At 37.1% G+C, this 72,089-nt stretch overlaps 1 protein-coding gene and 1 pseudogene across 15 annotated transcripts; one reads left to right on the top strand and one right to left on the bottom strand.

Annotated features, from left to right (window-relative positions):
- Positions 1 to 13,086: 13,086 nt before the first annotated feature.
- LOC136228626 (origin of replication complex subunit 6-like) lies at positions 13,087 to 21,655 on the bottom strand. 15 transcript variants are annotated; one of them, XR_010688773.1, is made up of 10 exons: positions 21,528 to 21,655; positions 20,705 to 20,900; positions 20,274 to 20,564; positions 20,076 to 20,185; positions 19,891 to 19,996; positions 19,458 to 19,517; positions 19,279 to 19,359; positions 18,494 to 18,654; positions 17,232 to 17,392; positions 15,961 to 16,723 (listed from the first exon to the last, which is right to left on the bottom strand). XR_010688773.1 is itself a non-coding variant. In XM_066017064.1 (8 exons), exons 3-6 carry the CDS (start codon positions 20,389 to 20,391, stop codon positions 18,606 to 18,608), a joined length of 270 nt encoding a protein of 89 aa, XP_065873136.1. In that variant the 5' UTR covers positions 20,392 to 20,564; positions 20,705 to 20,900; positions 21,528 to 21,655; the 3' UTR covers positions 13,087 to 13,470; positions 17,232 to 17,392; positions 18,494 to 18,605. The 15 variants fall into 15 exon arrangements, 4 of the variants coding, with proteins under 4 accessions (XP_065873136.1, XP_065873134.1, XP_065873135.1 ...); XR_010688772.1 differs by having other exon boundaries at positions 19,820 to 19,996; XR_010688775.1 differs by lacking the exon at positions 19,891 to 19,996.
- A 41,466-nt stretch (positions 21,656 to 63,121) lies between these two features.
- On the top strand, positions 63,122 to 66,295 carry LOC136229921 (MDIS1-interacting receptor like kinase 2-like; annotated as a pseudogene).
- The last annotated feature ends 5,794 nt before the right edge of the window (positions 66,296 to 72,089 follow it).

A 72,089-nucleotide genomic window follows, 5' to 3' on the forward strand; every position in this document is an offset into this window, starting at 1 on the left:
GCCAAATTTCACCTCACCTACCCTCACTTACTATTACATTCAATTACACCTCAAAACAAACAAGATTAGCTACCCTCACTTACCCTCACTTACTTTAAAATACCTCCATCCAAACAAGTCCTAAGGTTTTTGGAGAAGTACCAATTTAGGCTCAACATTCAAAATAGCACCAATATAGGCTTAACGTTTACAACATAATATCAATTTAGGCTTAATGTTTACAATATAGCATCAATTTAGGCCTCACGTACAAAATAGCACCAATATAGGCTTAACGTTTACAAAATAATACGAATTTAAGCTTAACGTTTTACAAAATATATACAATTTAAGCTAAACGTCATAATTAAATTAATCATATTATATTCTTTCCCTATTAACTTTATATGTTCTTATTTATTATAATACAATTAATTAGTATTCTTGCCAATTAAAATCTTATATTTGTTTTTCATAAATGATTCCATGACTACTAAATTTCATTTCTCATGTAATATATGCAAACTAAAAGTAATTGAATATCCACAATATTTCGAACACTCACATGTATCAATATTATCTCAGTGTTCAAAATATTATAGATATTCAATTACTTTTAGTTTACATATATTACATGAGCCATGAAATTTAGGAGTCATGGAATGGTTGGTGAAAAACAAATATAAGGTTTTAATGGGCAAGAAAACTAATTAATTGTATTATAATAAATAAGAAAATAGAACTAAATAACAAATAACATATAAAGTTAATAGGAAAAGAATATAATATGGTTAATTTAATTGTGACGTTTAGCTTAAATTGGATATATTTTATAAACGTTAAGTTTAAATTCGTATTATTTTGTAAACGTTAAGCCTATATTTGTGTTATTTTGTACGTGGGGCCTAAATTGATGCTATATTGTAAACGTTAAGCCTAAATTGATATTATGTTGTAAACGTTAAGCATATATTGGTGCTATTTTTAACGTTGAACCTAAATTGGTACTTTTCCAAAAACCTTAGACCTATTTTGGTACCTTATCCCTATTTCTTATTTCTTTTTTTCTTTATTTTTCTGTTTTATTCATTTTTTAATTTCTTTTTTAAGGGTTAATGTGCAAAAATACCCCTAACATTTTGGGCCATGAGCAATTTTACCCCTAACGTCTAAAATGGTGCAATTTTACCCATAACGTTGGAAGCTGAGAGCAATTTTACCCCTAACGTTGATAAATCGGTTCAATTTGAGAAATAATTCATCAAACTGTCTTCTCGGTCATGAATTTTGTCATTTATAGTTCACATTTGCGTCATTTTATCAATAACAAATCACAAGCATATGCTGAGATGTAAAAAAAATAAAAAAATATACTATCTTTTTGTACGAATTAGACAAAAAAAAATCAAATAATTCACCGAATTTATAAATATTAATCTCCAATCCTATTATTAGATTATAAAAAATATGAAATCTTTTTTTTAAAACGAATTGTTATATAATTGGTGCAAAATAAAAAACAAAAATATGTGTTTTATAATAGTGTCTGAAATTTGCCTAACTTATCAACGTTAGAGGTAAAATTGTTCATGGCTTCCAACGTTATGGGTAAAATTGTACCATTTTAGACGTTAAGGGTAAAATTACTCCTGACCCAAAACGTTAGAGGTATTTTTGCACCTAAACCCTTTTTTTATTTTGCTAAAAATGGACACCAGTTTTACTTTTCATTTTACTTTTCACTTTCTCCGACTTGGAAAATTATTAGCGACCAAACTGGTCGCAATTTAGTGACCGATTTTGTTCTAGTCGGTGATATCAGTAGCTAACTAGCTATTTTCTTATAGTGTGAAAAGAAAACGGAGCTAACGCTTCAACTCCCAAGCACGAAGGACGACCCATCAAACAATTAATCCTCCTTTGCTTTTGCTATTGATGGCATGACATTCTATTAGAAATGGAATATTGAAGTCTTAGCTCAAAAGAAAGAAGCATAACAGGGGATTTCAAAATCTTAGCTTTTTCTTTTCTCTTTCTTTTTATCGAAGTGAATAGGCACACTTGCGATATTGATTCATCATTCTTCTATGGACTTATTCTTGGACCCAAAATTCCTTGTAAACTTCAATCTTTTGTTGGAGAAAGACGCTTCTTAGAAATCGGGTACCGGCCTCTCCCGCCCCTCCCTGAGAAGGACACATAACTCCCGTTTACCAAGCTAGTACACTTAGCCTATCCCACATCGAGCCAGAGTCCAAAAGTATGAAACAAACAATTACAATTACATTTTACAATTATATTTAGCCCTAATTCCTTTCCAGCCCCTTAAACTTGTAACTTTTTTTCATTTAGCCACTTTAACTTTAGGTCTTCCAATTTAGCCACTTAAACTCAAGACCTAACCCTTTTCCAGCCCCTTAAACTTATAACTTTTTTTCATTTAGCCACTTTAACTTTAGGTCTTCCCATTTAGCCACTTAAACTCAAATATTGTAACTCTTTTGGCCTCTTTTTCCAAATCAAAATTAAAAAAATTAGCAATTCGTCAAATGTAGTTGTTAATTCATCATAACCAATTAAGTTATTAAACAACTAACCCCATAATTTGGACATCCATAAAACAATCTTTCCGGATTTGAGGGTTTCCGTGATACTTTAAGTGGTGAAATTTTACCGTTATATAGCCTAGAGGAATAGAAATTTAATATCCTACGCGCCTCCTAATGTTTGGAAAGACAACAAGTGACACGTAAGTGCCATGTAGGCTTATAAGAGCTAAAGGTGTTTCATTTGTTGAGTTTAAGTGGCTAAATGGGAACACTCTAAGTTTAGGTGGCTAAATGAAAAAAAGTTACAAGTTTAAAGGACTGAGAAGGGGTTAGGCCTTATATTTAACAACATGTATAAAAGTCAGTTATCCCGGATATACATAATATCTAATTCATGTATTAATAAATAAACTGGTACTTATTTTTCTTTAGATTAATTTTGGGGCTCGCTTCAGTTCCTTACGTGAGAGCTTTTGAATCGGACCTTCGAAATCCACTCGAGTTGTTAAGCTGACCCCTTACAATAAAATTATAAATTCTTTAAGGAATTAATTCCATCTAACTGTTATTTCATTGTTTAAATAACTTTGTAATTAATTTCAAAGAAGCCTAAGCTTTAAAAATCATCTAGGATAGTTTATTTGTAATTAATAAGAAGTTACTGATTCTTCATCAAAAAAAAAAAAAAAAAAAAAAGAAGTTACTGATTCAAAAAAACAAATAAGAAGTTACTCAAACTTAAAACAATAAAAACACGATATACAAGAATAGAAATGGACATTATCCTGCAGTCTGTGTATCTCACAATACGAGCCTTTTGAATTAACTTAGAGTATCCTTTGAATCTTTGTGGTTATCTTGAGATAAAGTGAACTATTGAAGATACAAGCTTAAAGATAGGGTTTTTAGAGAAGAAGAAGAACAGTTCGAATAAACTAGAGAAGAAGAGTAGAGACTTTTGGTTTTCCTTTCTCGAAAGAATGATGGGGTGAGTAAATGTCCAAGTACAAATCACAAGACTTTAAGTCCTCCTCCTTTACACGCAAACAGACATCCAAAGGCAGTTTGGTCCTTTTGCTTCAGCTAGGGGTAATTTCGTCTTTTCCAACCCAATGGCACATTCTAAAAGAGGTCCATTACATTGTAGTGTCCCCTACCACATCCAATTGTATCCCAAAGGCATCTCCACCATCCATCACAATGATTGTGATCAAATGGTCATCATCATGACACTTGTCTTATTTTTTCTTGCTCACTAAGTTTACTTGATAAACAATCCTAGCATTTAGATATAAATGTAATAGTTAGAAGACATTTTAATTTTAATGAGAATTTTGAATATTCAAGGATATTTTTACCTCATTCAATTAATATGGTATCAGAGCAAATCTGAATCTTCTCATTTTGAGTAAGCACAAATGGCTGCCCCTATAATCAACTTCGACAGCCCCTACCACCTTCCACCGAATGAAACTCCGGCCTTATCCCTCGTCTCGCAAGAGCTTTCCGGATCCAACTATCATCAATGGTCTCGGGCCGTTAAAGTTGCCCTCATGTCCAAGAACAAATTTTCGTTTGCTGATGGAACCATCAAGGCGCCAGCTTTGGATGATCCAATGTACAACCAATGGGAGAGATGCAACAACATGGTCATCTCGTGTATAAACCATGCTATCTCCCCCTCCATTGCTCGAAGCATTATGTGGTTGGATAAGGCGGAGCAGATATGGGCTGATCTGAAGGAGCATTTTGCTCAGGTAGATTCGTTGAGGATTTTGGAGCTCCGACGAGAGATCCATAGCCTGATACAAGGTAACAGAAATGTTACTGAATATTTTACTAATCTAAAGATACTTTATGATGAACTATTGAACCTGCGACCCATGCCCAAATGTACGTGTCGGACGGCGTGCAGCTGCGGTGCCTTCAAGATCTTACGAGATCAACAAGACGCGGACCAAGTGATCACATTTTTACAAGGATTGAATGTATCCTACTCCACCGTATGCTCCTAGATACTCCTCATGGAGCTGTTGCCGTCGCTCAACAAGGTTTATGCCTTGTCTATTCAACATGAACGGAAGATTGGCCTAGTACCTGTCAAATAAATAGAGGGAAATGAAAGCAATTCGTTCGCAGGTTTCACTAACACACAGGGAAGGCAAAACAACAATCGAAACAATAACTCAAGATATGCGAATCGAAAAAACAACAACAGAAATACATCCTTGTGCACTTATTATGGAAATACAGGTCATACTGAAGACATATGCTTCAAGAAACATGGCTATCCGCCGAACTATGGGAATAGAAAAAAGGAGGGAATCCTTTCAGAACTAACCAACCCAAGGCCAACTCAGCAGTGAATCAGGGCAAAGACAATGGGGATTCTGGTGAGGAAGATAACAGGCAGGCAAACGCAGAACCGTTCACTCTAACCAAGGACCAGTATCAGACGCTAGTTGCCCTATTGCCACTGAGCCATTTAGGAAAGGCCCCAGCCTCAGGCAGCAGCGTCAACACCTTTGTTAAGGGAGACAGTTCTGGTAAAAGCCTAAACCTTAACTCTGTTTCATCATGCTGGATAATAGAAACAAGAGCCACGGACCACATCATTTGTGACACAAAACTATACACTTCATATACAAAAATTGACAAATGTTGGGTAAACCTGCCTAATGGAGAAAAGGTCAAGGCAGAATATGTTGGTACTGTAACCCTAAGTCCGCGACTCGTCTTGCATAATGTCCTGTGTATACCCGCATTTGATTACAACCTCATATCCACTAGTAAATTGCTAGACACCGGTGATTTATGTGTTGTGATAACTGGGTCCATGTGTGTGATACAACAAGTTGAAAGAAGATTGACTTGGCTAAGGAGCATGAAGGCCTTTACTATTTAGAGTACCAATTGCCTAGTAGTCATTTTTCTGTTTTTTCAATTAAAGAAAATGTATGGCATCAGCGTTTCGGCCACCCCTCTTACGAGAGAATGAAAGGCCTCGGTTTACTTTGTAATGACATTGATTCATCTAAAGAAATACCATATGACATTTGCCAAAAAGCCAAACAGAAAAATACATCATTCTCAAATAGTCATAGCATAGCGAAAGAATGTTTTGACTTAATACATGTGGACATATGGGGTCCTGCCATGGAATCATACTCTAGCAAGCGTTATTTCCTAACTATACTTGACGATCATAGCAGGTATACATGGGTAACATTAATGCAAACGAAAGGGGAAGCAAGCACAACACTACAACAATTCTGTGCATACGCCAAAAGATAGTTCAGCAAAGACATAAAGATGATTAGAACGAACAATGGCCCTGAGTTCATCATGAAGGATTTTTACGCTACAAACGGAATCATACATCAAACATCAAACATCATGTCCAGAGACACCACAACAAAACGGCAGCAAGCACAGCACTACAACAATTCTGTGCATACGCCAAAAGACAGTTCAACAAAGACATAAAGATGATTAGAACGAACAATGACCCTGAGTTCATCATGAAGGATTTTTACGCTACAAACAGAATCATACATCAAACATCATGTCCAGAGACACCACAACAAAACGGCAGTGTAGAAAGGAAACATTTAGACATCATGAATACCACAAGGGCACTCATGTTTCAAAGTTCTTTACCCAAAAGGTTTTGGCCCGAGGCGGTCAGTCATGCAGTCTATCTCATAAATAGGCTACATTCGACACCTATCCTAGGACAGACCCCTTATCAGAGGCTGTATGGAGAAAAAAGCAACTCAGAGGATCTCAAGGTTTTCGGGTGCTTAGCATATGCATCATCACTAGACAGACACAAGAGCAAATTCACGGAAAGAGCCATCAGATGTGCATTTATGGGATACAGGCATGGCACAAAGGGATACAAACTCCTCAATTTAAACACTAACATTCTTTTCTTTTCCAGGTATGTCAAATTTTTTGAGCAATACTTCCCATTTTCAGAAGCAAATCAAATTACAGAACAATTTTGCAGTGAGGAAGAATTAGACTCGTTGCACACCGTAACCATGTTTGATGATGAGGAAGAAATCCCAGACACAGACATCCAAGCAAGAATACCAGAAATAACACAACATGTGGATGCAGTACATACGGACAATCATGAACCCATAGAAGCACAGAATATAAACACCCAACCAGAAAATGAAAGACCACAAAGAACCAGAAGAGCGCCAACTTATCTCAGAGACTATCATTTGGCCCTAATACAAGGTTCGTCATTGCCTTGTCTTACAAATTCCCCACATGTTCTTTCCAAACACCTCTCATACGAGAAGCTTTCTCCGGCTAAGAAAGTTTTTTCCCTTAACCTCACTTGTCACAAAGAACCTGCAACATTCAGAGAAGCTCAGTCAGACCAGAATTGGGTGAAAGCTATGAAAACTGAGCTACTAGCCCTAGAGGCAAATCAAACATGGCATCTGGTCGATTTACCTGAAGGGAAAAGACCCATAGGATGCAGATGGGTCTACAAGATAAAGCATAAAGCGGATGGTAGCATCTCGAGGTACAAGGCCAGACTAGTGGCAAAAGGGTATACCCAGCAGGAGGGCGTTGACTTCACGGCAACATTTGCTCTTGTTGCAAAATTTACAACTATCAGAATACTCTTAACTCTAGCCATTAAAAGAAATTGGCGCATCCACCAACTAGACATAGACAATGCTTACCTGCATGGGGATCTGCATGAGGATGTCTACATGACTCTGCCTCCAGGGATTGAGCCGTTACATATCAAGCAAGTACGCAAGCTTAACAAAGCCCTGTACGGGCTTCGACAAGCTGGACGGCAATAGAATGCCAAGCTCACGGCAACTATCAAACAAATGGGTTTTTCTCAATCCACCACAGATCCTTCCTTATTTACCAAAACCGAGTCAGAACACATTACTACAATTTTAGTCTATGTAGACGATATTATACTGGCAGGAAGTGACATGCAGGCCATCACCATGGTAAAAAAAACCGTCTGAATGACATCTTCAGCATCAAGGATCTGGGGATCATACACTACTTCCTTGGTTTTGAGTTCTCACACACCAGTCACGGCCTCCACATGACACAAAGAAAATATATGTTAGAGTTTCTACAAGAAATGGGATTCATTGACTGTAAGCCAGCCTCATCCCTAGCACTACCAAACTATAAACCTAGCCAAAACGAAATACTACTACCAGATAACACACCATACAGACAACTCATTGGAATATTACTCTACCTTACACATACAAGACCAGATATTGCATTCATTGTAAATCAATTATATCAACGTCTTGTACAACCAACCATAGAAGATCAAAGTAGAGCTCAAAGGGTGTTACGTTACCTCAAAGGGACTGTTGGGCTAGGGTTGTTTTTCCCCGTCATCAACGACCTTCAGCTGCAGGCTTTTACGGATTCCGACTGGGCAAATTGCATGAAAACACGAAGATCGGTGACTGGGTACGTCGTTTTTCTCGGATCCGTCTTGATCTCATGGAGATCGAAGAAGCAAAACACGGTCTTCGTCGGAAGCAGAGTACCGCGCCATGGCTTCCACCTTCTGCGAGCTTCATTGGCTCACAAATCTCCTCCGAGATCTGCACTCACCGCCGACCACCGCTTCTCTCCTCTTCTGCGATAATATATCAGCCATGCATATCGCCCAGAACCCAGTTTTCCATGAAAGAACGAAGCATATAGACATCGATTGCCATGTCATCCGCGAGAGAGTCCAGGCCGGTCTCATCCGCCTCATGCCGATTCCGCCAGCCTTACAACTCGCCGATTTGTTCACCAAAGCACAACACTCGCCGCAGTTAAGGTTCCTCTTGAGCAAACTAGGCTTGAAGAACCAGTATCAAGTCTAGTTTGAGGGAGGATATTGAAGATACAAGCTTAAAGATAGGGTTTTTACAGAAGAAGAGGAAGAATAGTTCGAATAAACCAGAGAAGAAGAGGAGAGACTTTTGGTTTTCCTTTCTCGAAAGAATGATGGAGTGATTAAATGTCCAAGTACAAATCACAAGACTTAAAGTCCTCCTCCTTTACACGCAAACAGACATCCAAGGGCAGTTTGGTCCTTTTGCTTCAGCCAGGGGTAATTCCGTCTTTTCCAACCCAATGGCACATTCTAAAAGAGGTCCATTACATTGTAGTGTCCCCTACCACATCCAATTGCATCCCAAAGGCATCTCCACCATCCATCACAATGGTTGTGATCAAATGGTCATCATCATGACACTTGTCTTATTTTTTCTTGCTTACTAAGTTTACTTAATAAACAATCCTATCATTTAGATATAAATGTAATAGTTAGAAGACATTTTAATTTTAATGAGAATTTTGAATATTCAAGGATATTTTTACCTCATTCAATTAATATGAACATTTCGAGATAATCTTTAATGACCAACGGTGCATTTAACACTTTTAAGATAATTTCCAATGGCCAGCAGTGTATTTAACTCTTTCGTAAACAATTGAACATTGGTCATTTAACACTTTGGAGATAATCTCCAATGACCAAGCGTTCATTTAACTCTTTCGTAAACAATTAAATTTTTTTTAACTGTTTGAATTTAAAGAAATAATAATTGAGCTAAGCTATAAAAGTATTTTCACCTTTAAATTTCAAAATCATCAATTTATTCATAATACCAAGTTGGGCAAGGTCGGACCTCATCATAAAAAATACTAATATTATGTTCACGTATTCAGCACTAATATATATCAATTGATTTTAAAAAGAAAATTAAGTTTTTTTTTTTTGTAATTTCAAAACAGATTTAGAAAACTTTTGCTACTGATGACATGCATTCTTTTTGCGAAAGAGTCTTTAATGTTTCCTTGTTCTTATTCTTGGACCCATATTTCCTGCTGAACTTCAATCTTTTGTTCGGAGAAAGGAACTTCTTATAAATCGGTTACTAGCCTCTCCCGTCACTCCCCAAGGAGGACACAACTCTGATTTGTCAAGCCGATACACTTAGCCTATCACACATCGAGCGAGAGTCCAAAAGTATGTAATAATACAGTAAAACCTCGATAACTGCATATCCTTGGGACCGGAGAAAAATATTCATTAAGCGAGATTATTTATTTATCGATAAATGAATAAATTATTCGTTTGTCGATAAATCAATATTTATTATTTTATAGATAATTTTCCATACTTAACATGAAATTTGAACATATTGAATTGACAGTTATTCGACTTTATAACTATTTTAATAGCATAGTATATATTTGAGGCAGTTTTTTTATGATCAATCTGTATCTGGTAGATTTATATATTAACATTTTGGCGAGATATTTGAAACTGTGTTAACTGTAGAATAAATATTTTAAATATAATTGGCGTTTGAAAAATAAATAACGAGTAAAAACAATCAACTATATATGAATTTTTTCAGAAGAAATGACTTCTAGTCGATTGATTGAAAGGTTTTGGTGTGTATATATATATATATATATATATATATTTGGCCTAATGCTTCCACAACCCCCTCAACTCATCGAATGTCCTATTTACCCCCTTAACTCCATAAAAGTGGTATTTCTCACCCCCTCAACTTGCTCATTTATCCCCCCAACTCATAGAATGTCTATTTACCCCCTTAACTCCATAAAAGTGATATTTTTCACCCCCTTACAATCCGTTATCGAAGCCTAAATTGATAACTTTTTTTAAACGTTAAACCTATATTTATGCTATTTTGTAAGTGAAACCTAAATTGATACTTCCTCAAAAATCATAGGCCTATTTTGGTACATTATCCCTGCATATAATGTATTTAACTTGTTTATATTAATGTTCTTGTTATTTGTATTTTTTGTTCGTTCTTTCTCTTTTCAACTTTTTTTTACTACTATAAAGGGATAATAAATACCATTTTTATAGAGTTAAGAGGGTAAATATGATCATAAGTGGTGAGAAATACCACTTTTATGGAGTTAAGGGGGTAAATAGGATATTCGATGAGTTGAGAATGGGTAAAATGATAAATTTGGACAAGTTAAGGAGGTGAGAAATACCATTTTTATGGAGTTAATGGGGTTAAAAGGACATTCGATGAGTTAAGGAGGCTGGAGAAGCATTAAGCCATATATATTTATTGTATGTAATTCGATAATTATTAATTTATATTTTCATTTGGCCCTTAAGGATTTAAATATTTTTATTACTTAATGCATTTAGCGATGTTATTACTTTAGTCTATTGGCCCAAGTCGGGACCGAAAGAATTTATTATATAAACGAGGTTATTACTTTATCGAATATTCATTTATCGAGGTTTAACTGTAATTACAATTACATTTAACAACATATATAACTCAGTCATATACAAGTCATCCCACATCGATTGAAGATATATACACGGTCTCATTTATGTATTATAAATAAACAAGTGCTTGCATCTTTATTTGATTGAATATGGGGTTAGTTCCAACTCCATCAGTGTGAGAGCCGCTAAATCCGACCTTGGAAATATTAAACAGTTAAAATTAAATAACCTTAACACCTAAGGAATTATTCAATAAACCCAATTCAATGTTTTTTTGTGTTGTAATAGTATTAACTTGTTTGGGTCTTATATCGTCTTTTCAGATTATATATAATTTTGTTATGCTTTATATGATAACTTTTTAAAATATAAAAAGTTATGGTACTGTTTTTAAATATTTAATGTCAAAAAATCCGTTAAGTCTGCCAATATCATGTTAGAAAGTCATGTATTGTGTATATAACAAATCTAGGAGGTTCGAATCAAATTTGCAAGTAATAATTATAATTTATTATCTTTATTAATAAAGTGGTGTAAAAACACGAGAGAATATAATGATTTTAAATATTTATATCGTTTTCAGGTTAACATATCAATCCTAACCAAAAAATTTACATGTTAGTTTTGTGTCAATTTAAAAAATGACATATTACCTAATAAAGTAAACTCAAATACAAAAAATTTGTGTCATGTAACTGGATCGTGTGTACTTTTGTCACCTCTAATCGTAATACATCGGTTGTCTTTATTAGATATGGATATTTCTGCTGTAATTTAGGAATATAATTGATTTGTAATTATCATGTTCACACATATATCTTGTGTATATATATCACATTATCAATGAATGGAAATGCAAGGATTCTACCTTTATCATGGTATCATGAGCCTAATTTCTTTCCTAAAAACTCTCTCCTAAAATTTCTCTCCCTAATCCCACCCAAATCTCTTCTTTCTCTCTTCCTCATTCTGCTGTTCTTCATCCCTAAAAACTCTACTGCCACCATGCCAAACAATGAACAAAACAATGGTGCCGCCGCCGCACCAACTCATCCGGCCCTCTCCATTATCAACATTACCTCCTTTATTCGTGATCCTCTCGAATCCGGCAAAGGCCTCTATACCACTTGTATTTGGTTTTGGTCCAAAACTTCTAACTTCAATTCTAATCTTTTGCTCAAAAGAGCCTCAAAACCAAACCGAGCCGACCGAACCAACCCGAGTTTCAAGACAAGTTTTAATTTGCTTGAGGTCGGGTCGAGTTTCGAGACAGGTTGTAATCTGATTGAGGTCACCTTCTTAGGCATGAGCTCAGTTTGTTTTCTTAACAAGCTCGAACCAAACTATCGAACTCAAATTGTTGTTCAAACTCGGCTCAAATAACAATTTATATTCAAGCTCATCTCGAATAACAAATTGCTTATTATTCACAAGCCGCATTTAAATTAAAATTATTCATAAGCAAGATCTGTTCAAATAACAACTTGCTTATTATAGCTCATTTTCTCAACTCAAATTTAAAAGCTCAGCTCAATTCAAGACTTTGAAAACTATAGTTCGCCCCGATATATTAACCCATAAAAACCAAAGTGAACCAGTAAGCCGGAATCAAATCAGTAAACTGGATTAACAATCAGTTATCTATTAATTTTTAAAAAAAAATACTTTAAATTCTACAAGGACTTTTGTAGGGCAGTCAGTACTACTAACCATGCCGGATTTGAACTCATCTTCACTCTCTAATTTATATAGACTCTCTATTTTTCCTATTGTGTCCGATGTGGAATAGTGAAAATAAGAAAAGCCCTGTAGAAAGAACTCATGAAAACGCGAAAATAAAAAAAAACACGAAAACGGGAAAAATTATGGAAAACACGAAAACTTGAAAAAATATGGAAAACGGGAAAACGTGAAAAAACACAAAAACGTGAAAGCTGTTAAAAATACGAAAATGTATTATTGGGGGAAACACAAAAACGTGTTTTTAACGAAAATGTATTATTGGGGGAAACACAAAAACGTTAAAAACACGAAAACATGAATACACAAAAAGTGAAAAAAGGGAACACACGAAAATGCAATGAAATGGTAAGAACACGAAAACGTGAAAAACACAAAAAAAAAATATGAAAAAAATATTAATGTTAAAAACATGAAAAATCAGTTACCGGCTTCTCCCGTCTCTCCCCGAATTCCTGCTGAACTTCAATTTTTGTTCGGAGAAAGGCACTTCTTATAAATTAGTTACCGGCCTCTCCCGTCTCTCCCCAAGGAGGAGACCTAACCCGGGTTTGTCGAGCTGGTACACTTAGCCCACATCAAGCGAGAGTCCAAAAGTATGTAACAAATAATTACAATTACATTTAACAACATATATAACTCAGTTATATATAAGTCATCCCACATCGGTTGAAGATATATATAGACTATCTCATTTATGTATTATAAATAAACAGCTACTTGCATCTTTATTTGATTGAATCTGGTACTAGTTCCAACTCGATCTGTGTGAAAGCCGTTGAATCGGACCTTGGAAATGCTAAACGGTTAAAATTAAATAAACTTAGCATCCAATGATTTATTTCGGTAACATGGCTCTTATGCGGTGGAAATCCACTCGAGTTGTTGAGTTGGCCCCTACAATAAAGTTATAAATTTTTAAGGAATTAATTATATTAACTGTTATTATAATCTTTACAATAATAAATATTTTGAATTGTCATATTCCAATTATTAGTTCAATAAATTTCTTCAAAGACATCTACTAGAACTTTGTCACTTTCAGATTCATCTTAGTAGTAAACCTAATTCAAAAAAAATTTGTGTTAACTTGTTTCGCTTAGTGTCAATTTTATGTCGTCTTTTCGAATTATATGTAATTTTGTTGTGCTTTATATGATAATGGTACTATTTTTAAATATTTAATATCATTTTTAAATTAGTATGTTAACACAAACTATAAAAAAATCCGCTAAGTCCAACATCATGTTAGAAACTCAGGTATTGTGTATATAACAATTTAGGAGGTTCAAATCAAATTTGCAAGTAATAATTATAATTTATTATCTTTATTAATAAAGTGACGTAAAAACATGAGAGAATATAATAATTTAAAATATTCGTATCGTTTTCGGGTTAGCATATCAATCCTAACCCAAAAATTTACGTGTTAGTTTCGTGTCAATCTAAAAAATGACATATTACCTGATTAAAAAAAATGACGCATTACCTAATAAGCTAAATTCAAATACAAAAATTGTGCCATGTAATTGGATCGTGTGTACATCATTAAATGCTTGTATATATTTAGTTTATTTCTGTATTTATATTTCAATCAATATACTTTCAGGGAAATTATTCAATACATTCTTAACCTAACATTTACTATCCCAACAATAAGATCAGTTCTTCGATCCATTTGGACTTTTTTCCCTTCTTATAATTTTGATCAAAAACTGAAAATTCTCTCCCCAAAATCACAAATCCGAACAACAATAATTGTAATTATAAAAATAATTGATGCGAGACAACCCGAGAACCCTGGAAATGGATGAGTACTAGTCGGAAACATTAAAATTTACGTTTTTTTTTATAAAAAAAACCATGAAATCATACATATTTTTTATGACGATTTTGCATTTTTGGTCACAAAAAATTAATTTATGCTTCGGCAGATGAATCTCCCGCCTGGCCAAGCCAGATGGGAGATTCATCCGCCTAGACATAAAACATGCGGATTCTCTCAAAAAAAAAAAAATGTTTTGAATTTTTTTTATGAAAATGGTAAAATTGTTCAAATGGAGACGACGATAAGTAATTTGGAGGCAGTAAATAACAACACCCATTTTTAAATGCTTTCAATTCACCGATTCAATGTTGGCCAAAAATCTTTATTATTCTCTCTCTTTGCAACTGAGCTTTAGGGCTCTAAACAGACTGAAGACCGAACCAAACCGAGTTTCGAGACGAGTTTTAATCTTTTTGAGGTCACCTGCTTAGGTATCGGCTCGGTTCGTTTTCTTAACGAGCTTACGAGCTTGAACCAAGCTATCAAGCTCAAATTGTTGTTCAAATTCGGCTCAAATAACAAATTATATTCAAACTCATCTCGAATAACAACTTGCTTATTACTCACAAGCCGCATTTAAATTGAAATTATTCATAAGCAAGATCTGCTCAAATAACAACTTGCTTATTATAGCTCATTTTCTCAACTCAAATTTACAAGCTCAGCTCAATTCAAGACTTTGAAAAATATAGTTTGGCCTGATATATTAACCCATAAAAACCAAAGTGAACCAGTAAACCGGAATCAAATCAGTAAACCGGATTAACAATCAGTTATCTATTAATTTAAAAAAAAAAAATACTTTAAATTCTACAAGGACTTTTGTAGGGCAGTCAGTACTACTAACCATGCCGGATTTGAACTCATCTTCACTCTCTAATTTATATAGACTCTCTATTTTTCTTATTGTGTCCGATGTGGGATAGTGAGAATAAGAAAAGCACTGTAGAAAGAACTCATGAAAACGCGAAAATAAAAAAAAAATACGAAAACGCGAAAAATTATGGAAAACACGAAAACATAAAAAACATTATAAACACGAAAACTTGAAAAAATATGGAAAACAGGAAAATGTGAAAAAACACAAAAACGTGAAAGCTGTTAAAAACACGAAAATGTATTATTGGGGGAAACATGAAAACGTTAAAAACACGAAAATGTAAGAACACAAAAAGTGAAAAAATGGGAAAACACGAAAATATAAGGAAATGTTAAGAACACGAAAACGAAATATGAAAAAAAAAAATAATGTTAATAACATGAAAAATGTGTTTTTAACATTTTTTCACGTTTTCGTGTTTTTTGGCTTTCACATTTCACATTTTCTTGTTTGTTGTGTTGGTTCACGTTTTCATATTTTTCGCTTTTTTGTCATGTTTTCATGTTTTTTTTTGTCTTCCATTTTTTCACATTTTAGCTGTTTTCACGTTTTTATGCTTTTCATTTTTTCCGTCTTTTCGCGTTTTCCACGTTTTTGTTCTTTTTATTTTTTTCCGTTCTTTTGCGTTTTCACATTTTCCTATTTTTTGTATTTTGTCACTTTTTCGTGTTATTCACACTTTTGTTTTTTTTTTTTTGCATTTTCTCACATTTCCGTGTTTATTTTTTGTTTTTGCATTTTCGTGTTTCCATTTTTTTCACGTTTTTGTATTTTTCGTATTTTGTCACATTTTTTTCGTGTTTTCACGTTTTTCGTTTTTTGTGTTTCCGCATTTTTGGATTTTTCAAGTTTTTATATTTTTCGCATTTTACAACCTTTTCATGTTATTCACGTTTTTTCATTTTTTTTGCATTCTTCATGTTTTCGTGTTTTTCATTTTCTCATGTTATAATGTTAAATGTGAATTAAGAATATAATTTTCATATGATTTTTTAACAACAGTTGAACCTCGATTCAACCTCTAACCCAGTTTTTTTACCAATCCGGTTTTAACAATCATGGTAATAACAGAATACAATATGCAGCACGATAATATGATTAATGACTGAGGAGACAATTTCATTAATCATATATGAAATTATACCAGTTTTTACAGATAAAATTGTTCTCGCCTACGAATAGGGAATTCTGTACATTATCCCATAATAGTTAAATTTAGTTCCTCCTCAATAATTTAATTATTAGTTCCTTCTCTAAAACTGAATCATCAATCAAAATTTCAATGCTTTCCACTCCCAATTAGAATTTCACACCAAGAATCCCACATTGCAATTTAATTTCATCATGAATTGCAGTGTATCCCACATCGGTTGAAGACTCACACATTGTCTAATTTATGTATTATAAATAAACGCCTCTTTGTTTCACATATTGTCCAACGGCTGAAGGCTCATCACATGTCAAAAAAAAAAAAAAAATCAGCTACAAATAATTAAGAAATTTGAAAGTTAAGAAGGCCACTCCCACATCGAAATATGCTTGCTTAAGTTATTTGCTAGGTCAGGGGAACAGGGGCACAAGAGGTATTTTCCATCTTGGTTCTGTCCCGTTTACAACCCTAAAGACGAAAAGATCAGCTCTTAACAGGTTATGAATACCCATAGAACAACTAGACAAGAAATGAAAATCAACAAGATAACTGGAAGCCAAATATGCTTAGAAGAGCCTCAAAAACATGCTGCTAAATTTTTTTAAATCCTATATATTTTACAAATATCGTTTCATGATTTTCGGTTTCAGTTTCCGTTTCCATGTAACATAATCCCAGACCTATTCAGGCAAAGCATACAGGTAATTTTGTGGCTTCTAAAAACATTATATGAGGATAAGTTCCGAATATAATGAAGTTGTAAACATTATATGAGGAAAGAACACTCTATGTAAAATTACCTCTTAAAAAACGTTGGCATAAAGTGAAAGGGCAACTGGAGCATTGTAAATTCCAGCACATCCACAAGGGCATTCTTTTCTCATCCTTCCATGAGGAGTACTATCACTCCCAAGAAAAAACCTTCTGTTGCCACAAGTCACAGCTAAAGCAATTGCTTCTCCTACACGAGACATAACGTAAAATGCAACACTATAAAATTGGTAAGCTAATTAATGCCATAAGTTACAGTGGAAAATCCTTTATTTTTTTTGTAGGAAAGAAGCATCTTTAAACCCCTAGTTTTTTCAATTTTTATTGATTGAGCCTCTTATCAATCAATTATAATTGCCATTAAGCCTGTTTGTCAAACTACTTAGCTGTAAACATCTAATTAAATTAAAAGAGCTGAGATCAAAACATCCCAATTTTAACTTGGAATCCTAAAAAACAATTTATAACTTCTAGATTTGAGCCTAGGTGCACCTCTAGCAAGGTGCTAGGCTGAAAAAGGCGCACTCAAACGCGAGCTCTTGAACAAACCACGCCTTTTGAACATACAAAGGGATGTGAAAGAACTTAACAAAAGGAGTGGAGGACAAAATCATTATGTCTTTTTTAACACAGATAGAAAGCAACTGCAGTGAAGGCTGCAATAAACAGTTGCTTATACCTGAAAACTATGTTGCACGGAAACGGAAACGGATACGGAAACTGAAACTGAAACGGAAACGATACTGGGAAACGTAATTTCTGAAAAACATAGGAAACAGAAACGTGGGGGAAACGTGAAATATTAAAAATATAGGGGCATATTTATAAATATTAAAAATATAATAATACATTAAATAAACAAGATTGAAGAATAAGATGAAGAAAGTTCAAGCTCAACAAGTAATTATCTCCTAAATACAAAGTTTCAATTTTTCTAATCTTAGATTAAACAGGAACTCCAAAATAGAAACTTTGAGTTTCTAGAATTTTAATCGAAATAGGTGGGGAACACCATTTAAAAATTGAGAAACACGATTCATATTTTTGGTAATTACGGAAACGTGTCCGGAAACGTTTCGTATCAGTTTCTGAGAGTTTCGGTTTCCCACATCTACCGGAAAGGGGGAAACGCTTGTCATGAAGAGTTCCCGTGCATTATAGCCTGAAAATAAACAATTCTCATTACAGATGCAAACAAACCTCCTTTTTATCTTCAACAGGTTTCAGGATCTACTGAGGCATTTTTACAAACACATAGCAAGCAATAAATGAAAAAGGACAGGAAACTTACAGTGATAAACCATTCTTCACGAAAGGAATGAACCTAACACATCTGAACTGAATCGTGAAGATTCCACAGATCATAAACTATATACCAACTTTACATCAAATTGAAGGATCTGCTATAGGCCTTCTCTAATAGCAGTCTGCCTATCAAATATCGCTTGAAACCTACATTCATCAAGCACAACCCATAAGCACAAACACAAACATAATCCTATAATGGAAAGGGGATAACGGATACCCTCATTGGCCTATATTCTGATGTACATATTAAGGTGTACGGAATCTAACTCATAACATTTTGCTTCATCGTAAGTTTTAAATCGGAAGGAGCGACCAAGTAGAGCAACAAAAAGAAGGCATCCCACATCGGTAGAATTTAACTTAATGTTTCAGGCCTGTATAACAACAAAAAGAAGGCATCCCACATCGGTAGAATTTTACACCAAGAATCCCACATCCCACATCGGTTAAAGGCTCACATAGGGTCCAATTTGTGTATTATAAATAAACAACTATTTGTTGTTTTCTGATTTAAATTTGGGGCTAACTCCATCAGTTCGGCCTGTGTTAGAGCTGCTGAAACGGACCTTGGAAATACTAAACGGTTAATAAATAACCTTAGTTGTCAAGGATTTTTTAGTTCAGTAACGTGGCTCTAACGCGGTGGAAATCCACTCGAACTGTTGAGATGGCCCCTCCAATAGAGTTGTAAAATTTTAAGGATTTAATTCCGTTTTTGAATCTTTACAATAATTAATTTTTTTTTGAATTGTCCAATTGGAAACTTACAGTGATAAACCATTCTTCATGAAAGGAATGAATCTAACACATCTGAACTGAATTGTTAATTCTCTAATGTCCGACTTTGTCCTATAGCACAAACCCAATTAAGATTCCACGGATCATAAACTATATACAGGCTTTACATCAAATTAGAATTACAACTTCATTAGAAGGGAAGAACTCACTTGACACCGAGACTGTTTTGCAGCGAATTGAAGGATCTGCTATAGGCCTTCACTTGAAACCTACATTCATCAAGCACAACCCATAAGCACAAACACAGACATTATCCTATAATGAAAAGGGGATAACGGATACCCTTGTTGGCCTATATTTTTAGCTTTTATTGTGGTCATTGTGATGTATATATATTAAGGTGTACTGAATCTAACTCATAAGCCTAAATCTGAAGGAGAGACCAAGTAGAGCAACCTAAGGCTGGCTGGCTGGACACAATGTTTCAAGCCTAAATCTCAGCACAAAGAAGGCATCCCACATCCGTGAACAATTGGATACCATCTATTTTGTGTCTTATAAATAAACCTACTTGGTTTTTCTAATATCATTAAATCTGGGGCTTCCTCCACCTCGGCCTGTGTGAGAGTTGACGGACTGGACCTTGGAAATGCTAAACAGTTGAGTAATCAACCTCAGCAGCTAAGGATTTAGTTCAGTGTTTTAGCTCTTACGCGGTGGATATCCACTCCGGGTGTTGAGTTGGCCCCTACAATTGAGTTAAAATTTCAAGGAATTTTAAGGTTTCAAGTTCAATGAATTTGTACATTGTAACATGGATAAATTACCTCTTCACAGAGTAACCAAGTAGATTCAGATCCAGATGATTAAGGAATTAAAACTCTATTCTAGTTCTTCCATATCCTAGGTTAGAAGCGTAATAAGCCTGAAGGTAAAGCTGAAGGATAAAATAGTTAATTTCGGAACTGCAATTGAATGAACAAAATAAAAATAAAGTCTAGACCACAATAAGAAGGCTATGTTACCAAAAATTACTCAGAAACAGCAAAATTGCTCCAAAAACCTTGGAATTTGAGGTCTCCTTGCATAATAAAATCCCTTGAGAATTTCAACACTCTCGTAGTTGGTCCGTCTCTTTCTCATCTCCTAACTAAACATCCACAAAAAACGATCCAAATTTTCTGCTGAATTCAATTTGAAAACCTCCAAAGCTTTTGTAGAGTTTGATTAGGTGATCTTCCCTCCTCAAAACCGGAAATCAAGCTCCTTGAACCCGAAAAAGGATAAACTAAGAAGTCCATAAATAAGTTTCCCAGCTGAAATAAGATTCATTAAAAATTAATGGATTTTTGTATATTTGAACTTTAATGTTATAAAATGTAAAATTCACTTTTATATCAAGAAATGAAATTTAAGAATCATAATATTAATAGCGCTATAATTGAGAGTGCTTTACCAGTTGAAATGGTCAAAATTAGGAGGAAAACCATGGTTGCCAGTGAAGTGTTTGTCCAGCAGACATTGGAATGATATCTCCAAATGAGAATGAGAAAGACTCAGGCACCTTCCAGGGAGTCTTGGTTTCTTGGAAGTCCATAGAAGTCTGGTCCATTGAAGCTTGTAAATGCCTCTAGGTTATCAAGTGCACCAGCCTAAAAAGACACAATAAGATTGCATCAAGTTCAATGGAGGCAGCATATTTAACGATCGGGAGTCTCAGAATGCTTTTTCCATATTCCGGGTAAATCTTAGTTATAAATTAAAGACATGAATAATGCAACATGACAATTAGAAATCACATCTCCAGCATCAACTGACCTAACAAATATATCCCCTCCAAGTTGACCATAAAAGCCGTCCCCCCCATCCCCCCTTCCCTCCGAACTTTGAAACAGCTGATTAATCCCTCAAACTTGTTTAAAGTGAACTATTAGCCTCATGAACCTGCTTAAAGTATGTTCACTTAGGACTTACGGGAGTTAATAATCTCATTTCAAGCAAAGGAAAATCCTAATGACAGGCCGTTGATAACTATGCACAGAAGAGCCAAAAACACCAAAGGAAAATCCTAATGACTATTGAGGGGAAGAACATGAACAAACAAGGGGATTTGAAATTCAACAAAAGGCAGATTGCGTTTGACATGATAATAACGGAATTGGTGAAATGATTAAAGTAAATCAATGTCTTATAATGAACTTCAACAAAACTTGAAAATTCAAGATAGAATTACAAACAAAAATTCAAAACCCAAAACAGAAATACAGATTTGTAATTACCGAAATGAAATCAATCCTTGAGTTGAGATTTGATTTGATTTTATTTCAGTTTTCTGTATGCAATTTTGTTACGAATAATGTACCTGCAATTTTGTGAGAAGAATTTTGTGAGAAGAAGAGTGAGCTTCTGTTGATATAGCTGCGATTTTGTGAGAGAGTAGTGTGAGCTTCAGTTGATGGCACGTGCAGCACACACGCACGTGCTGCCGATTAGGGTATACATAGTATCTATGAAAATTAGAATTTAATTAAATTGTATTATAATTTATGAATGAATTGAGTTTAATAAAGTTAGTAAAATACAGCTTTGGAAAATTATATGATTTGATTTGGTTGACTTTTGAATTTTTAAAATGTGTAGATAAACTGATTAGGTTGGCTTTGTCTTTTTTTTTTGGTTACAACTGAAAACAAGAGCGAAAAACACCGAACGAAAAGCTAAACGAAAGGAAATGAAGCTACATTACGTAGCAACCAGACGAGGGAGAGCGACTCCTTGGAAATCATCTCTGAGAAGCGGAGCAATCTCAGGAGGAGCATCAACCAACACAGTGACTCCAACATTCTGATCTGCTGTTTTGTTAGCTAGGAAATCCGCACATCTATTCCCTTCACGATACACATGGGCCACTTTATATTGATCAATCTTAGTAAGAAGTTGTTGAACCGACCATATAAGACCACGAGCCAGATGGTGAGGAGGGCAACTATTCTTGATGAAGGAAATAGCTTCCGCACAATCTGACTCTATTTCTAGCTTACTGGCCCCGACAGCAATCGCCACCTGCAGCCCAGATGGTGAGGAGGGCAACTATTCTTGATGAAGGAAATAGCTTCCGCACAATCTGACTCTATTTCTAGCTTACTGGCCCCGACAGCAATCGCCACCTGCAGCCCAGTGATCAAACCCCAAAGCTCCGCCTCAAAGGAATTCCGGAACCAATATTATGAAGGAAGCCTCGAACCCAATTGCCATCTGAATCTCTGATCAAGCCACCAGCCGAGACAACATTTGCCTCCCCACGTCGGGACCTGTCCGTATTGAGCTTCCAGAAGCCCGCCGGGGGCCTCCTCTAGTGGAGCCATCTCTCTGTTTTTTGAAGCGGATGCTTATTCCCTTGCAGGAGCTGCCAGCAGCTGTTGTTTTCCGAGATCTTTCTGGAGATGACCTCACCCATGTTCGACGGGCAGGAAGTCTTCCTGAAAAATCTCCGCATTCCTCCAGCCCCAAATTGTGGATGTCGTGATTAAGAACACCTTGGGCCAGTGCTCAAATCCGAAGGACGTATCCAGGAGATTAAAACACTCTTCAAACCAATTATCGTTGTTGATGTGCATAAACTCCACCCAGAAATGCCGAGGGATAATTTCCTTCCAACTTACCTGACTGTTGACGCAGTCTCTAAGCGCATGACACACAAATTCAACATCCGCCTCGCATCTGGGACAGCTAGTCACCTCCGACAAATGTCTCCTATTCCTTTCTTGGTTAGTAAGCAAACGTCCGTGCAAACCAAGCCAGCCAAAGGTTTTATACTTCTGCGGTGTCTTCAGCTTCCAAAGGCGGGTAAAGGCCTTATTACTATGCATCGGGGAATCCTCCTATATGAGGAATTCATAGGCGGACTTGCAGGTAAAAACTCCATTCGCAGCTGTCCTCCATCTTGGCATGTCTCGAATACCAAAGTCCCTCACAACTAGTATAGCATGGAACCTTAAAAGAATAGACTCCTCAAAATAGTGATTCAATAAATCCCAGTGCCAGCCATGTTGGTCATCAAGCATATCAGCCACCTTGAACCCTTGAATTGCATTATCTACAGGATGGATAACTTCTTCCCTGAGCTTCAGGTCGTCCAGCCATCTGTCATCCCAGAAAGAAGCACTCCAACCGTCACCAATACTCCAAGAGAGGTCTGAACTGAAGTCATAAAAAATAGAGTGGATACTCTTCCATAGATGGGACCGATTCCTTGCAATCCGTTGGTCTCCTCCAAACAAAACATCCTTCTTGTATTTAGATGCAAGGACTTGAACCTAGTAAGCATTCGGTTCTTTCCAAATTTTCCACAACAATTTCATCAAGAATATTTTATTAGTATCCGAGGCCTTGCGGATACCAGCCCCTCCGTCCTTCTTAGGTCTGCAGACCTTGTCCCACGGTAGGAGATGAATGCGTTGATTACCAACAGATTTTCCCCAGATGAAGCTGCGGTTCAGCTTGTCTAATTTCTCGAGCATGCTGGCCGGTAAACGGTTTGTTTGCATCACATGGTTGGGGGCTGCTGCCGTCACATAATTTACCAGCGTGATCCTACCCGCAAGAGATAGAGTTTGGGCTTTCCACGCACTAAGCCGAGATTGCACTCTATTAATTGTATCAGCAAAGTTGGTAGTATTCACCCTCTCATGCAACAGCGGCACCCCGAGATATTTCCCCAGGCATTTAGTGAGGGGAATCTGACAAGATCAGCTAAGCTCACGAGCATACGCATCCGAGACATTTTTAGAAACACAGAGCTTAGACTTGTTGAGATTTAATTTTTGGCCCGAGTAGGAACAAAACGTCTCCATGACCACCATAAAATTGGACAGGTGTTCAATTTCTGCCTCCAAGAACACGAGAAGATCATCCGCAAAGAAAAAGTGACTAATTGGCGGACCATTAATATTCAGTTTTATAGGTTGAATCTTCTGCTGGACGACTATATCCCTGATTAAGTGATCAAGCCTCTCCATACACAGAACGAACAAATATGGGGAAATCGGATCACCCTGACGGATCCCTCGCGAAGGAAAGAAGCTATCAGACGCCTCCCCGTTAATAAGCACTTGCATAGAACTTGACGTGAGACAATTCCTGATAATCCGTCTCCAGCAATTTGGAACTCCAGCAATGGAGAGGGTTTCAATAATAAAATCTCATTTCAATCTGTCAAAGGCTTTCTCCATATCAATCTTGATAGCAATGAACCCGTTCAGACCTAGGTTGGCTTTGTCTTTAGATAATAAAAGCGACCGAATAGAGTCCCAAAAATTAGGGGCTCATATGATAATTTTTTATTAATATATAATTAATATTTTATAGAATAGTTATAAAAAAATTAAAAGCATGTTGAAATAAATTTTAATTAGTGTATGTAGTTTAATTTTATTTAGGGTATATTTATTTTTAATTCTAAATAAAAAAAATCATATTAAAATCATTGAGCTTTCACTTTTTGTCAAATTTGTTCAGACTAGAACTATAATTTTGGTTTTTCTAATAACGAGGATTGATTAGTTTACAAACTATAAAAATGACCGTTAACGACATTAAAATGGAAAATTCTAAGAATTACAATTGTTTAGTACCATAATTACCATGAAACAAAAAAATTTATTTTCCAAAATCATTTGCTTTCTTTTTCTAAACATTCGTTTTCCCTCTTCTCACCAAGAAAATACCTAAATAATTTCAAAATTTTAAAAGTTGAAAAATTAAAGTTGATTACAATTTCAATTTTGAAGTTATCAACACTCATTTTAATTCTAAGATCTTTATTTTTAGTAAAGCGTAAACACCTAGATGATTTCAAATTTTTTAATTTTGAGGTTGTTGACCCTCATTTTAATTTTAAAATCTTTAGTTTTAGTACAACGAAAACTTCTGTCATCTCCTAAGCGCTCTTTTATCATGACAATTTTTTTTCCACGTACCAAGATTAAAATGAGAAACCTCCGGGAATATATATATATATATATATATATGAGATTGTATAGATGTGATAAGATTTATAATTTGCTTTTAATCCATGCTTGTTGTTGTGTAGAACATTGGCAACCTTTCCAATCTTAGTTTCCTGTGAACTTCAAAGATGAGAATTCATGACTACCAAAATATTTTCCACCCCAAAACAATTCTCAAGAACAATAGAGAGAGAGAAATCAACATTATTAGAAACCAAGAGCAAAATAGAATAAACAAACAAAAGAAAAACTACCATAATGCTAATTAGGCTTCTACGACGAGAATCTCACATCGCAATATATTCCACTTTTTTGCTCTTTGAAACCGAATCTTCAATCATCAAAATTCTTTCTTTTTCATCTCTATACTTTGTGCGATTTTAATTAGGCTTCTACAACGAGAATCCACATCGCAATATATTCTCATAATCAGTAGTATATTTTCCCACATCGGTGGTAGGATAACATAGTGTCTAATTGATGTAGTATATGTTAAAAAGAAATTAGGGTAACAGAAAACAAATCGCAAATTGAACAGAGAACGAACTGTGCCGTGGCGGAGGCCACTGCCTTGAAAGCGATTTCAGCAGACCGAAGTGCAATATGAAATTTCGGTCGCTCCCCAATTCGAACTTGTGCACTCAAAGTCGAAGATGATGGAACAGCAAGAGTGTTTTAATTGCCCAGAAAGTTTGATTGGAAAAGATTAAAAGAAAAATATATATACAAAGCTGGAAAACTTCTTGTATTTATAAGCTTCAGAAATAAGAACTTGCTAAAACTCATTTAACACAATTTAAAGACTTATAAAGTCCAACTATATATATACCCACTCAATTTGTAAATTTCCCATGTGGGATAGGAAAAGTGCTAAAGTCCCTAAAGACAAATATACCCCCACAATTCAAAGCCATTTTCTTCAACAACAAAGCCATTTTTTCTAACAATATAAATTAACAAGTATCTCAGTATCTCCTTATACTGGCAGTGCTCCAGCTTGGCCTCCTTAGAAAAATGGGGTAAATTTCACCAATGGTGTACAACCTTTGCCCCATTTCACACTTTGGTGTACAACCTTCGTTTTGTCACACTAAAATATATAACCTTATGGGTGACCTCCCACTATGGTATACAGCAGGTAAAAATGACCGGTCAACGCTTGGTCAAAGCGCCACCTCAGCAGTTTTCATTTAATTCATTAATAAAGATGGATCCACCTAATGTGCAATGACCAAAATACGCTTTATGGATTTCCTTCCTAAATACTACTCTCTTTCTCCTTCATTTATTTCCTGTAAATAGTTTCTCTCTCTAACTCCTTTCTCTCTCTCATTTATTTCCAAACAAAAGAAAAAGATATACATTCAGCCTCCCGCCCCTTGGTAGTTGCTTCCTCCTAATTTTTTTAGTTCATTGGATTCAATTGATTATATTGTATCTGATTATGCTTATGATTATCATTGAATGTTGAGCAGGTAGGATGCAAATTATACAAGAAGAAGAAAAGAGAAGATTGGTTAACTTCGCTGCTGAATTGCAAATTCTTTGATTCCTATATTATTCATCAATAGTTGAGAAAAAAATGAGAAGAATGTATTTTGTATGGACTGCAATCTCGAGTTTTGCAGACATTGCGTAAAGTCTCATTTTCTTTACGGGAAACTTCAGATCTGCAAATATGTTTATCAGGATGTTGTTTGTCTCCAGGATATTCAGAAACATCTCGAGTGTTCTAAAATCAGGTTTCTTTCCAAATCAAATATCTCTATTCCTATGATTCCATTGATGTGAATCGGTTTTAATTAATTGAAATTTTATATCTGATATGGAATTGCAGACATACAAGATCAATGGAGAAAAGGCAGTGCACTTGAATCCACGGCCTCAATCTAAGGATTCAAAACCATCGACCAAAGTGATTGATTTCTCAATTGAAGAGTTCCAAAAAAAATCATGGGAAGAAAATTTCAATCAAGAAAGACAGTCGAGTGAGAACAAATCGACGCTTTCTTTGAGTGATTAATGAGAGAGAAAGAAGAGTTAGAGAGAGAAAAGGAAAAGCTAGAGAGAGAAATTATTTAGAGGAAATATGTGAAGGAGAGAAAATAGTATTTAGGAAGGAAACCCATAAAGGGTATTTTGATCATTGCACATTAGGTGGGTCCATCTTTATTAATGAATTAAATGAAAACTGCTGAGGTGGCGCGTTGACCAAGCGTTGACCGGTCATTTTTACCTGCTGTATACCATAGTGGGAGGTCACCCATAAGGTCGTACATTTTAATGTGACAAAACGAAGATTGTACACCAAAGTGTGAAATGGGGTAAAAGTTGTACACCATTGATGAAATTTACCCGAGAAAAATGCTATACGGTTAACTTATAACTTTAGCAACGAAGGACTAAATCCTTGGAAATATATGAGACTCTTTCAGAATAATAAGAAGTTAAAATAAGATTTTTTTTTTAAGGGACAAAATAATAAGAAGTTACGGATAGAGTAATAAGAAAACAAATGCTTTTTGGTGAAATTAAAATAATAAAAAATGAATGAAAATACTCTTTCACGGATCATTAAAATAATAATAGAAAAAAGAATGAAAATATTTTTTCACTTATCATGAAAATACTCTTTCATAAAAAAAAATGAAAATACTCTTTCACTTGCATCAAGCCCAGCTTTCGTCACGCGTGGAAGGGACGCTAAGGAGGATTCCGAGATAAACCAGCTGACCGATAGGAGGTGGAGGAGACCGTGATCAGACTTCGTCAAATGCAACGTGGATGGGGCGCTCTTCAGGGACCCAGACGAGGGAGGTACCGGTGCGATTGCACGAGATGGTTCAGGCACTTTCATATGCTACAACAGTAGTTCGCATCCCGAAATGTTTATGCCTCAATTGATAAAAGCGCTAGCTCTACGGGACAGTCTGATACGCGCAATCACAAACCAGTGGGAGAAGATAGAGTTCGAGTCAGACGGGATAAATGTACACTACAAGAAAGTTGACTTTTTATGGGAAAAATAGTAGGGAAATATGTTTCCCCACTAAAAATAATAAATCTGTGGGGGTTTATAAATGCCCCATGAAAGTTTACATATTTGTAGCGAGTTTAGAACTTCGCCACAAAGTTTAAAATATTTGTGGGAAAATTCAAATTTCACCACTGAAAATATAATACATTAATAGGAAGAATTGAAATTCTCCATAAAATTATAAAATATTAATGGGGAGTTTATAAATTCCCAATTAAAAATATTTATCTTAATTAATATCTTTTTTAAGTGTTTACTCAGTTACTATTATAAATTTAAACTAGTTAGTAAACATTATTATTATTATATTAAAAATTATGTAGATAAAAAATTAAAAAATAAATATTTCACTGTAATTTTTTTTAAACTTATAATTAATTTTGTTATATATATATCATATTAATTTATAGAATTATTTACAATTTTAATTTTATTAATAAATTCAAGTTTTAAGAAATATTTAATTTAATTAATTAATTAACAATATAAATATATAATTTAATTTAATTTTTTGTGTGAATATCTACTTATTATTGTTTTCTATAAAAGTATATATATATATATATATATATATTACTTCAATTCCGTTAGACTAGGTCCGTATTTCAATTAAAAAAATATATTTTTTTCCCATAAATATTTGCTTTTTTTGCTTTTTTAACAAACAAACAAAAACAATGGGGTATAATTTGAATGTGAATAAGTTCATTTGACTATAATGCCGGAGATTTTTTTTTTTATTTTACTTGATAATTAACTAAGGAAAACTATACCACGCGATGCATTTAATAAAAAAATAGAAAAAATGTACTTAATTTTATAGTTAAAAACAATATTAATGAAAAAGTAGCTAAACCATATTTACCAATTACACAATGCTAGTTCTTTTACCCTTTTTAACATGTTTTAAAAGTAAAATATAATTTAATGTTTAGTGTAATATAAAAATAAAATTTAAAAAATTAATAATTTAATATTTACACCCCAAATATTGAAGTAAGGAAGATGTTGAAATTGAAAACCTTATTCCCCCCATTATCCGCTTGTTTTCTAATTTTCCCATTTTCATTTCCCGCTCCCCTTTCTACCTCCCCCCTTTCTACTTGCCCTATTAGTGGGGGAAATGTTATTAGCAATATCAGTGGGGAAATGTTTCCCATAAAAAATATTATTATTTATAGCGAAATGCAAATCCCCACATAACAATATGATGATTAGTGGAGAAGTTTTTCCCCACAAAATTGTGTTCATACCGTTACAAAGTAGGCAAATTTGTAAATATTAGTGGGGATAATTTTCGCCATAAAAAGTGGGTCTAGTGTGGCGATGACCGGAATCGCCACAGAAAACAATGTCTTTTTGTGGCGAACTTTAATTTCGCCACAATTTTATCTCTACTGTGACAAACGCAATTTTCGCCAAAATTATCTTTAACGTCGGTCTAACAGTGGCGATCATGTGACGAATTTTTTTTCGCCACAAAATGCCTTAAGTGGCAAATTTTGGACTTTCTGTGGGGAAAATTTTCCCCACAAAAAAGCTGTTTTCTTGTAGTAAATGCTATAAAACATCAGTCAAACGACTTATTTGATTTTGGTACTGTCATTCAAGACTGTAGATTTTTACTGTTAAACAACTGGGATTTCTCGGTGTCTTATGTTCCTAGATTAGCGAATAGGACTGATCACTTAATTGCTAGGCATTCCCATTCCAATACTAATTTATTTTCTTCAAATGTAAAGCCATTTTGGCTAACATCATTTCTTGAAAAACATATTCATTCCTGTTCGTTTTAATGAAATGCTTCAATTTGTTATGAAAAAAAAAAAGTATAAGCGTATTTAAATCTTATCTCTCTTCTCTTGTGATTAATATTAGTAAATAAGCAAACATAATGAATACATGTCATCCTACATTGGAATGGAAATTTAAAGTGAAAAGTAAACTATAAATAAGCAAGCAATTGGCGGTGATTACACTGTACTCACCTTTGGAATATTCAAATTCTATAGGGTGATTTTTACCCTTTTTTTCCCTTTGGCTGTAAAGTTTAAAATTATTTTAAGACGCAAAATGATTACTGGCAGGACCACTAGTTTCCGGTCTGACCCCGATTTCATCCGATTTGTTGCAAATGCAATAAACCAATTTAATTCCGATTTTGATTTTTACCTATTTGTCGCAGATGCAACAAACCAATTTAATTCAGACTTTGAGACTTTGATTTTTACCTATTTGTCGCAGATGCAACAAACCAATTTAATTCGGACTTCGATTTTTACCTTGGCAATGTAAATTCCAAAACCTTATTACCTATTCAAAATCCTTCAAAAACCTTGGCATAAACTGGAGCATTGTAAATTCCAGCACATCCACAAGATTAGATAAACGTTATTAGTACCGCGGGAAGTACAAAAACAAAACTTATGATTTCAAACATTGATATGGTTGAAAAGTTTGCAAACAATGATCTAAGGTTTCCTCTAAGGAAGATCACCAGTCTACTACATAGATCATAGCATTATATAATCCGCGTCACAGTACTGTAGTCATAAATGCAGTCCTTTGCTTCTTGATTTATTGACTGCAAGCACAGAACAGAATCCTGATATCTGATGACAAATCATACCTCAAAAAAGAAATCTGATGGCAAATCCTGATATCAATGCAGCAGGGTGTTTTGGTCTCTTGTGCAGCTGGTAACAGTGGACCAAGACCATCCACTTTAGGAAATGGAGCACCATGGATGTTGACTGTTGTTGCAGGAAGCATAGATCGAGACTTTCCAGGATATGCTTTACTTGGTAATAAACAACGATCGAGGGGTGTCACACTGTACTCTGTACAATGGACCTGGAATGGGGAATAAGCCAGTGGGTTTGGTATATGCTAATACTATTTTCAGCAATTTTTGCAAATACTCAAGTATTATCGATCGAACAATGGTGCAGGGCAAAGTGGTTGGCTGCTTGGTCTGGGGCAGCCCCGCACCATTGCTGGATCGAGAATACTTGGTTGGGTATTAACAAAAATTGCTTCAAATAGTATTAGCATATACCAAACCACTGGCTTATTCCCCATTCCAGGTCCATTGTATAGTGTGACACCCCTCAATCGTTGTTTATTACCAAGTAAAGCATATCCTGGAAAGTCTCGATCTATGCTTCCTGCAGCAACAGTCAACATCCATGGTGCTCCATTTCCTAGAGTGGATGGTCTTGGTCCACTGTTACCTTCCAAGGGGTTTCAGTTAGTTCGATCTTTGATTCGTTTCTTGGAAGTCCATAGAAGTCTGGTCCGTTGAAGCTTGTAAATGCCTCTAGCTTATCAAGTGCATCAGCCTAAAAATACATAACAATATTGCATCAAGTTCAATGGAATTGAAGGGAGCATATTTGAGGGAAAAACATACTGAGCTTCAATCTATGATCCCACATTGGTGGTAGATAAACATATTGTCTATTTTATGTAGTATAAATTAACAACTAACTCCTTATAAATAAGTATAGGGGTTGCTCCAGCTTGGCCTCCTTGGAAAAATGCTATACGGTTAACTTATAACCTCAGCAACCAAGGACTAAATCCTTGGGCAACCAAGGATTTAGGTTGGTATGTGGCTATCACTCGGTTGAAATACACTCTCGAGCTGGAGCTGGTCCCTTCAAAATAGTTCAATCTCTACAACAGCCTTCAAGCAAAAGTAAGGCTTTTTTCCAAACCCATGGACATAGGCAACACCTTCATAGGCATTTTTACAAACACATAGCAAGCAATAAATGAAAATGGACAGGAAACTTAAAGTGATAAACCATTCTTCACGAAAGGAATGAACCTAACACATCTGAACTTCTAATGTCCAGCTTTGTCCTATAGCACAAACCCAATTAAGATTCCACAGATCATAAACCATATACCGACTTTACATCAAATTAGAATTACAACTTCATTAGAAGGGAAGAACAAGAACTCACTTGACACCGAGATTGTTTTGCAGCGAATTGAAGGATCTGCTATAGGCCTTCTCTAATAGCAGTCTGCCTATCAAATATCGCTTGAAACCTACATTCATCAAGCACAACCCATAAGCACAAACACAGACATAATCCTATAATGAAAAGGGGATAACATATTGTGGTCATTGTGATGTATATATATTAAGGTGTAATGAATCTAACTCATCGTAAGTTTTAAATCTGAAGGAGAGACCAAGTAGAGCAACTTAAGGCTGCTGGCTGGAGACAATGTTTCACGCCTATATAACAACAAAAAGAAGGCATCCCACATCGGTAGAATTTCACACCAAGAATCCCACATCGCAATTTAACTTCATCGTGAATTGCTATCCTACATCGGTTAAAGGCTCACATACGGTTTGTGTATTATAAATAAACGTCTAATTGTTGCTTTCTGATTTAAATTTGGGGCTAACTCTATCAGTTCGGCCTGTGTTAGAGCTGCTGAAACGGACCTTGGAAATACTAAACGGTTAATAAATAACCTTAGTTGTCAAGGATTTTTCAGTTCAGTAACGTGGCTCTAACGCGGTGGAAATCCACTCCAACTGTGAGATGGCCCCTACAATAGGGTTGTAAAATTTTAAGGATTTAATTCCATTTTTGAGAAAAAAAAGCTCTGTAAATAATTTTGAAGAATCCACTCTAACTGTTGAGATGGCCCCTACAATAATTATTATTTTTTTTTAAATTGTTGAACTGAATATTAGTTGAATGAATTTGTACATTGTAAAATATGGATGAATCAAAAACATGCTGCTAAACATATCAGCATGGAAAAGAAACGATGAGGAAGAAACGAAAGGAGGAAATGAGGGTCTCATGGGTGTGACAGCTAACAGTAAGGGATAAGGCTGAAAAGACGGGTGTTTGAAAAGACGTCCATATCCTTGGTTAGAAGCCTAAGGCTGAAGGTAAAGCTGAAGGATAAAATAGTCAATTCCGGAACTGCAATTGAATGAACAAAATAAAAATAAAAATAAAATTAGACCACACAATAAGAAGGCTATGTTACCATAAATTACTCAGAAACAGCACAATTGTTAACATCAACCATGGTTTTCTCTAAAATTGCTCCAAAAACTTTGGAATTTGAGGTCTCCTTACATGATAAAATCACTTGAGGATTTGAACTCTCTCATATTTTGGTCGGTCTCTTTCTCATCTCCTAAATAAACATCCATAAAAAACCATCCAAATTTTCTGCTGAATTCGATGGAAAACCTCCAAAGCTTTTGTAGAGTTTGATTAGGTGATCTTCCCTCCTCAAAACCGGAAATCAAGATCCTTGAACCCGAAAAAGGACGAACCAAAAAATAAAAAATACACAAAAATATTTCAACAAGTTCAATGGAGGCAGCACATTTAACTATCAGGGGAGCGGAATGCTTTTTTTCCATATTCAGGGTAGAACTTGCCTAAATTAAAGACATGAATAATGTAACATGACAAACACTGGAACAATTAGAAATCACATCTCCAGCATCAATTTGAAACAGCTGATTATCTCCTTAAAGTATGTGCACTTCAATTTGTCCAAATCTCTGCTTGCTCAGCTACGTAGGACTTAGGGGAGTTAATAGTGTCACTTCAAAGCAACTTCAAGGGGATAATCAGTCGTTTTCAAAACTAGAGGGTTATTATACTTTTTTAGACAAGTTTGAGGGCTAGGGATGTATTAGGGCACTTCTCAAACGGTCAATCTAAGTATTTGCAGTACCAGAAGATTATGCATTGTTGGAGGACAATGTGCTTGATGAGACGTGTATATCTGATGCACACGGCAAAGATTATCAACAACAAATTTTGATGAATTTGACCAAATACAATAAAATACATGGAACAGCACACATTAGTGATGGTAAATATACATGTATTGGAAAGCACTATGAACCCAATGTATGTTTCTTTTCTTTGGAACAATATCAAAACAAGTTCTTTGAGACATAGTAGAAGTCGATTGCATATTATTGCGGTCACCAGTCACTACATAATTGCTAACAAGCAGCTTACTAGTTCTACTTCTACATACAAAATTTCCATGCAATAGAGACGCATATATTGATTTATCATTCTGAAATCCATTATGGCACAATAAAAAATCATTCTATCCAGCTACAAACCATGTCGTTATCAAACAATAAAAGAGATTCGTTAATTAGTATTTTCAGCAGGGCAATAAATTCAAAATTTGATTAAAAGAAGCTACCATCAATTGCAATATTCAATCCCAACTAAATCGAGTATATATAGATTCTAACTGAAACTATGAGGAAAGTAGAAGATCAAACAGAAATACGTCTAGCAACGATAAAAATAGAAAACACATACCAGATCTGAGAGCTGCTCTGACACATGTCCCAACTCATTCTGTACACATCAACAAGAAATTTAATATCCCATGAAACAATTCAAAAAAAGTATAGCAAAAATGAAAAATGAAAACCAAAATTAAACATTAACCTTGAACTGTTGAATCAATCTCTCGATCTGTAACGCCATGGGGTTTAGGAGGCTATCAAAGTTATTGTTGTCGACATTGAACTGGCCTTTAACTAATGCGACTATTCTGGCCTTGAAATGAGCTTGAGCTTGAGCTTGAGCTCCAGCTTGGAAGAAGAAGAAGAAGAAGAGGAAGAGGAAGAGGAAGAGCTAGCTAATGAGATCTGGTTAACTCGTTTCAGATAGTCGAAGAAGGCGTAATACATCATCTAACTATTGAACTCGTTCAAAAAGCTCAAGTGATCCCTAAGCTTTTACAGTATTCCAATAGCTCCCTCAATTTATATAAAATGTTCAGTTAGCTCTCTAAACTTGCATAAAATGTAATGAATTGATCACTCGATTGCAAAAAAAAAAAAAAAAATTAAATGCGGAGGATGTATTACATAGTTAAGAAAATAGATTAAAAAAGAATTTATTACTTGTTCAACTATAAAACTTATCTTTTTTAATATTAGAACCTCTGATATTGGTCGTGATATAACCACTACTATCCACGTACTCCATTATCGTCCTAGATAATTGTACCCACGTTCAGCACGATCTTTTACCGATAGCTCACAAGTAACTTCCTCCTTTATTCCTATAAATAGGTTGAAAGCTGAAAAGGAAGGGGTTGGCTTTGAGAGAGAAAATAATACTATATTTTACGGTATCTGACTTGAGCATCGGAGCGTTTTTGGGAAGACCGCTTCTCACACTATAACAGGTTAATCCTCAAGGAAGATCAATCTTCATCCAGGGACGTTCAACCTTCATCTAGAGACGTTCAACCTTCATCCAAGAGGTTCGATCCTCAAGGAACGTCGACCGTCATCATCCTGATTGGAAGGACCGCCTTCCTTCAGAAGTTCAACATTGATCTCACATTATACAAATTTATTGTTTAGTTCAGGCTACAACAATTGGCGACGTTGGTGGGAAAAGATCAAAAAGTCATTCATTCAACATTATCTACTTTTCGTAATAAAAAAGATACCTCCCAAGAAATCTCAAGTTCCACCTTCTCAAGCATCCCATATTCTGAACGAACACTATGCACATCCAACCAACGAAGAAGAACGTGTTGAAAACGTTGAAGACCAACACGGGCCGTCAAGAACAAATCCACCTACCGTTCCTTGACGGATTATGAAGAGTTGAAGAAATTTTTTGAAGAAAACAATAATCAACTCCAAGAATTAATGCTTTTTGTCCAAGAAGAAATGCGAGACAAAGAGTTTCGAAACAAGGAAAAACATCCTGAGGTCGAGTCACCACACGATGAAATCTCAGAACCACGTGAAGGAGAAAAGCGTAAGGGAAACAACCTAAAGATTCATGGAGTTGTGGAAAGTTCTTGCAAAGAAAATTTGAAAGCACATGAGAAAGCCGAAGAAGAATCCATGTTCAACGCTAAAGAGACAACAGCCCTTAAGAGAATGATCGAAAGGGTGCTAGAATAAAAGAAGTTGGTTCCGAGCAATGACGAACAAACGGCAAGGAAAATTCCTTTTTCGGGAGAGATCATGAATAAACCTCTCCCTCAAAAATTCAAGATGCCCCAACTCGCCACTTATTCCGGAAAGGGTGATCCCTACGATCATATGCAGAGTTATGAAGCGGTAATGCTATTACACAGATGGGAAGATGCCATAATGTGTCGAGCTTTCTCCCTCCCTCTATCAGATCATGCTCGCGCGTGGTTCAATAGCTTAAAGGAAAGCTCCATCTCTAACTTTGATCAATTGAGAAGATAATTCATAAAAGCATTCATCATCAACACCAGAAGGAAGAAGGATGCGACGTATCTCCTCACAATAAAGCAACATGAAAAGCAAAGTTTGAAGGACTACATAGAAAGGTTTCGCGTTGCAACTCTGGAGATTCAAGATCTCCAAGTTGGAATGGCAGTTGCAGGAATACTCCAGGGAACGAGATCGCGAGATCTCCAAAAAATCTCTTTCTTATGATCAACCCTCAACCTTGGGAGATTTGTTCAGTCGGGCTAATAAGTTCATCCTTTCCGAGGATGTGATGAAGAACATAGGGGCGAGGGAAAATCAAGATAGGAAAAGAAAGGAAAGGGACGAGATTGATGATGTAAAAAAGGGAAGAAGGAACGAAGCAAGACATGTACCAAGGCCGAAATATGAGAATTTCACACCCTTACTCCAACCACGTTCTAATATCCTGGCAGCCATTGAAAGATCTGGACTCCTTACGTTCCCCCCAAAGGCTAATGGGATGATGGGCAGATTGACAGATGCTTATTTTCGATTCCACAAGACTCATGGTCACTCAACTGATCGATGTAGGCAATTGATGAATGAAATAGAGTCATTGGTACGACAAGGTAAGCTTGAAAATTTTATCTATGCAGAAATGTGGAGAAGGGAAAAGCCACAAAACCCCAAAGAAGAAAGGTATTTGGAAAACAGAGACAAGGATGGCCGAGCATATGCCAGAGGGAAGGAAGATAAGAAAGATAAAGCCACAACCCTTGATAACAAGTCGGCGTACCCAGCAATAAATGTTATCTCTGGAGGGAAAACTTTAGCCGGTGAATCCTCTTCATCAAGGAAGGCTTATGCTAGACAAGCTTATGAAGTCAACAATGTGATGAAAGCCCAAGAAGAAGAGTCCATAACCTTTACCCCAGCAGATCAGGGAAATGTAATGATACCCCATGATGATGCAATGGTGGTTTCGGCTACCATAATGAAGTTCCCGGTGGAAAAAATTCTCATTGACAGTGGGAGTTCAATCAACCTCCTCTATTGGAATTGTTTCAAGAAGATGAATCTATCTCTGGATAGATTGAAGAAGGTGTCGGCTCCACTTTTCAGCTTCTCAGGGGAAGCCGTCCAAGTGGCAGGGTCTATCGAATTACCAATCACATTAGGCGATGAGCTTTGTAATGTTACAAGGATGGTGAATTTTATGGTAGTAAAATCCGTATCTCTAGCCTACAATGTGATACTAGGAAGACCATTAATTATTGGCATGGGAGCCATGATATCGCCAGGATACTTACTGATGAAGTTTCCAACACCAAACGGTATAGGGCAAGTGAGAAGAGAGCAAAAGAAAGCTCACAACCGCTACGTTTCTTCCATTAAAGGAAAAATCATGGTGCAAGTGCAGAGACGATGGTGATTTCTGAAAAATCTGACAATAAGCCAAAACCAAAGCCAGTTGAAGAAGTTGAAGCGATACCGCTGACAGAAAATGATCCAGCAAAAATAACATATATTGGAAGTAAAATGACAGAAGAAGTGAAGGGTGAAGTAATCGCATGCCTTAAGAGGAACATGGACGTGTGTGCTTGGGTTCCTACAGTTATGACTGGCATAAGCTTGAGGGTAGCTTCCCACCACTTGAATGTTGATCCAAGCATCAAGCCAATCAAGCAAAAGAAAAGAAGAATAGCTCCAGAGAGGCAAAAGGCTTTAGAAGAAGAAGTTGACAAGTTGCTTGAGGCAAAATTTATTCGAGAAGTTTATTACCCAGATTGGCTTGCAAACATTGTGATGGTGAAGAAACCCAACGGAAAGTGGAGAGTATGCATAGATTTCACTGGTCTGAACAAAGCTTGTCCGAAAGATTCATATCTGTTGCCCCAAACTGACAAGATGGTGGATGAAACATCTAGCTATAAGTTGTTGAGCTTTATCGATGCATACATGAGGTATCATCAAGTAAAGATGAACCCTTCCGATGAAGAGAAAACTGTACTTATCACTGAAAGAGGAACCTGCCGCTACAAAGTTGTGCCTTGTGGGCTTAAAAATGCAAGAGCCATATACCCGATGATGGTTAACAAAGTCTTCAAATCTTTGTTGGATAATACCATAGAAACTTGCGTAGATGACAAGATTATCAAAAGTAAGAAGGGTGAATCACATGCGGAAAAACTCGACAAAGTGCTTGATGTATTGAGGACCCACGTTATAAAGCTAAATCCTAACAAATGTACTTTCGAAGTACAATCAGAATTTTTTTTAGGTTACATGATAACTGAAAGAGAAATTGAGGCAAGTCCAGAGAAAATCCAAGCTATTTCAGAGATGAAGCCTCCTACGTCCATTAAAGAAGTTCAACGCCTAAGATTCACAAGACATAGAATGCAAATTACTTGAAGCTCAAAGCAATTGCATTGTACAACACTCATTATGAATAAAGGAAGGTCAACCGTCATCGAAGAACCTTCGTCTTCATCAAGGGACCTTCGACCTTCATCAAGGAGGTTCAACCCTCGAAGAACGTAGACCTTCATCATTCTAGTTAGAAGGTCCGCCTTCCTACAGGAGTTCAATCCTCAAGGAGGTTCCATCATCAAGGAGTTTTGATCATCAAGGAGGTTCGATCCTCAAGGAGGTTCCATCCTCAAGGAGGTTCAATCCTCAAAGAACTTGACCTTCGTCATCATTCTGGTTGGAAGGTCCGCCTTCCTTCAGGAGTTCAATCCTCAAGAAGGTTCGATCATCAAAAGGTTCGATCATCAAGAAGGTTCGATCCTCAAGGAGGTTTGACCCTCAAAGAACTCGACCTTCATCAAGGATGTTCAATCCTCGAGGAATGTCAACCGTCATCGAGGAACGTCAACCGTCCTCAAGGAGGTTCAATCCTCAAGGAACTCGACCTTCGTCCTCATTCGGATTGGAAGGCCCACATTCCTTCAGGACTTCGATTTGTTTTCTTACCTTATTTATGCTACATACTTCTGATTTTATATATATATATATATATATATATATATATATATATATATATATATATATAATGTGGAGGAAAAGCTAACGCTTTCACCATTGTATACGCAGTTGTCTCTATCAAAACCGTTAAGATATATGGGTGTAACAAACCATGAATGCACACGGATCAAGGCTGTTAAGACACTTGGTGTAGAAAAAAGCGAAACACTTTCACCATGGTGCACGCAGTTATCAAGGCTGTTAAGACGCCTAGTGTAGAAAAAAGCATATACGCTTTCACCAGGGTGCACGCAGTTATCAAGGCTGTTAAGATGCCTGGTGTAGAAAAAAGCATAAACGCTTTCACCATGGTGCACGCAGTTATCAAAGCTGTTAAGACGCCTAGTGTAGAAAAAAGCATAAACGCTTTCACCACGGTGCACGCAGTTATCAAGGCTGTTAAAACGCCTGGTGTAGAAAAAAGTATAAATGCTTTCACCACGGTGCACGCAGTTATCAAGGCTGTTAAGACGCCTGGTGTAGAAAAAAGCATAAACGCTTTCACCACGGTGCACGCAGTTATGAAGGCTGTTAAGACGCATGGTGTAGAAAAAAGCATAAACGCTTTCACCACCGTGCACGCAGTTATCAAGGCTGTTAAGACGCATGGTGTAGAAAAAAGCATAAACGCTTTCACCACGGTGCACGCAGTTATCAAGGCTGTTAAGACGCCTAGTGTAGAAAAAAGCATATACGCTTTCACCACGGTGCACGCAGTTATCAAGGCTGTTAAGACACCTGGTGTAGAAAAAAGCATAAACGCTTTCACCACGGTGCACGCAGTTATCAAAACCATTAAGACATATGGATGTAACAGACCATGAATGCACACAGATCAAGGCTGTTAAGACACTTGGTGTAGAAAAAAGCGAAACACTTTCACCATAGTGCATGCAGTTATCAAGGCTGTTAAGATGCCTGGTGTAGAAAAAAGCATAAACACTTTCACCATGGTGCACGTAGTTATCAAGGCTGTTAAGACGCCTGGTGTAGAAAAAAGCATAAACGCTTTCACCATAGTGCACGCAGTTATCAAGGCTGTTAAGACGTCTGGTGTAGAAAAAAGCATAAACGCTTTCACCAGGGTGCACGCAGTTATCAAGGCTGTTAAGACGCCTGGTGTAGACAAAAGCATAAACGCTTTCACCACGGTGCACGCAGTTATCAAAACCGTTAAGACATATGGGTGTAACAGACCATGAATGCACACAGATCAAGGTTGTTAAGACACTTGGTGTAGAAAAAAGCGAAACGCTTTCACCATAGTGCACGCAGTTATCAAAGCTGTTAAAACGCCTGGTGTAGAAAAAAGCATAAACGCTTTCACCATAGTGCACGCAGTTATCAAGGCTGTTAAGACACCTGGTGTATAAAAAAGCATAAACGCTTTCACTATGGTGCACGCAGTTATCAAGGCTGTTAAGACGCCTAGTGTAGAAAAAAAGCATAAATGCTTTCACCACGGTGCACGCAGTTATCAAGGTTGCTGATGCGAGTAAAAATAGCAAATTTATGAGGATGATCATTCATGGAAAAGAGCTTCAAAGTTCTAGTTTTCAACCATAAATGGAAGAAACAGGCAGAAATTACAGTTCAAGCAGGAATCCTCACGAACAGCCTCTTAGTAGAACAGAACAGCTTGAACAACAGCATTAACGGGTCATTTGGAAGGAAAATGGATAAACGCGTGGGTCGAGCAAGTTACAGGAGAGAGAAAGAGAGAAAAACGTGGAAAGCAAGACAACTTTCCATCTTGCGCCAAGTGTAGGAGGATTGTTTACTTATCCTTGTTTTTACCTTTTTGTGACTTTTTGCCCTTGTAATTAGGGTTGATGTAAGGGGAGTATAAATAGGAGGAAGATGATTGTAATAGGGATCTCGGCATTACCGCCACCACTAGTTTTTATATTTTGTTTTTATTTTCCGTTGCAAGAATGTTTTTGGGAAGAACAAGTTGTTCACTCATGACAATGAGTGAGTAGTTCTTCTGCAGGCCTAGCCAGCCATTTAGACGGTGACTGTAAGTATCTTTTATCAATGAATGAAGTATTTTTATCCATGATTGAGTGTTATTAGCATGCTTAAAGAATAGATTAAGATCGAGTCTATTTTATGGTTACCGAGGATGACACGACAGTGTTCCGATGTAATGGAAACAGCTAATCGGCATATGTTGTAGTGGACGGACACGAAAACTACCGCATGTTGGGGTTTCTTTATGAATGCTCTCTGTTACTTAATGCTGGTTTGTATGTTAGCACAATGACACTTGGTTAATATTACTTACTTAGTATCTTTGGAAATGGGACACCGGACCTTAGTGACCAATGAGAGAGAGACCCAACTTGGGAATATAGATCTATTTCATTTAGTGATAAAAGTTAGGCACAGTTGTTCATTAGGCGTATGACTAGATTTGTGCTTGTTTATCTTGGATTCATTTATTCCACTTTTTGCTTGTTTTTGTTTATGTCAAGTTCTCACACATTATTCATCCAGTTAAGAATCTAACACTTAAGGTAACATGTTCTTCTTACTAGAGTCCAATCCCTGTGCAATACGACACTTGGTCTTACTAAATACTACATCCGACCTAGTACACTTGCTAACGTCCCTATTTAACACACCAGCTGTTAAGACGCCTGGTGTAGAAAAAAGCATAAATGTTTTCACCACGGTGCACGCAGTTATCAAGGCTGTTAAGACGCCTGGTGTAGAAAAAAGCATAAATGCTTTCATCGTGGTGCACGCAGTTATCAAAGCTGTTAAGACGCCTGGTGTAGAAAAAAGCATAAATGCTTTCACCATGGTGCACGCAGTTATCAAGGCTGTTAAGATGCCTGGTGTAGAAAAAAGCATAAACGCTTTCACCATGGTGCACGCAGTTATCAAAACCGTTAAGACATATGGGTGTAACAGACCATGATGCACGCAGATATATTTCAATCAAGGTTGTTAAGACACATGGTGTAGAAAAAAGCAAAGCGCTTTCACCATGGTGCACGCAGCTATCAAGGATGTTAAGACACATGGTGTAGAAAAAAGCTAAATGCTTTCACCAAAGTGCACGCAGTTATTTCTATTAAAGCAATGTCAATAAAGTTCATCAAAATCACATTCAATTCAGATTGAATTTCAAGTGATTGGGGAGTAGGAATGATTGAATCCAGAAGAGTTCAGGTTCAAAATCAAATCAAAAGCATTTTTTACGCTGAGCTCCCTACAAAAGAGGAATCTACCTTAAAGAGGAATTTACATCAAAGAGGAATCTACCTCAAAGAAGATTTTACCTCAAAGAGGAATCTACCTGAAAGAGGAATCTACATCAAAGAGGAATTTACCTCAGAGAGGAATCTACATTTAATTCAGATTGAATTTCAAGTGATTTGGGGAGCAGGAAAGCTTGAATACATGTAAAAGGGGAAATCTATCTCTAAGGAAGGGGGGAAACCTATCTCTAAGGAAGGGGGGTAGCAGAAGCATCATCATCGTCATCAAGATCCTCCTCATTCAAGTGCTGCATGACATCTATTTTTTCATCTCCTGCAATCCCATTCTTCCTATGAAAGGTCCAAGGCCCACTGAGGTTCTCCAAATCATCATAGAAGCCTTTATTAAAAGAAGCAGCGATATCCTCTTCGTCAGGGTCGAAACTTTACCTTGGACGAGAGTAAGAAACTGACACAGTTTTCGAGAACACTAACTCGAGATACACACGCCCGTGTTCCTCCTCAAGAATCTGGCGAGCCAGATAAAAGCATGTCTTGCTAAATGAGACCCCTATAGCACATTTCCTTTGGTAGCAATCAAAAGATTCTCTATATAATTGAACGCTGGAAGTGGGGATCGATTTAAGTTCTCCGGTTAGCCTGTGAACCATCTCACACTCAGCAGTCAACTCGTTTTGGAGTAAAGTGACATCGTTAAGAAGCTTGCAAGTTTTCTCTCCCAACTTCTTATTATCATCAACCATGGCTGAATATTTGGAAGCATCCTCCTTAAAACGGTAACACTCAGACTGCAGCTTTTTGTTATGGTCTCGAAGATCTCTAATGGTTTGTTCCATTTTTTCTTGATGAGTAAGATAACTCTCTAGCTTGTGGTTCCGCTCTTGAAGATCCCTAATGGTCTGATCCATTTTCTCATTACGAGCGAGACAGTCATCGAGTTTTTTCTTCCATGATCTCGCGAACCCAAAAGCAAGAGAAGCACGCTGAGCTCCCTGTAATAATAAGGAAAGATATGGAGAAACATGTTTATGATTTCAAATTTCTGATTAAGAAAGAAAGAAAGGCATACGCCTATTACCTCAACGATTTGACGCTCGGCTAAATCCATATTTTATTGGATATCTTTAAAGTAAGTTTTTTCGTCTCGAGGAAGAATGGAAGAATACATCAACCTCGAAGCTACCCCAGGAAGAAAAACAGAATCTGTATCAAGCAACCCAGGATACACTCTAAAATCATTGCCGTATAAAGAGCGAGACATAGTAGGCTCATCTCGGTATAGCTTCCAGAATGATTTAGGTCTATCCAACAAAGAGAAAGAAGGACGAAGATCATTTAGGGACTCTGATCAAAGTGTCCTCCTCGAAATGCGAGGGGTCTTAGGATGTGAGAGATCCGGACCACCCCTGTCAGCGTGGAAGGTGCCTGCGCGAAAACTGGGAATATCTTTCTCAACTCCACTCTCAGAAGCAGGTGGGGGATCCCCCATCTTCGATGAGCCAGCTTCAGCCTCCTTACTAGGATCTATATCGACAGGCACATCAGCAACTTTAACCTTTTTAGAAGTTTCATCTCTTGAATTTACTGAATCCTGAGCATCTCATCTACTTCACTTTTGGTTACCTGTCTTCAGGGCAATAAGTGAAAATTTTCCAACCGTGGAAGTCATACCTGTAGAGGAGCAAAAAAGCGTTTAGAGTTAACAAAGAAACCTTATCTTTAAACATAATCTGTGTAAATCATTCACCAAGCTCAGGTATAAACTGTGGAGAAGCTTTTGACAATTCAGACGTCAAAGGAACATCAAATTGTTGCTCAACCAAGGATGGGCTATCAACGAAATCAGATGCGGATGTCGTATCCGTAAGACCATGGACCGTAGTTGATAGGGGTATTTTACCCCTATCTTTTAGCGTGATTTACGGGTTGATTTTGGATAAAATAAATAAGTTTAATTACAAAAATAAAGTGTTTTGATAAAATAAAGAAATAAAAATAAATCTCGTACTTTCAGTTAATTTTCCGTGCTTTTGATTAGTTTAGAAAATAAAAACGTCAAGCTAACTCGGCTCTTAAGATTTGTATTTCAGGTACGAGCAAGGAGCAAAAATCTACTCAAATACACGGGGCGTATCATCCTTTACACGGGGCGTATCATCCCTTACACGGGGCGTATCATCCCTTACGCGGGGTGTAAAACATGGTGTCAGCAATAATTGCCTTATCCGCAGACACCATGTGGAATTGACTCAGCATACGCGGGGCGTATGCCACCCTACGCGGGGCGTATGCCACCCTACGCGGGGCGTATGACACATGTCAGAAATAATTGGCCTAATCTTGAAAGTCAGACTGCATTGTCTCCCGAAGTCAACTCTCCATACGCGGGGCGTATCATCCTTTACGCGGGGCGTACTTCAGCTACGCACGACGTAAAAGCTCCAATTCAAGCTATAAAATCTCAGAAACTCATTTACGCGGGGCGTACTTCAGCTACGCAGGGCGTGTTTGAGACAACAAAACATAGAATTGGTCCATATGCAGGAGATTTCTGACGGAATGGGCACTTACGCGGGGCGTATCATGGGATTTCTGCACCAAATAATGTTGCTCCATACTTGTACCTTATGAAGTTACAATTCTACCCCTAGCTTGATGTATAAATAAGAGTGACTAGCACTCATTTAGACACCTACCACCTTCTACATCACCTTCTACCCTCTACCATATACACCTTGTACATAGCTACATTTTGCTTCTCTTAGATAGTTGTTGTGTAGTTTTGTAGTATAGATTCAGTTTATGTAATAAAACTCTCCCACCTCGAGAGCTTGTTCGGTTATTCCGGCGTTCCATCAACGTTCCGCTCCATCATTCATCACCGAGCTCGAGAGTTCCACCTCCAAGTCCTAAGAGACGGCCTTGAGTCCGGTTGGCTAGTTCCGAGGGCTGATTCTTCCCTCTTTACTTGCTAATTAGCTTTGATCTCATCCTATGTACTAGGCTTGGTTGTATTCTATATTCTTACTCTCCATATTTATAATATATGATTTGCAATTTCCGTTTCTGTATACGTGTTGATGTTTATTGCTTGTTTTGATACTCATAATTGACTATTGTGTAGGGGAACGCGATTTCCGATGCCATTCGGGCTATCTTTAGGGATTCATATAGGTGTTGCCTTACCGGAAGTGACAAACCGGAAACCGTAGGAATTGACAAGCCACGAAACTTACGGGCCCTAGTTTCTGGTCCCCAGCATTAGACACGCCTTGACTAGGAACCACGTAGTCTAAGTACTTCACGGGTCGGTCGAACTACACGTAGTCGTCTTTGCAAGAGTAAATCGTCAATCGAATATATTCGGAGTCATTGCCTTTTATATTTATAACTTATCGTCACCCATATCATTCCGTAGAGTTTTCCGTTACATAAATCTGTCTCACCAATAGGTTAGGAGTAGTTTGTAGTTGTGTCTCACACCAACTCAAAGTATTCACCGCTTAGATAACATATAAAACCGAGTCGTCTAATACTTGCAGTTATAAATCCCGTGGATTCGATACCCGGTCTTAACCGGATTATTACTTGATACGACGGGATACACTTGCCCCTAAGTAGTCGTTGCGTCTAGTAGAGTTAGAGCATTAAAAAGATCACATCCACATTAGTAGCACATTCATCGGAATACACATTTAAGTCGTCATTAGAAAAGCTCTACACACCTAGATCCTACGCACCATCAAGTTTTTGGCGCCGTTGCCGGGGATTTATAATTTCTTGCAATATTAGACAAAAACGTTTTATTGTTAGTCTAAGCATTTGTACATATTACTTTCTTTTTGTGAATAATTTATTTTGTTTCATACTAATAATCTTCTCCATGGTATCATAGTTGTCATCTGTGGGACGATCTCATGGATGACGAATGTTCGCACCAACAATCTCCCTCGCAATTTGATGTGGTAATCTCTATCCTTAAAGATATTCAAGTGAGATTATCTAACAATGAGGCATATTGCAGGGATTTGGGAAATCAAATCACTAGATTGACGTCTTGTATTGATTCAACCGCGGACGAATCAATTCGAGACGCCAATCCGGGTGGTCAAATTATAGGGGTCGAGTTAATTGAGCCCTCTCAAGAGGAGTCCCCAAGTCATGCAGGATGTCTCAACTGCGAGGAGCCGGAAATCCTAATCGATAAGCCGGTTGTGTGCGGGCCCATGGAAATGAATCCAAAACTAGAAGAGTTTGAGGTTCCTTCTACCTCGGAATATTTCACTCTCTTTGAACTACCAAAAGAGTCAAAAAGGGAGCAAACGAAACTCTTCAATAATTTCTGTAAATATAGTTTTTGGTTTTTGTTAAATTCTTTTGAAGCTAACAATCTGTTTTGTAGGTACGGATTGTTTATTCAAGAATTTGCATTTCTAACGCGAATGGAAGCATACACCTAGGAGGAAATGCTAAGTCGAGCTCACCGACTATAACGTAGCGCTTCTTGGGAGGCAACCCAAGCTCGAATAAGGGAGTTCTCTTTCCCAACTTTTATTTTCCGCATGTCATTTCTTTTAAAAGTAAAAAAAAAACCCACTTTATCCAAAGGAGAATAAGCCACACGGGGCGTACACACCTATACACCCCGCGCACCGTGCTTGTTATTTCTGTTTTTACGTGAGTTAATAACATTCACACGTGGCGTATCCCTGTTACGCCCCGCGTGCCCCACCTTTTCCATAATAAGATGGCTCAGAGCTCGGAACACGCGGGGCGTCCCTCTACGTGCGCCCCGCGTATCTGAGTCTCTGGCCCCGGTGCACTTAAAAAGCCTCTTCTACGCGGGGCGCCCCCAGGGATACGCCTCGCGTAGGATCTGACCTTAAGGGTCCCTTTTTCAGCTCATTCTTTATTTTTGTTTTTGTTTTGTTTTCTTTTTGCGACGCCCTTGGAATAGGCGTCATTTTAATAACGCGGAGGGACGTGCAACCCCGCACTTTTAGTTTGGTTTGCACTAACAAAAACAAAAATAAAAATCAAATAATTATCAAAATAATTAAACAAATTTATTAACTCTTGAAATTCTTCCGACACGCTACACCTCCCTCGGAAATTAATTAAAGTTCCGTTATTTGTCGTTAAAAATAAAAACATCGGAACACAAAGGATGGTTTAATTGAGAAATTTTAGTCTTGGTTTTGAAGTTAGGGAATTTATGAAAAACTTAGGCTAGTACTAAACAAAAGCATTGCGTCCTAACTCACATGTCACCTCCATAATGAACTTTAAAAAGGCAATAAAAACGGGATAGTCGAGAATTTAACGAAGACTTGATAGTACACAATTTAAACCCGAATCTTTGTGAGGTATTTTTGAGCCTAAAAGAGTTCGTACGAGAACTCTAATTCTTTCACAATTTTTCGAGAGCTTTGACTTCACTCGACTCATAGAATTTGCATCCAATACCGGGTTAAGTACACTTATTTTTGGTAAAAAGGCAATAGATGATAAACCGAACCCACTTAGGCTAATTTTTCTTAATTTATTTTTCTCGTTTTCACTAAACATTAGGAAACCCCTTTGAGCCTATTAACCAACTTTTTTGTTAATACCCTTTTTAACATTTAAACCTTTTTCCTCTTGTTTGAATACCGACAAAATCAATTTGCACCCAAATCACTTGGAAAAAGTCACGGCCTTAGCAAATGAGCACCATAAGTTCTCAAAATATTGTTTTTGTGCCTCTATCAAAACAAAGGATACGATAAAAATAAAAAGGCATTCTCAAGCTCTACCCGAGCAATTTTGAAGTATATTTTGTAAAATTCGCCAAGGCCGAAATAAACAAAAATATGGTGCAATCACAAAACGGTATTTTTGAGCTCGAGTTTCTTTAAACTAACCACTAAAGAAGCCACCCACATTACAACCCCCCTCCGGGTTCATTTTTAATATTGCCTAACCATATTTTAGGAGGAAAAACCCGGATGAAAATGCAAATTCAACATGATCTCGAGTAAGTGCAAAGAAGAGTGCTAAAACACCGACCCACCTAAAATTGAGCGTAAGAGCGAAATCCCTTGGTGAGGTACTATCGGGTTCTCAAAAGATAATCAGCCCCCGTTAATATTGCCTATTAAATCTTGATCATGGAGGTTTCAAACAAGTTCCGTACTCAATTGTTTGCGAGGTACTTACCGAAACCTTTGCACAAAACCATAACTTTGAAATCACACACTTGGCAAAACCAACCTTCGGTTTGTTTCTTAATTTTCTCAATCCCTTGTCTTTCGATTTCTTTTACTTGAGGACAAGTAAAACTTTAAAGTCCGAGGAGGTTTGATAGGGGTATTTTACCCATATCTTTTAGCGTGATTTACGGGTTGATTTTGGATAAAATAAATAAGTTTAATTACAAAAATAAAGTGTTTTGATAAAATAAAGAAATAAAAATAAATCTCGTACTTTCAGTTAATTTTCCGTGCTTTTGATTAGTTTAGGAAATAAAAACGTCAAGCTAACTCGGCTCTTAAGATTTGTATTTCAGGTACGAGCAAGGAGCAAAAATCTACTCAAATACGCGGGGCGTATCATCCTTTACACGGGGCATATCATCCCTTACACGGGGCGTATCATCCCTTACGCGGGGCGTAAAACATGGTGTCAGCAATAATTGCCTTATCCACAGACACCATGTGGAATTGACTCAGCATACGCGGGGCGTATGACACATGTCAGAAATAATTGGCCTAATCCTGAAAGTCAGACTGCATTATCTTCCGGAGTCAACTCTCCATACGCGGGGCGTATCATCCTTTACGCGGGGCGTACTTCAGCTACGCACGGCGTAAAAGCTAAAATTCAAGCTATAAAATCTCAGAAACTCATTTACGCGGGGCGTACTTCAGCTACGCAGGGCATGTTTGAGACAACAAAACATAGAATTGGTCCACATGCAGGAGATTTCTGACGGAATGGCCACTTACGCGGGGCGTATATCACCTTACACGGGGCGTATCATGGGATTTCTACACCAAATAATGTTGCTCCATACTTGTACCTTATGAAGTTACAATTCTACCCCTAGCTTGATGTATAAATAAGAGTGACTAGCACTCATTTAGACACCTACCACCTTCTACATCACCTTCTACCCTCTACCATATACACCTTGTACATAGCTACATTTTGCTTCTCTTAGATAGTTGTTGTGTAGTTTTGTAGTATAGATTCAGTTTATGTAATAAAACTCTCCCACCTCGAGAGCTTGTTCGGTTATTCCGGCGTTCCATCAACGTTCCGCTCCATCATTCATCACCGAGCTCGAGAGTTCCACCTCCAAGTCCTAAGAGACGGCCTTGAGTCCGGTTGGCTAGTTCCGAGGGCCGATTCTTCCCTCTTTACTTGCTAATTAGCTTTGATCTCATCATATGTACTAGGCTTGGTTGTATTCTATATTCTTACTCTCCATATTTATAATATATGATTTGCAATTTCCGTTTCTGTATACGTGTTGATGTTTATTGCTTGTTTTGATACTCATAATTGACTATTGTGTAGGGGAACGCGATTTCCGACGCCATTCGGGCTATCTTTAGGGATTCATATAGGTGTTGCCTTACCGGAAGTGACAAACTGGAAACCGTAGGAATTGACAAGCCACGGAACTTACGGGCCCTAGTTTCTGGTCCCCAGCATTAGACACGCCTTGACTAGGAACCACGTAGTCTAAGTACTTCACGGGTCGGTCGAACTACACGTAGTCGTCTTTGCAAGAGTAAATCGTCAATCGAATATATTCGGAGTCATTGCCTTTTATATTTATAACTTATCGTCACCCATATCATTCCGTAGAGTTTTCCGTTACATAAATCTGTCTCACTAATAGGTTAGGAGTAGTTTGTAGTTGTGTCTCACACCAACTCAAAGTATTCGCCGCTTAGATAACGTATAAAACCGAGTCGTCTAATACTTACAGTTATAAATCCCGTGGATTCGATACCCGGTCTTAACCAGATTATTACTTGATACGACGGGGTACACTTGCCCCTAAGTAGTCGTTGCGTCTAGTAGAGTTAGAGCATTAAAAAGATCACATTCATCGGAATACACATTTAAGTCGTCATTAGAAAAGCTCTACACACCTAGATCCTACGCACCATCAGTAGTCGTCTTTTCCGATGAAGAGCAAAAACTCTCGCCTTCTTTCGCAGATGTCAATGAGGGAGCAATCTCACAACCAATCGTGATACGACAAAAAAGCCTTTAAAAAGTGACTAAGAGGATTTTCGCATAATGAAGAATAAGAATCTCTGATGAATATCTATCTAAAAGTTTGGAATGCGATGGACGTGAGACGCCTCGCCTAATCCAACTCCAGCCCCAGGGAAGAGGAATATTCCATGTCCTTTCAGGAGGAAAAACAACAATCCATCTATCTTCATACTTTTCAATGGGAGGAAGATCATCGATGAATAATCCCTCCTCACACACATATCGGTCCTCTGAAGAGAAAATCTCCCAGATTTATCCTTGAGAGATCTAAGAAGGTAGAAAAGATGAAAAAGGTTGACGGCTGGAACAACTCCTTTTTCGTTGCAAAGTGCGTAAAACGCCAGGAGCAATCTCCATCCTTGAGGATGAAGCTGAGACGGAGACAGTTTGTTGCTTTTCAAAAATTCTATGAAGAAAGAAGGTAAAGGAAAGCGGACTTCCATTTCCAACAAAGCCTCATGAATGATAAACGATTCTGAAGGCACGAAAGTAAAAGAAGTCTTCGAGTCTGAAGGAAGGCGGACCTCCCAATCAGACGGAAACGAGAACATTGTCTTGAAAGTGCAAATATCATCTTGAGATAGACAAGTAGGAACACACAAGGCTAGTACATCCAAGGAATGTGGCCCCAAGGCTTCGAATATATATCTTGATGTTTGCTTAGTACGAACCATGATGAAGATCTTCAGACAAAATAAACCGGCTGCAGAAGAAAAAGCTCGAAAGCAATTAGAAAAACAAACACATTAAAGGATTGAGCTTCGCCCGAAATCGCGAAACGTGGAGGATCAATTTCGCTAGAAATGAAAAACCATTAGAGGTTCGATTTCTGTTTAAAATTATGAAGGGTCAATTTCGCTAGAAACGAAAAACCATTAGAGGTTCGGTTTCTGTTTTAAATCGCAAAAAACGTGGAGAATCAATTTTATAAGAAACGAGGAAATGTTAGAGTCGAGTGTCGTTTGAAAAAATTGAGAATCGTTTTTTAATTGAAACGAAAAAGTGTTGGAGGTTCGAGTTCTATTTAAAATCACGAACAGTGGTTGAGGATCGTTTTTTTTAAACGAAAAAGCGATTGAGGATCTTTTTTATCCCAAAACAAAAAAGCGGTGGAGGTTTGAGTTCTATTTAAAAACGAAAAAGCAGTTGAGGATCATTTTTTAATTAAAACGAAAAAGCGGTTGAGGATTGTTTTTATCCCAAAACGAAAAAATTGTGAAGGCTCGAGTTCTGTTTAAAACCGATTTTTTCTATCTCATCGGGAGAGAACCCGATTTTTCTTCATTCAAAACGAAAAAGCGGTAGAGACTCGTTTTTCATTCGAAAGTGTTGAGAATCGTTTTTTTTTAAAAAAAGGTTGCGGATTTGACTGTTTGAAAAAACAAAAGTCGAAAAAACGTTATAGGTTCAGACTTATTCAAAATAGAAAAATCGCAAAAACGGAGTCTCGTCGCAAAAAAAGAAAAAAAAACGCACAGTCAATTATCCAAGTTACAGATTGGTTAAACGTTTTTTTTCCTATTCCTTTAACCGGTATAACATAATTTTTCATTCCACAGATATAAAACTTCGGAATCGAGGAAGAAGCTAACCTAAAAACAGAGTTTTTTCCCGAAGCCAAAGAAGTCCAAGACTAAGCACAGATGAGAGAAAATCGGTGCAGTTGAGGTAAAAAAGAAATCATGTGCTAACATCCTTAAATACTAAGGATGTCTTATGGAATCCTAAACGGAATAGGATTCTTACATTTATTATTATTATTTATCCTAATCCTAAACAGAATAGGATTCTTATATTTATTATTATTATTTATCCTAATCCTAAATAGAATAGGACTTTTATATTTATTATTATTATTATTTATTCTAATCCTAAACTGAATAGGATTCTTATATTTATTACTATGTATCCTAATCCAAAACAGAAGGAGATTTTACTTCCTACTAATACTCTAGATTATCATGTAGAATCACAGATTGAGAGGATTCTGATGTTCGTTATAATTCTAATTTATCTCACAAGATTGGTAATCCTAACAGGGAGATTCGTGCTGCCACTTTTTAAATCATTTATCGAGCGGTTATGGATATTTATTTTTCTCACTCTTATTTTGGAAAATAATTCGAAAATAACAGTGGGGAGCAATTGATACACTACCCACGTACTCCATTATCGTCCTAGATAATTGTACCCACGTTTAGCACGATCTTTTACCGATAGCTCACAAGTAACTTCCTCCTTTATTCCTATAAATAGGTTGAAAGCTGAAGAGGAAGAGGTTGGCTTTGATAGAGAGAAAAGAATACTATATTTTACGGTATCTGACTTAAGCATTAGAGCGTTTGTGGGAAGACCGCTTCCCACACTGTAACAGGTTAATCCTCAAGGAAGATCAACCTTCATCCAGGGACGTTCAACTTTCATCCAGAGACATTCAACCTTCATCCAGGAGGTTCGCTCCTCAAGGAATGTCGACCGTCATCATCCTGATTGGAAGGACCGCCTTCCTTCAGAAGTTCAACATTGATCTCACATTATACAAATTTATTATTTAGTTCAGGCTACAACAGGTCGTTTAGTTTTTTTTAAGACTCGTGCAATACATATTCTGCATTTAACTTACCTTTTTTCCAATCGCGTGATCAATTGATTACATTTTGCGCAAGTTTAGGAGGCTAACTGAATAATTTATGCAAGTTGAAATGGTTATCGAAATGCTTTGAAAATTTAGGGAACCATTCAAACTTTTTGGACAAGTTTAGGGACATGATGTATTAAGTCGTCGAAGAAAATGGAAGAGAGTTACGAACATTCCCAAATGTCAATTACACCCTTGTTCCATTTGAACAATTACTTAATGCCCTCTTCTCTACATTTTTCTAGAAAGTAGAAAATCCTAGATAAGGTGCAAAAATATGCATGACGCTTATCCTGGTGTGATTTTACCCCTAACGTTGGAAGTCAAAAGCAATTTTATTTCTAACATTGTCAAGTTGGATTAATTTTATAAATAATTCATCAAATTGTTTTCTCGGTCATGAATCTTGTCATCTACCCTTTATATGTGAGTCATTTTATCACTCATTGGTGACAAATCATAAACATATTATTAGACATAAAAAAAAATTAAAAAATATGATGTCTATTTTTTTATTAATGATGCTTGAAATTTGATTGTTTTGTACGTAAGTGTTAGATCAATTTTCAGCCAATAACCATAGAGATAAATTTATACATTATCTAATAATAATATACTAATTAATTGTTTCGTTTTCTGTAAATGCCAAAAAGTTTGATCTTCAATTAGTTCTTTTTGTTGAGTCAAAATTTAATTACATTTCATATATATTAAATTTAAATTTGTAAAAAAATAGAGTACGAGAGCTGTCTAGGGCTAGGGTCGGCCATGCGAATAGGCCAGGAGTTCGACCGCTTAAGGCTTGAACCAAAAGGAGCTCAAATTTCTTTTACTATATATATAATGTACTTTTATATATTATAAATGTAGTTATAATATCCATTCATGTCTAAAAATTGACCAAATAATATGACATTTTAGGTTTAAAATGTAAAACAGTAGAAACAGTAGAAAAGGAAATATGATAAACACAGACTTTTGGAGAGAAATAGCCAAACACTATTACGCAATTTTCGTATATATTCAAAATACCAATACAAGAGCTATATATAGCCTTATTCAGAAAGTAAAGAAAAGACCAAAATACCCAAAATGGGAAAATACTAAAATACTAAGAACAAAAACTAACACTCCCCCCTTAAGCCTAAACACTAGGCAATTGAACTAATCCCATTTGAACCAAGGCATCAAACATCTGTGAAGCAGGCATAAACTTTGTGAATAGATCTGCTAGTTGACATTCTGAAGAAACATAAATAGTGCAAAGGAATCCATTCTCTACATGTTCTCGGATGACATGTACATCGATGTCAAAATGTTTGGTTCTGTCATGATCAATAGGGTCTTTGGCTATCTGAATAGCTGATGTGTTATCATAAAATAGCTTCACCGGATAAGTAATGTCAATTCTGAAGTCAGTCAACAAATATGAGAGCCATTTCAATTCGCATGTTATGGTTAACATACTTCTATATTCAGCTTCTGCTGAGGACTTGCTAACTGTAGGCTATTTCTTGGCCTTCCAAGAAATCAAAGACTTACCTAAAACACACACAAAACCCGTGATAGACCTCCGGGATTTTCTACAAGTACCCCAATTAGCATCATAATATGCTGTCAGGGTGAAAACAGAGCTAGCTGAGTAGAAAAGTCCAAGATGCAAAGTTCCTTCCAGATATCTAAGAACATGAATTGCTGCCTGCAGATGATGATTACAAGGTGCTTGCATATATTGAGATAGTTGCTGAGTGGCGAATGTAAGGTTTGGCCTTCTAAAATTCAAGTACAGCAGTCTACCAACCAGCCTTCTATATTTGGAAGGATCAGGCAAAGGAGTGCCTGAATCAGTGAGGATAATGCCATGTGATAGAGGACTAAAAGCAGGCTGCATATCCATAACTCCTGCATCAAGAAGAATATCCATTGAATACTTAGTATGGCTTAAAGTAAGACTAGTATGATCCCTTGCTAATTCGATACCCAAGAAGTATTTTACACTGCCTAGATCCTTAATGGTGAACTTGTCATGGAGAAAAGCCTTGATATCATTGATAAGCTGCAAACTAGTTCCTGTGAGCAGAATATCATCCACATATACCACAACAATGGTGAATGAAGAATCTGTGATGCATAAAAAAAGACAATGATCATGTGTAGATCTGTGAAAACCAAAAGTGAGTAGAATGCTGGTTAACTCTATATTCCACTACCTCGCAACTTGTTTCAGCCCATAAAGTGACTTGATGAGCTTACACACTTGCCCAAACACTGCTTTACTATAAGCTTGTGGAGGCTGCATATAAAGATCTTCTTCAATAAACCCATACATATAAGCGTTGTTCACATCCAATTGATGAATTGGCCATTGTTTACTGGTAGCTATACCAAGCACAAGTCTAACTGTCACTACTTTTGCTACAGGGCTAAAAGAATCAAAGTAATCTTCTCCATACAATTGGCTATAGCCCTTGGCCACAAGCCGTGCTTTGAACCTCTCTACTTCTCCATTAGGCTTGTACTTAATTTTAAAAATCCATCTGCTGGCAATGGCCTTTTTTGAAGGAGGAAGAGTAGTTAGGACCCAAGTACCATTATCTTCAAGGGCTGATAATTCTTTATGCATAGCTTCAACCCATAGGGGATTAGTTTTAGCCTCATCATAATTTTTGGGTTCTTTAAGTTGATATAGATTGATCAAAAAAAGCCATGTGAGGTACAGTATATGAAGGAAGAGGTGAGAAATGTGGATAAGAGGAGGACTGAAGATTAACATTAGAAACGAAATCATTTAGCCAAGCTGGCTTCATGTGTTGCCTTAGCGGTCTTTGACGATCAGAGATAGGAGAAGGACTATGTTCTGTGTCAACAAGCAGACATGGAGAAGTAGGTTCTGTAACGGTAGGATTAGAAGAAGAAAGAATTTAATCATCAGTAGGGATATACTGTGAGGGAATTGGAGATTGTTGTGGTGGTGGTGGTGGAACAGATATAAAATCAAGTAAGATAGGATCATCAATGGGACAAGGAAGAGGAACCTCAGAAGAGGATGAAGATGTTTTGAGAATATAATAGGGGAATATTTGTTCATAAAACATGACATCCCTAGACACTATGAGTTTTTCTTGAGTAAGATCCCATATTTTATATCCCTTTTGATTCACTGGATACCCTAGAAAAACCCCTTCACTAACCCTGGGCTCTAATTTTGATTTGTGATGAGTCATAGTATGGAAACATTGACATCCAATAACCTTCAGAATATGGTAAGGTGGTGATGTAGAATAGAATTGAGCATAAGGAGTGGACCATTTTAGAAGTTTACTAGGAAGAAAGTTGATTAAATGAGCAGCCATAGTAACTACTTCTCCACAAAACAGAGTGGGCATTGAAGCTTGAAAGAGCAAAGCTCTGGCAACAGCTAGGATGTGTTGATGTTTTCTCTCCATAATACCATTCTGTTGTGGAGTATAAACACAACTACGGTGGTAAAGGATGCCAAGTTTGGTAAGGAGTTGATAACAATTGTTATTGAAAAATTCTTTACTATTATCAGTCCTAATAACCTTGACTGAACTAGAGAATTGAGTATAAACCATGTTTAAGAATTTTTCAATAGCAAATGACACCTATGCTTTATTTTGAAGGAGAATCAACCAAGTGAACCTAGTATGATCATCGACTATGGTAAGGAAATAATTTGCACCAGTCAATGAGGTTTTAAGATAAGGGCCCCATAAATCCATATGTAACATATCTATTTTCGTTTGGGTAGAGATATGGCTAATGGGAAATGACATCCTTTTCTGCTTTGCTAGGGGACACACAGGACAGGAATGAGACTCAGGATAAAAAGGAATCTCTCGAATATGAGGCAAAAGAGCATGGGATGGATGTCCTAACCTCTGGTGCCATATGTCTTGTGGTAGAATTGGTGGTTGAGAAACAACATTACATTGAGAAGAGGGAGAAACATAATTTTGTCGAGTCAGTTTAGAGAATGACTCTACAGATATATGATACAGTCCATTTGAAAATGATCCTGTAGCTAGATTGGAGCCAGTAGAAGAGGACTGTAAGACACAATGATCAATATGAAATTGGACCGTCACCTTAGCCTGAGTCAATAACTGACCAACGGACATCAGATTGTACTTAAAAGCATGAATGTAAAAGACATTATGCAGCTTAAAAGTCTGTGTAAAAGAGATTATACCAACTGTATCAACCATAACACTATGCCCATTAGGAAGATGCACAGACTTAGGATTAGCTAGCTTAGACACAGAGGAAAACAAATGCAAACATCCACTCATATGTGATGTTGCTCCACTATCCACAATCCAGTCTACGTTAATAGTTGAGTTAGGAAACATACCAACTACACCTGCAAATGGTGTAAAAACATCTTGCACAGAGGAATTTTGTTGAGTCTTTAGCGCTTTCAAGATTGCAGAATCAATATATGAAGCAAATTGAAGGGAAACATCTCCTCCAGAGATATCTGTAGATGGCTCCATAGATGCAGTACAATGAGCTTGATCAGATTTCCCCCTCTTCTTCCCATCCTTCTTGAAGTTTGCATTGTACCAATCTGGATAACCAGTAAGTCGAAAACAAGTCTCTCTTGTATGTCCTGTTTGATCACAATGATCACAATATCTGTCTTCTTTTTGCACAAAATCTTTCTTCTGAGAGTTAGAATTTGATCATGTGCTAGATGCAGGAGTGGAACTGGATGTGCTAAATCCAGTAGAAGGAAAAGATCTTCGACTAGTTTGTGAATTGGACTGCTTACTGAAATTAGCAATTTCAAGATGTTGAGATGAACTGACTTCTCCCTATTTTTCAACTTGCATAATCATAGAATATGCCTTGTTAAGATCTGGAAGAGGCTCAAGAAGAAGAATTTGATTCTTTACGTTGTCATATCCATCATTCAATCCAAGAAGAAACTGTAATAATCTATCGCCCTCTTGTTGAACCATCATTTTAGAATGTGCTCCACATTTGCACAGTGGTGGTGGTCTAAGATGATCAAATTCATTCCAAAGACGAGATAATTGTGTAAAATAGCTTGAGACTGGTAGATTACCTTGACCAAAGGTAGAGAGATCTTTAGCAAGCTTGTATAACTGTGGTCCATTAGAAGTACCAAATCGATTCTCAAGCTCATTCCATAGAGATCGAGAAGTAGTTGGATAGAAGAATGATTCTGCAAGCTCCTTACTCATAGAATTGAGAATCCATGATTTCACCATGCTGTCAGCCTGATCCCAAGCTTCATATTCCTCTGAATCTACATCTGGTTCAAGATCGGTTTGCTGTACAAACGCGATTTTCTTCTTTGCGCGTAACGCAAGAAGCATTGCGTGACTCCAAGCAAAATAATTCTCACCAGTTAAAGATGAACTTACCAGAACAGCTCCAGGTGTATCATTTGTATTTAATCGAAAAAGTTTAGAGGTAAGAGTTGAATCTGACCCAGATCGATCTCGCCTGGGCGATAATGAGCGAAAGCATCATTATCCATGATGAACTGGATCGAGAGAAGAGGAGAAGAAATACTGGATTGGGAGGAGAGGAGCAGACACAGTCGCGGATGAAAATGGTAAGTCGATGATAATCAGATCGATTTCTCAGTCTCTGATACCATGTAAAACAGTAGAAACAGTAGAAAATGAAATAGGATAAACACAGACTTTTGGAGAGAAATAGCCAAACACTATTACTCAATTTTCGTATATATTCAAAAATACCAATACAAGAGCTATATATAGCCTTATTCAGAAAGTAAAGAAAAGACCAAAATACCCAAAATGGGAAAATACTAAAATACTAAGAACAAAAACTAACATAAAATAGATCCAAATTTTTATTTTAAACTTTTGAATACAATTTTCTTTTATTAAGAGCTTTTTATTTCTTATTTTGCCAGGAATCTATAAAATGTCAACACCGACTCTGTGTAGGATCTCTAAAATACTGGAGATGCTCATGAGTTAAAAGAAAAGCATTTATAGGAAAAATTAAGAAACATATGTTAATATATTAATTTAGATTATATATATAGAGAAGCATGTAGTGCCAATGTTACTGAATTAATTAACATAATTTAAAAAAACCCATTAATTTCGGGAGTGAACTAAGACATAAAAAGTTTTTAAAAGAAATAATTTTTTTTTAACGAAGATCACATTTGGATGATGTGCCATTCCTATAAAAAAAAAGCTATATAATTCAGTTTATATTATTATTATTATTATTATTATTAGAGTTAAGGTGTAAAAACACCCCTAACATTTTAGGTTAGGAGCAATTTTACTCCTAACGTCTAAAATGGTATAATTTTACCCCTAATGTTGGAAGCCAAGAGCAATTTTACTCCTAACGTTGATAAATTGGGTCAATTTGTGAAATAATTCATCAAACTGTCTTCTCGATCATGAATCTTGTATCTACACTTCACACGTTCGTCCTTTGATCAGTAAAAAATCACAAACATATATTGGGATCTGAAAAAAAGATAAAAAAAATAAAAATAATACTATCTTTTGTACGAATTGGACAAAAAAAGTTCAAAAAATTCACCGAATTTATTTATTTATTGGTAGGGAAAAGTTTAGGTAAGGGTAAAAAATTCACCGAATTTATAAATATTAATATTCGATTCTATTATTAAATTATAAAAAAAAGCATGAAATACGTTGTTTAGAACGAATTGATATGCAAATAGGTACATAATAAGGAACAAAAATATCTATGTTTTATAATAGTGGTAAAATTGATCCAAATTATCAACGTTATGAGTAAAATTGCACCATTTTAAACGTTAGGAATAAAATTGCTCCCGACCAAAAATGTTAGAAATATTTTTGCACCTTAACCCTTATTATTATTATTATTATTATTATTAGGCCTAATATACAAATAACCCCCTGAATTTGTCCAAATGTTGCAATTGCCCCCTCCAACTTTCAATTGTAACAACTTACCCCTCAAACTTGTCCAATTGTAACAACTTACCCCTTCAACTTGTCCAATTGTAAAACACAACCCCAAACTGCTAACATGGACTGCGATTGAAGAAACACGTGAAATACAAAATCTGCAACGCTCGTGGAGTATGATAATCAGATCTTTGGCGTAATATGAATCCGGTGAAACTTTTTTACGGTTGCTTCAAATACGGGGTAAAAAAATTCCCAATTTGGGGTTATGTTTTACAATTGAACAAGTTTAAGGGGTAAATTTTTACAGTTGAAAGTTGAGGGGGGCAGTTGCAACATTTGGACAAGTTCAGGGGGTTATTTGTGTATTAGGCCTTCTTATTATTATTATTATTATTATTATTATTATTATTATTATTATTATTATTATTATTATTATTAGGGGTTAAGGTAAACTTGAAAGTTATTCTACTATGAAAAGGTCACCAGTCTTCATTCTGTTAAAAATCCATTCCAAACCCACCTAAATGCACGTCAGAAAATGGATTTTAGATCTAAACCCTAAAATCATTTTGTTCAAAATTGCAATTTACTTTGAAATAAAAGAGCCAAAAAAACGTTGACTTGACCTATTGACTTAATGACTTGATTGAACATTTTCAATTTTCCAAATTTTAGAAAATACTTATTTATTTTTAGAAGTAACTCAAATTTTCCAAACTCGATATTGTTGCAGTCTAAAGAAGACGCCTAAGCAATACTAAATGTAGGCGCAAAAGGAGTCAAATGTATTAAGTACCATGTAAGCGTAAAGTTAGAGGTATTTTTGCCTCTTATCCCTAAAAACTATTTCTTTAAATTTTTTATTTCCTACAATTTGCACCAATCAAATATGTATTTTTCAATTTGATTATTAGATGAAAATACTCAAGTAATGATTTTTTTTGGGTGAAAATATTTTCATCAAATACAAAAAGAACAAATATACAAGAAACGAAAAAGGTAAATAAAACCTTATAAAATCCACAATGGGAAAAAAACGACTACAAAGAACATAAAAAGCCATAAAAAAAGTATAAAACACAAAAACAATTAATAAAATAAGGAGAATTAATTTATTAGTTCCTATATTTTGATAAAACATACTGTTTAGTCCCTGTATTTTCAAAAACACATGGTAAATTCTTTAACGTTTTTCTCGGTGAACTGTTTAGTCCCTAACGTTTTTCTCGGTGAACTGTTTAGTCCATGCCGTTAGACTCTCATGAAGATTCTATTAGTCAATTTGGATTTGCGTTCTTCTTTTCCTTTATTTTCCTTTCCTTTAAACTCTAATGCATCTGAAATCAATTTTGGGTGTTCTTCTTCTTGATTTTCTTCTTAATCGTTCAAATTCGTAAGCATTGGGTCTGTTCTTTTTCTTGTTCTCTATACAAATAACTTCTTTTTCTAAATTGGATTTCCTCTTCTGAAGTTTGAAGGTAAATAGTAAAGGGTAATTTAGTCATTTTCGAAGTCATAAACGGTAAAAAATCTAACAAACAGACGGACGGACTAAACAGTTCAATGAGAAAAAGGTTAGGGACCTTATCATGTGTTTTTGAAAATACAGGGACTAAACAGTGTGTTTTATCAAAATATAAGGACTAATAAATTAATTACCCATAATCTAAGGATAAATAATTTATTAGTCCTCTAATTTTTACCTAACACACTGTTTAGTCCCCCTATTTTGAAAAACAAATTTTAAAGTCCATATCTTTTGCTAATATTAACCTTGTGGTCATTTTATCTATTTTTTTAGATTTTTAACCGAACATATCTTAGCTTTTAGGACAACCACAGTACAATACAAATTGACCATGTTACTCTATTATTTTATATATATATCTGTTTATGCTAAAATATATCGATTACAAGTCTAAAAAAACTAGACAAAAGGACCAAAGGTTTAATATTGGCAAAAGCTAGAGACTTTATAACGTGTTTTTCAAAATAGGGGATGACTAAACATTGTGTTAGGTAAAAACTAGAGGACTAATAAATTATTTACCCATAAAATAAATATTTCATTGAAATTATAATCCGCAGAAAAACAAATACAATCGAATCTTCATCATTTAGCCTCTTCCCAACATTCGGATTTGAGTCATTTTTTTTATTGCAACCACGCAGATATATTGACCATGACCACGTATAAAATAGAGAGCAGATACGATTCAAACGGAGAAAGAAAATACAATAAAGAAAAATACACTAAACCTAACCCAATGTTTTCAAAGTATATCCACTAAGGAAGAATTTCTTTATAGAAAATAATAAGAAAAGAGAAGAGAAGAAAGAAAGAAAGAAAGGAAGGAGTGCTAAATATCTGAAGTAATAAATATATTGGAGACCAAACAAACATCAGCATCAGCAGAAACTCTTCCCAATTGGCTATAAATATATTTGGAATTCAAGTTGTAAAGCCATATAAACATCCATAGCCATGAAACCACTTTCCTTTCTTCTCTGCTTTCATTTCCTTATTCTTATTTCTTCTTCTTCTTCTTTAGTTGTTAATGAAGAGGCCAAAGCTCTTTTGAGCTGGAAATCTACTCTTCAATTTCATAATAATTCAGTCTTATCTTCATGGTCTCTATCTACTCCTCCTTGCAACTGGTCTGGAATTTCCTGCCATCACATGACTGAATCTGAATCTGTTACCAATATCATCCTTCAGGATTATGGTTTAAAAGGTACACTTCATAATCTCTCCTTCTTCTCTTTTCCATATCTTAAAGAGCTCAATCTCAGAAACAACTCTTTCCATGGCAACATTCCTTTCCAACTTTCTAATCTTTCTAAACTCCAACTCCTTGACTTGTCCATCAATTACATCTCTGCTTCCATTCCTAGAGATATTGGAACTTTGAGCTCTCTCAGTTATCTTGATTTATCTGACAATCATCTCACTGGTTTTATCCCTATTTCTTTAGGAAACATGACCAACTTGTCAACTCTTTATTTAGATAATAATGAAATTTCTGGTTCCATACCTCCAGAAATTGGAATGTTGAAATCTCTTACTGATCTTGCATTGTCATTTAATAATCTTACAGGTACTATTCCAACTTCTATTGGGAATTTAACAAGATTATCATTTTGTTACCTTTCTGCTAATAAACTCTCTGGTTTCATTCCCCAAGAAGTTGGAATGTTGAGATCTGTTATAGATCTTCAATTGTCAAGTAATGATCTCATTGGTACCGTTCCAAGTTGTATAGGAAACTTGACAAACTCTTTCGTTCTTAATCTTCATTCCAATCAACTTTCTGGTTCAATACCTCGTGAAGTTGGCATGTTGACATCCATCGGAAAACTTTATTTGTCAAATAACGGTCTAACTGGTTCGATACCTCGAGAATTTGGGAGATTGAGATCTATCAAAGAAATTTACTTGGGAAACAATAATCTCACTGGAGTTCTTCCCACGGACATTAAAAATTTAACTGTCTTATCTATCCTTGAAATAAACAACAATAAATTGAATGGGCAGTTAACAGAGGGCTTATGCCTTAGTGGGAAACTTCAATATTTTTCTGCAGATAATAATTATTTTGGTGGGCCAATCTCAAAAAGTTTGAGAAATTGCACTAGTTTCATCAGACTTCAACTCCAGGATAATCAATTCACGGAAAATATATCTAACATTTTGGGTATATATCCCCATACCTGGACTTGAGTCGTAACAAATTTTATGGAGAGCTTTCATGGAAATGGGAAACTTTTCTCAACTTATCAACCTTAAAAATCTCAAATAATAATATCACCGGCACAATACCATCTGAAATTGGAAAGGCACCACGGTTAGAAGGGATAGAGCTCACATCAAATCAGCTTGAAGGGACGATACCAAAGGAATTGGGAAAGCTAATAAAGTTGGTCGAAGTTTTTCTTGATGATAACCACCTTTCAGGTGTCGTTCCTAAAGAAATAGGAAATTTATCTAGTCTGGCACACCTTACCTTAGCATCCAACAATCTTAGCGGAGCAATTCCATACCAGCTTGAAGAGTGTTCGAGACTATTGGTTTTGAATCTTAGCATGAACAATTTAAAAGAAAGCATTCCATCAAACCTAAGCAGTTTACGCTCTCTAGAAAAACTTGATCTCAGTCAAAATCAGTTGGCTGATGATATTCCACAACAATTTGGAGGCTTGCAAAGACTAGAGGTTTTGAACCTATCGCACAATTTTCTATCAGGTTCAATTCCTATAACTTTTGAAAATTTGTTAAGCTTGACAACAGTGGACTTATCATGGAATGAATTGGAAGGTCAGATTCCAGACATTAAAGCTTTCCATGAGGCTCCACTAGATGCACTTAGAAATAATAGAGACTTGTGTGGAAACAATACCAGACTGAAGTCGTGCTTTTATCATAGAGTGAACAAGAAGGATGGAAGATTGATTGCTCTAGCTATTTTGGGTGGTCTGTTGATATTATTTTTCTTGGTTGTGGGTTTGTTCCTTTTGTACCGAAGAATAAGAAGCACGAAAGCCAAGTCAAGAGAGGTAAATGCCAACATTAATTACAACATGTTTGGGCAAGATCAGGATTTGCAATATGAAAACATTATTGAGGTGACAAAAGGGTTCAACTCTAGATATTGCATCGGGGAAGGAGGCTATGGAATCGTCTACAAAGCTGTAGTATCACCAAATCGAGCAGTTGTTGTCAAGAAACTTCACCAGTCCCAAAATCATTTGAAAGCATTTGCAAGTGAGGTTGGTGCATTGACAAACATACGTCATCGGAATATTGTTAAATTGTATGGGTTTTGTTCACATCCCAATCACTCTTTTTTGATCTACGATTTCATTGAAAGAGGAAGTTTGAGAAAGATGTTAAGTGACACGGAAAAAGCTATGGAGTTGGATTGGATTAAAAGGTTCAATATTGTGGAAGGAATTTCGAATGCACTGTCATATATGCATCATGATTGCGATCCTCCAATTATTCATCGAGACATTACGAGTAACAATGTGTTGTTGGATTCAGAATTTGAAGTTCATGTTTCTGATTTTGGAACAGCTAGATTATTAATGTCTGACTCCTCAAATTGGACATCATTTGCAGGCACATTTGGATATACTGCTCCAGGTGCATTTCTTAATTTTGTTTGTTTATTTATTATATTAATTATTAAAACAAAAATTCTTATGCTTGGTTGCAGACGTGGTTTCCATTTTTGTCTTTGTAGAACTAGCATATACAATGAAGATCAATGAAAAATGTGATGTTTATAGTTTTGGTGTGGTGGCACTCGAAATAATAATGGGAATGCATCCGGGAGATCTTATCTCATCCTTTTCATCATCATCGTCTTCATCCACCTCACCAATTTTCCAACAGACATTGTTGAAGGATGTGATTGACCAACGCCTTTCGACTCCTCATAGTAAAATTGTTGAAGGAGTAATAAACGTTGTTATGATTGCATTTTCATGTCTGAGTACAAATCCCGAATTCCGACCAACTATGAGACAAGTTTCATCGCAACTGCTAGTAGCTAAATGGCGTCCTTTGATAAAGTCATTCTCCGAAATCAAAGTGGCAGATCTTTTGATTGATGGAAGTCTCATTGGCTAAGCTTAATATTATAAGTGTCTTATCAATTTGGTCCCATTTCTTACACTCTGACTCTTTATTTCTATTTGTCTTGTAATAGCTTAATTTGTATTTCCTCATTTGGTTTCATTCGTTTTCTTCTATTTTTTTTTTTATAAAATATATTCAAAAGGTAATACACATATGTTCTTGATAATGCACCAGTTCGTTTATACATATTTTTTTATCTAGAATGACAAAGAAACGATACAACAACTTCGTATAACATTGTTCCCACTCAATCTATAATTATAATCAGTAGTGTTTTTTATTGTCGATTAATAGTTAAATAAGTGGTACTAAGATACTGATAACATAGAGATATTATCCCGAGGACCAAAAGGGATATTCACCTTGAGAACGCCGCGTATTAATCCCCAAAGGAGAGCCGGCTGGCGGATCTCCACGGTCCCGCTCAGAGAGATCCGCTGGCGAACCTATGAGGCGAATCTCCTCCTTCACCTGATTCGCCACAGTAAGGGCTGACCACCGACTCGGCCATAAAGACCATTAATGAGCTATCAATTAGCTAACCGCCAGGTTAAAGGTAACCTGTAACCGCCATTAATGGGACATTAATGGAGACTTTCTAGTTGCTGAAGGTTACGACTTCCTAGCTATATATAGCCTACATCCCTAGGCTATCAAGGTACACATTCTCACATCCTTTGTCAATTCAGTTTGTTCCCTTGATTCACCTTACTGACTTTGGCATCGGAGCTTCCCCCCGTCGAACCCAACGACGCCCCCATAGGGACGGGAGTTGATCAGAATTTCTCTGCTTGTTATCAATTGGTGCGGTGAACGTGGAATCCTTAATCAAACAAAGGGTTTTTCGTTCACATTAAGAAACTATGACAACTGGAGATCAGAATCCCTCTTCAGGGATTGAAACACCATTAGTTACACCGTCTAGTGCTGGCCGCACAGATTCAACTGCTCCTGCAATGAACGTCGAAAGTAGTATGAAACCTGATGCTTTCATCAACATGTGTGCACAAGTAATCGGAGAGCGGTTTGGACCCGAGACAGGGAATCGCCTGCGGTCGTTTATGACCCTCCCTCCGCATTGGAGCATGGCGTCCACATCGACTGTATCATCTTGGCCCTTGTTAAACTTTGGACCGGGCGCCCAGAGTTCTTCATTTCTCCAAGCTCACAACACGGATTCCATGGTAACTACTACGGCGGCAGTTGGAGAACGACAAATCAATCGGGAGTTATTCCCTAATGGCGCAGAAGGAAGTCAAAGGAATGATTCAACCCTCCCGGGCGGATCTACGGGTCCTGGATTAAATCTAGGTGGGTCCAAAATCCCGAGGCGCCCACGGACAAATCTCTCCCTTGGCGGATCCGAAGGGCGAACACACAAAAAACATAGGAAGGAGAAAGGTAGGCGGTCTAAATCACCTTCGCCTCGACGACCGAAATCCTCCCATCGTGGCTGATCGCCCCCATCTACTGGTCGTAGACGGAGTAAAAGGCCAGGGGAGACACCCCATTTGAGTGGACCACCACCGCCGCCACCCCCCAGGAACTGTTGGTCATATCCCATCGGGAAGCCATGGCGGGGGTAGTGGGCAAGCTCCCCCAGGTGGGGGGGCAGAGGAGGTAGTAGCGGAGGAGGAGGCGGACGCGGAAGCGGAGGAGGGCGTTCGCCATCAGATCCATCATCTGGGTCAAGCTCTTCTTCCTCTCCAAGCAGATCTCCACGAAGGGGTCGCCCAAGGGCGGATCCGAAGAATTTTGATTATAGAGTTAGAGCTCTGGTACTCCGTATGAATGAGGAAAATGTCAGGCATAATCCGTTCGCCAATAGAGATTCGCCTTTCGCAGCTTGGTTTGAGGCGGAGGAAACAGATAGAGCTTTTAAAATACCTAATCTTGCTATATACACAGGTGTTGACAATCCGGAAGCTCACGTCAGAAAATACCGAATACTGCTTAAACTCAATCGTGCCACCGAGCCGGTGCTCTGCAAAATGTTTGTCACCACGCTATGGGGTCTAGCCTATGGGTGGTTTCAGTCTCTACCTCCGGGCTCGATAAACAGTTTTGATCAATTGAGCAGGGAATTTTGCGCTAAATTCGCCGGCTGTATTCCTCCAGTGGTTAAATCAGGGAAGCTTTTTGAGTTAAAGCAGAAGGCGAACGAATCCCTTCGGGAGTACGTGGACACTTTTAACCAATTGTGCATACAAATCGTTGATGTGGATATCTCCGTAGCAGTGGAATGTTTTGTGAGAAACACCACTTGTAAGAGCTTGCAAGAAGATCTAATTCGAAAGAAACCCACCAGCATGGCAGAATTGATGGAGCGTTGTAAAGACTTTATCGAGGTGGATGACATTCGCCGAGGATCACTGTCATCGCCTAAAAGGGACAAGGGCGAATCTCGCCATCGAGATAGAGACAAAGACAAGCATCAGGATTCTTCCTCTAGAAGCAGGCAAAGAGGTTCTAAGAACAAATCAACGTTTGTCACCTCTTTCACACCTCTCAACGCTTCTAAAAGTGAAGTCCTTATGTGGATCGAGAACAGTCAACGCAAACGGAGCATTTCATACCCCGAACCAAAAGGGGGGGAGTACACCAATACTGGTAAAAATCCTAAAAATTATTGTAAATATCACATTAAAAATGGCCATGACACCGATGCATGTTGGGAGTTAGCTCGGGAAATCGAGCGTCTCATTGAGAGAGGCAAATTGGATCGGTTCATCCAAAGTGATGGCAAGAAAGGAGATGGCGATAGATCCAAAGAGGACCCAAATAAGAAGGGAAAGGGTACCATTAATGTCATAGCAGGCGGACCTGGATACCAACCAATGCTGAAAAAGGCAAAGACCACCGCTCTTGATAGAACATCGTTAAATCGCCCCTTTGCCGATGTAGGTCCTGAAATCTCTCCCCATGCGAATGCATTGGTCGTCACTATGGTGGTGGAAGGCTGGGAGATGAAAAGAGTGATGATTGATACTGGAAGTTCGTGCAATGTCATCACCAGAGGAGCTTTCGCCAAACTCATGATTGATCCAGTCTAGGTAGAGCCAACTGTGGTTGATATCCTAGGAGTGACGGGACACACTATCCAAACAAAAGGCCAAGTCACTCTGGATTGTGAGCTTACAGACGATGATCAAGTCTGGAAAGGTGATCTGGAATTTTCTGTCTTGGATGGTCAGTTAGCTTACAATATCATCCTCGGACAGCCCTTTATCTCTGAAGTAGCAGCCCTTATCTCCATACGCCACTTAACGCTTTACATCCCCACAGCCAAGGGAGGTGTAATGATTAGAGGTAGCCAAAAGGTGGCCCAGGAGACATATTCGGCATCACTAATGATTCGCCCCCAATCTAAAGAGGAGGATGAAGAGGAGCTCGTCACAATGGCCTTGGGCGAGACAGAAATGTACCTTATGGCGGATGAAAAGCAGGTGCGAATGGCTAAGGGGCTCAAAGGCGAAATTAAAGACGCAATCACCAAGGTACTCCGTGAAGTGGAGGATGTCTTCGCATCGAAGGATGAGATTCTCCCCGGAATTAGTCCAGACGTGATCACTCACAAGCTCAACATTGATAAAAATTCAGTTCCTGTAGCTCAGAAGCGGAGAAACCATGGCCTCGAAAGGCAGAAGGTGATAGAAGAAGAGATCACCAAGCTCCAACGGGCGGACGCCATTGAGGAGGTGCTTTATACTCAATGGCTGGCGAATGTCGTTCTGGTAAAGAAGGCGGGCGGATCCTACCGCATGTGTATTGACTTTACGGATCTCAATAAAGCTTGTCCCAAAGACAACTATCCTCTGCCATGTATTGACATGCTCGTGGATGGAACCGCCGGTCACGCCATGTACTCCTTTACGGATGTGAAGTCAAGTTATCATCATATCCCCATGGAGCCCTTAGATAGAATCAAGACCTCATTCGTAACACATCAGGCCACTTATTGCTTCAAAGTCATGCCCTTTGGGCTTAAGAACGCAGGTGCCACTTATCAGAGGATGATGAACAAGATATTCGCAGATAGTAAAGGTGATAACTATTCTGTCTATGTGGATGACATGATCATTAAAAGCACAACCGTGGAAAAGCATGCAGATGATGTAAAGGAGGTACTGGACGTACTCCGACGCCACAATATTAAGCTGAACCCGGAGAAGTGTACTTTTGGTGCGACATATGGAAAATTCTTAGGGTTCATGATCAGCGAAAAAGGAGTTAGCCCAAATCCTGACAAGGTTAAGGCTATCCTAGAAATGCAAGCACCACGGAACATCAGAGAAGTACAACGCCTTAATGGGCGGATCGTAGCCTTGGGCAGGTTTATCTCCTGTTCAGCTCGCAGATGTCAGCCCTTTTACGAGGTCATCAAGAAGCAAAAGACGTTCGAGTGGAATGAGGATTGTGAAAAGGCCTTCGAAGGAATCAAGTGGTTCCTCACGGAGCCGCCCATGATGAGTCGGCCAATGAAAGGTGAGGACCTTTACATGTATGTATCGGTTACGGATAAAGCTGTGTGCATGGTCATGATACGAGAGGAGGATGGCCAGCAGTTTTCGATTTACTATGTGAGCAAGGTTCTGAAAGATGCCGAAACCAGATATTCTAAGCTTGATAAAATGGCGCTGGCTGTTGTCACCACAGCAATCCGCCTTAGGCCATATTTTCAAGCTCATACTGTGGTGGTTCGAACGAATATACCGATGAGAAAGGTGTTGCAGAAGCCGGACACTTCTGGAAGGTTGATGGAATGGGCAATCCGCCTTGGTGAGTTCGAAGTGAGATATGAAAGCAGGTCAGCTTTGAAGAGTCAGATCTTGGCAGACTTTGTGAATGAATTCACTGAAGAGGGGATTGATCATCCTAAGCCTCCAATGGAAGAGTGGACAATGTACACCGACGGCGCCTCCTCGGCGGATGGAGCTGGCATAGGCGTTGTGATCAAGGGTCCTCAATACATAAAGTTACGGTACGCAGCAAAATTGAATTTTCATGCAACTAATAATGTTGCTGAATATGAAGCTTTGGTATTGGGATTGCGCCTACTCAAAGAAATCACTCCCGAGCGGATTGTGATATATAGTGACTCCAAACTAATGGTCAATCAAGTAATCAAGAATTATGAGGTAAAAGATGATGTTTTGGCCAAATATGTAGCAGAAGTCAAAAAATTGCTAGATCACCTTGAGGCTAAAGAAACCAAATGGGAACTGATTCATGTACCCAGGGAGTCCAACACTGAGGCGGATCATTTGGCCAAAATGGCCTCTAGTGAGGAGAACTGGACAGATCCAGACTGTCCCTTCGAAGTTAAAATAGCTCCAGCCTTCGCTTCAGAGGAAGTATCCCTACTCACAACAGTAGAAGATGATTGGAGATTGGTCATTCGCCAATATCTGCTATGTGGAACTTTACCTGAGGATAAGGAAGAGGCACGGCGGATAGTTAGAAGGGCGGCTTATTTCTCCATAATCAACGATGGCCTTTATAGAAAATCTTTTAGCCACCCTTGGTTAAAGTGCATTCTGCCGGAAGAGGGACAACAAGTCCTCAAGGAGCTACATGAGGGATCATGTGGGGCCCATGAAGCATCCGCCACCATCTTAAAGAAATCCAGGTTAGCAGGTTTCTACTGGCCCACAGCCGAACTGGATGCACAAAAATTGGTAGAATCTTGTCATAGTTGCCAGATTCATGCGAATGAATCACATACTGCCAAACATCTCCAGAGGCCCATCATAGAAGGATGGCCATTCGCCCTCTGGGGAATAGACATCGTCGGACCATTCCCTCCAACTCG

Source organism: Euphorbia lathyris, chromosome 5 (assembly GCF_963576675.1).
Source record: "Euphorbia lathyris chromosome 5, ddEupLath1.1, whole genome shotgun sequence".
NCBI lineage: Eukaryota > Viridiplantae > Streptophyta > Magnoliopsida > Malpighiales > Euphorbiaceae > Euphorbia > Euphorbia lathyris.

Bases quoted from the DNA above. Each gene is read 5' to 3' on its own strand.
- LOC136228626 (XM_066017064.1), bottom strand. From the start codon at position 20,391: ATGAGAAAGAGACGGACCAACTACGAGAGTGTTGAAATTCTCAAGGGA. The intron at 19,518-20,311 runs GTTTTTGGAGCA...TGATGAATGTAG, and splicing joins AGGAGACCTCAAATTCCAAG to GTTTCAAGTGAAGGCCTATA. The intron at 18,655-19,278 runs GTAAGTTTCCAA...TGATGAATGTAG, and splicing joins ATGAAGAATGGTTTATCACT to GTTTCAAGCGATATTTGATA.